The sequence below is a fragment of the Triticum urartu genome, chromosome 5, assembly GCF_003073215.2.
Source record: "Triticum urartu cultivar G1812 chromosome 5, Tu2.1, whole genome shotgun sequence".
NCBI lineage: Eukaryota > Viridiplantae > Streptophyta > Magnoliopsida > Poales > Poaceae > Triticum > Triticum urartu.
Genome location: NC_053026.1, coordinates 436,396,763 through 436,468,851, shown reverse-complemented (window position 1 = coordinate 436,468,851; position 72,089 = coordinate 436,396,763). Strand labels below are relative to the sequence as shown.

Sequence of the window (72,089 nt, the reverse complement as noted above, 5' to 3'; positions counted from 1 at the left end):
AAATTAGTTGTAACTTTTAGCTAGTTTTAATTTCCATGCTTGTAGTAGTAATTAAAAAGAAAACCCAAAAAGATTTCCTGTTCTTCTTTTGCTTGTTGAGAGCTTTCCCATGTAAATAGTTTTATTTCTTTTCTTTGGGGGTCGATAGGAGAAGACCATAATTAAATTGTTGAAGTGGCTCTTATATGCATTATTGTTGACGTGACAAAAGAGCCCATATTGCCTTGTCTTCTCCTGTTTGTTGAGTGCTTGCAGATTCTAGCTTAGTCCAATGCACGTGCACTATTATTATCCACATCGTTCGGTCGTGCAAGTGAAAGGCAATTATGACGATATATGATGGACTGATTGAGATGAGAAAAGCTGGTATGAACTCGACCTCTCTTGTTTTTGTAAATATGATTATTTCATCGTTCCTGATTCAGCCTATTATGAATAAACATGTTTGCGATGACAATTAGAGATCATAGTTTCTTATGCCATGCTTAATTAGCTAGGAGCTTATAATGGTTTACCTTGTGTGACAACATGCTATTAAAATGGTTGTGGTGTGGTTGATAGGGTGGTATCCTCCTTTGAACGATTTGAGTGGCTTGACTTGGCACATGTTCACGCATGTAGTTGAAACAAAATCAACATAGCCTCTACGATATTTATGTTCATGGTGCATTATATCCTACTCATGCTTGCACTCGGTGTCGATTAATTTTAATGCATGTTCATGACTGTTGTCGCTCTCTAGCTAGTCACTTCCCAGTCTTTTTCTAGCCTTCACCTGTACTAAGCGGGAATACTGCTTGTGCATCCAACTCCATAAACCCCAAAGTTATTCCATATGAGTCCACCATACCTACCTATATACGGTATCTACCTGTCGTTCCAAGTAAATTTGTATGTGCCAAACTCTAAACCTTCAAATAAATATCATGTTTTGTATGCTCGAATAGCTCATGTATCAACTAGGGTTGTCCGTATCTTCCATGTTAGGCGGGTTATTCTCAAGAGGAGTGGACTCCGCTCCTCACTCACGAGAAAATGGCTGGTCACCGGGATGCCAAGTCCCATGCTTTATGCAAACTAAATCAAAATAATTGCAAACAAAACTCCCCCTGGGACTATTGTTAGTTGGAGGCACTCGTTGTTTCGAGCAAGCCATGGATTGATGCTTGTTGGTGGAGGGGGAGTATAAACTTTACCATTCTGTTTGGGAACCGCCTATAATGTGTTTAGCATGGAAGATATCGCCATCTCTTGGTTGTTATGTTGACAATGAAAGTATACTGCTCAAAATATTATTCACCTCTATTTCAAAACCGATCTCTGGCACCTCTACAAATCCATGCTTCCCTCTGCGAAGGGCCTATCTATTTACTTTTATGTTGAGTCATCATCCTCTTATTAAAAGGCACCAGTTGGAGAGCACCGCTGTCATTTGCATTCATTACTGTTAGTTTACATTGAGTATGACTTGACTGGATCTCTTTTACCATGAATTACAATGTCTAGTCAGTCCTTGATCTTTAAAGGTGCTCTGCATTTATGTTTTGCGGTCTCAGAAAGGGCTAGCGAGATACCATCCTGTTATATCATATTATGATTGTTTTGAGAAAGTTTTGTCATCCGAGATTTATTATTATTGCTCGCTAGTTGATTATACCATTGATATGAGTAAACATGAGACCTAAGAGTTATTGTGAATATGGTTAGTTCACAATCTTTGCTGAAAACTTGAATGCTGGCTTTACATATTTACAATAACAAGAGCAAACATAGTTTGTAAAAGTTTTTCTTTATCACTTTCAGTTTATCAACTGAATTGCTTGAGGATAAGCACAAATCCTAATCTCGATCTATGCCAACTCAACAAGTACCATTGGAGACACCTGTAGAGCACCTTTATAATCACCCAGTTACGTTGTGACGTTTGGTAGCACACAAAGTGTTCCTATGGTATTCGGGAGTTGCATAATCTCATAGTCAGAGGAACATGTATAAGTCATGAAGAAAGCAATAGCAACAAACTAAACTATCATCGTGCTAAGCTAATGGAATGGGTCAAGTCAATCACATCATTCTCTAATGATGTGATCCCGTTAATCAAATGACAACTCATGTCTATGGCTAGGAAACTTGACCATCTTTGATTCAATGAGCTAGTCAAGTAGAGGCATACTAGTGACACTCCGTTTGTCTATGTATTCACACATGTACTAAGTTTCCGGTTAATACAATTCTAGCATGAATAATAAAAAATTATCATGATATAAGGAAATAAATAATAACTTTATTATTGCCTCTAGGGCATATTTCCTTCAGTCTCCCACTTGCACTAGAGTCAATAATCTAATTCACATCTTTATGTGATTAGTTCACATCTCCATGTGAACAATACCCAAAGGGTTTACTAGAGTCAATAATCTAGTTCACATCTATATGTGATTAACCCCCAAAGAGTGATCATATTTTGCTTGTGAGAGAAGTTTAGCCTACGGGTCTGCAACATTCAAATCCGTATGTATTTCGCAAATTTCTATGTCTACAATGCTCTGCATAGAGCTACTATAGCTAATTGCTCCCACTTTCAATATGTATCCAGATCGAGACTTACAGTCATCTAGATTGATGTAAAAAGCTTGCATCAACGTAACTCTTTACGACAAACTCTTTTATCACCTCCATAATCGAGAAATATTTCCTTAGTTCTCTAAGGATAATTTTGACCGCTGTCTAGTGATCTGCTCCTAGATCACTATTGTACTCCCTTGGTAGAATGATTCTAAGGTATACAATAGGACTGGTAAACAGCATAGCATACTTTATAGAACCTATGACTAAGGCATAGGGAATGACTTTTCATTCTCTTTCTATTTTCGGCTGTGGTTGGGTTTTGAGTCTTTACTCAACTTCACACCTTGCAACATAGGCAAGAACTCCTTCTTTGACTGTTCCATTTTGAACTACTTCAAAATCTTGTCAAGGTATGTACTCATTGAAAAAACTTATCAAGCGTCTTGATCTATCTCTATAGATCTTGATGCTCAATGTGTAAGAAGCTTCATCGAGGTCTTTCTTTGAAAAAACTATTTTCAAACACTCCTTTATGCTTTCTAGAAAATTCTACATTATTTCTGATCAACAATATGTCATTCACATATACTTATCAGAAATGTTGTAGTGCTCCCACTCACTTTCTTGTAAATACAGGCTTCACCGCAAGTCTGTATAAAACCATATGCTTTGATCACTTTATCAAACCATATATTCCAACTCCGAGATGCTTGCACCAGTCCATAGATGGATCGTTGGAGCTTGCTCAATTTGTTAGCACCTTTAGGATCGACAAAACCTTCTAGTTGCATCATATACAACTCTTCTTTTAAGAAATCCATGAAGGAATACAGTTTTGACATCCATTTGCCAGATTTCATAAAATGCGGCAACTGCTAACATGATTCGGACATACTTTTAAGCATCGATACAAGTGAGAAAATCTCATCATAGTCAACACCTTGAACTTGTCGAAAACATTTTGCGACAATTCGAGCTTTGTAGAAAGTAACACTACTTCCAACGTCCGTCTTCATCTTGAAGATCCATTTATTTTGAATGAATCACCGATCATCGGGCAAGTCAATCAAAGTCCATACTTTGTTCTCATACATGGATCCCATCTCAGATTTCATGGCCTCAAGCCATTTCGTGGAATCTGGGCTCATCATCGCTTCCTCATAGTTCGTAGGTTCGTCATGGTCAAGTAACACGACATCCAAAACAGGATTACCGTACCACTCTGGTGCGGATCTCACTCTCGTTGACCTACGAGGTTCGGTAGTAACTTGATCTGAAGTTACATGATCATCATCATTAGCTTCCTCACTAATTGGGGTAGGAGTCACAGGAACAGATTTCTGTGATAAACTATTTTCCAATAAGGGAGCAGGTACAGTTACCTCATCAAGTTCTACTTTCCTCCCACTCAGTTCTTTTGAGAGAAACTCCTTCTCTAGAAAGGATCCATTCTTAGCAACGAATGTCTTGCCTTCGGATCTGTGATAGAAGGTGTGCCCAACTGTCTCCTTTGAGTATCCTATGAAGACACATTTCTCCGATTTGGGTTTGAGCTTATCAGGATGAAACTTTTTCACATAAGCATTGCAACCCCAAACTTTAAGAAAAGACAACTTTGGTTTCTTTGCCAAACCACAGTTCATGTGGCGCCGTCTCAATGGATTTAGATGGTGCCCTATTTATCGTGAATGCAGCTGTCTCCAATGCACAACCCCAAAACCATAGTGGTAAATCGGTAAGAGACATCATAGATTGCACCATATCTAATAAAGTACGGTTATGATGTTCGGACACACCATTATGCTGTGGTGTTCCAGGTGGCGTGAGTTGCGAAACTATTCCGCATTGTTTCAAATGAAGACCAAACTCATAACTCAAATATTCTCCTCCACGATCAGATCGTAGAAACTTTATTTTCTTGTTATGATGGTTTTCCACTTCACTCTGAAATTATTTGAACTTTTCAAATGTTTCAGATTTATGTTTCATCAAGAAGATATACCCATACCTTACTCAAATCATCTGTGAAGGTCGGAAAATAACGATACCTGCCGCAAGCCTCAACACTCATCGGACTGCATACATCAGTATGTATTATTTCCAACAAGTCTGTTGCTCACTCCATTGTTCCGGAGAACGGAGTCTTAGTCATCTTTCCCATGAGGCATGGTTCACAAGCATCAACTGATTCATAATCAAGTGATTCCAAAAGCCCATCAGCATGGATTTTCTTCATGCGCTTTACACCAATATGACCTAAATGGCAGTGCCACAAATAAGTTGCACTATCATTATTAACTTTGCATCTTTTGGCTTCAATATTATGAATATGTGTTTCACTATGATTGAGATTCAATAAACCATTCACCTTGGGTGTATGACCATTGAAGGTTTTATTCATGTAAACAGAACAACAATTATTCTCTCACTTTAAATGAATAACCGTATTGTAATAAACATGATCAAATCATATTTATGCTTAATGCAAACACCAAATAACATTTATTTAGGTTCAACACTAATCCCGAAAGTATAGGGAGTGTGCGATGATGATCATATCAATCTTGGAACCACTTCCAACACACATCATCGCTTCACCCTTAACTAGTCTCTGTTCATTCTGCAACTCCAGTTTCGAGTTATTAATCTCAGCAACTGAACTAGTATCAAATACCGAGGGGTTGCTATAAACACTAGTAAAGTGCACATTAATAACATGTATATCAAATATACCTTTGTTCACTTTTTCATCCTTCTTATCCGCCAAATACTTGGGGCAGTTCTGCTTCTAGTGACCAGTCCCTTTGTAGTAGAAGCACTTAGTCTCAGGCTTAGGTCTAGACTTGGGCTTCTTCACTTGAGCAGCAACTTGCTTGACATTCTTCTTGAAGTTCCCCTTCTTCCCTTTGCCCTTTTCTTGAAACTAGTGGTCTTGTCAACCATCAACACCTGATGCTTTTCTTGATTTCTACCTTCATCGATTTTAGCATCACGAAGAGCTTGGGAATCGTTTCTGTTATCCCTTGCATATTATAGTTCATCACGAAGTTCTAGTAACTTGGTGATCGTGACTAGATAATTCTGTCGATCACTATCTTATCTGGAAGATTAACTCCCACTTTATTCAAGTGATTGTAGCACCCAGACATTCTGAGCACATGCTCACTAGCTGAGCTATTCTCCTCCATTTTGTAGGCAAAGTACTTGTCAAAGGTCTCATACCTTTCGACATGGGCGTGTGTCTGAAATACTAATTTCAACTCTCAGAACATCTTATATGCTCTGTGGCGTTCAAAACATTTTTGAAGTCCCGGTTCTAAGCCGTAAAGCATGGTGCACTAAACTATCAAGTAGTCATCATACCGAGCTTTGCCAAACGTTCATAACGTCTACATATGCTCCTGCAATAGGTCCGTCACCTAGCGGTGCATCAAGGACATAATTCTTCCGTGCAGCGATGAGGATAATCCTCAGATCACGGATCCAATCCGCATCATTGCTACTAACATCTCTCAATTTATTTTTCTCTAGGAACATATCAAAAATAAAGAAGCTATGTGCGAGCTATTGATCTACAACATAGATATGCAAATACTATCAGGACTAAGTTCATGATAAATTTAAGTTCAATTAATCATATTACTTAAGAACTCCCACTTAGATAGACATCCCTCTAATCATCTAAGTGATCACGTGATCCATATCAACTAAACCATAACCGATCATCACGTGAAATGGAGTAGTTTTCAATGGTGAACATCACTATGCTGATCATATCTACTATATGATTCACACTCGACCATTCGGTCTCAGTGTTCCGAGGCCATATCTGCATATGCTAGGCTCTTCAAGTTTAACCTGAGTATTCTGCGTGTGCAAAACTGTCTTACACCCGTCGTAGATGAACGTTGAGCTTATCACACCCGATCATCACGTGGTGTCTTGGCACGACGAACTTTGGCAACGGTGCATACTCAGGGAGAACACTTGTACCTTGAAATTTAGTGAGAGATCATCTTATAAAGCTACCGCCGAACTAAGCAAAATAAGATGTATAAAAGATAAACATCACATGCAATCAAAAATATGTGACATGATATGGCCATCATCATCTTGTGCCTTTGATCTCTCTAAAGTACTGTCATGATCTCCATTGTTACCGGCATGACACCATGATCTCCATCATCTTGATCTTTTATCAACGTGTCGTCACATGGTCATCTCACCAGCTATTGCTTTTGAACCTATTGCTATCGCATAGCGATAAAGTAAAGCAATTACATGGCACTTGCATCTTATGCAATAAAGAGACAACCATAAGGCTCCTGCCAGTTGCCGATAACTTTAACAAAACATGATCATCTCATACAACAATTTATATCTCATCACATCTTGACCATATCACATCACAACATGCCCTGCAAAAACAAGTTAGACGTCCTCTACTTTGTTGTTCAAGTTTTACGTGGCTGCTACGGTCTGAGCAAGAACCGTTCTACCTACGCATCAAAACCACAACGATATTTCATCAAGTTAGTGCTGTTTTAACCTTCAACAAGGACCAGGCGTAGTCATACTCGGTTCAACTAAAGTTGGAGAAGCTGACACCCGCCAGCCACCTGTGTGCAAAGCATGTCGGTAGAACCAGTCTCACGTAAGCGTACACATAATGTCGGTCCGGGCCGCTTCATCCAACAATACCACCGAACCAAAGTATGACATACTAGTAAGCAGTATGACTTGTATCTCCCACAACTCACTTGTGTTCTACTCGTGCATATAACATCTATGCATAAACCTGGCTCGGATGCCACTGTTGGGGAACGTAGTAATTTCAAAAAAAATCCTACTCACACGCAAGATCACGGTGATGCATAGAAACGAGAGGGGAGTGTGTTGTCCACGTACCCTTGTAGACCGTTAAGCGGATCCGTTATGACAACGCGGTTGATGTAGTCGTACGTCTTCACGATCGACCGATCCTCAGTACCGAACGTACGGCACCTTCGCGTTCAGCACACGTTCAGCTCGGTGACGTCCCGTGAACTCACGATCCAGTAGAGGTCAAGGGATAGTTTCGTCAGCATGGCGACGTGGTGATGATGTTGATGAAGCTACCATCGCAGGGCTTCGCCTAAGCACCGCTACAGTATGACCGAGGTGGATTATGGTGGAGGGGGGCACCGCACACAGCTGGGAGAGATCAATGATCAACTTATGTGTTCTAGGGTGCCCCCTGCCCCCGTATATAAAGGAGCAAGGGGGGAGGCCGGCCGGCCCTCCTAGGGCGCGCCCGGAGGAGGAGTCCTCCTCCTAGTAGGAGTAGGACTCCCCTTTCCTACTCCTACTAGGAGGAGGAAAGGAAGGGGGAAGGGGAGAAGGAAGGAGAGGGAGGAAAGGGGGGCCGCCCCCCTAGTTCAATTCGGTTTGGGCTAGGGGGGCCGCGCGCCCTGCCTCCTCTCTTCCACCACTTGGCCCATGAGGCCCAATACTTCTTCCCCGTATTCCCGTAACTCCCCGGTACTCCGAAAAATACCCGAATCACTCGGAACCTTTCCGATGTCCGAATATAGTCGTCCAATATATCGATATTTACGTCTCGACCATTTCAAGACTCCTCGTCATGTCCCCGATCTCATCCAGGACTATGAACTACCTTCAATACATCAAATCACATAAACTCATAATACCGATCGTCATAGAACTTTAAGCGTGCGGACCCTACGGGTTCGAGAACTATGTAGACATGACCGAGATACGTCTCCGGTCAATAACCAATAGCGGAACCTGGATGCTCATATTGGTTCCTACATATTCTACGAAGATCTTTATCGGTCAAACCACATAACAACATACGTTGTTCCCTTTGTCATCGGTATGTTACTTGCCCAAGATTCGATCGTCGGTATCTCAATACCTAGTTCAATCTCGTTACCAGCAAGTCTCTTTACTCGTTCCGTAATACACTATCCCGCAACTAACTCATTAGTTGCATTGCTTGCAAGGCTTATAGTGATGTGCATTACCGAGAGGGCCCAGAGATACCTCCCCGACAATCGGAGTGACAAATTCTAATCTTGATCTATTCCAACTCAACAAGTACCATTGGAGACACCTATAGAGCACCTTTATAATCACCCAGTTACATTGTGACGTTTGGTAGCACACAAAGTGTTCCTCCGGTATTCGGGAGTTGCATAATCTCATAGTCAGAGGAACATGTATAAGTCATGAAGAAAGCAGTAGCAACAAACTAAACGATCATCGTACTAAGCTAACGGAATGGGTCAAGTCAATCACATCATTCTCTAATGATGTGATCCCGTTAATCAAATGACAACTCATGTCTATGGCTAGGAAACTTGACCATCTTTGATTCAACGAGCTAGTCAAGTAGAGGCATACTAGTGACACTCTGTTTGTCTATGTATTCGCACATGTACTAAGTTTCCGGTTAATACAATTCTAGCATGAATAATAAACATTTATCATGATATAAGGAAATCAATAATAACTTTATTATTGCCTCTAGGGCGTATTTCCTTCAAAAACATGTGTATGTTGGTTCATTAGTAATAAGAAGTGTTCTTAAGTTCTATAAAAGGGTCTTTTACATTTGTGTCTGTAACACGAACCCACTACTCGGATTTATCCCTAATTTTGAAGTGTGCACAAAATTTCCCCTCTGCCGTTAGGTGCCCTTATAGAAATGCCCTTACATGTCGTTACCATCCAGTCAAAGGGCTTTGACTATCTACGGGGCCTTTGCTGGACATTTTTGCCCCTGGAAAATATAAAATAGAAATTAAAAAAGAAGAGAGAGAGAGAGAGAGAGAGAGAGAGCTTACTTTTTGGCCCAAGTGCACAGCGCCAGGCCCAGCCCATCTTCCCCAGTAATCATGCTCTTCAGCTTGTCGACTACGCACGCACCGATGAGCGCCACTATTGGCCGCTATTCGACAGCTGACGTCACAATAGCTTGAGTAGGGCTACTTCATGATGCGTGCAGCCCCCTGGAAAACTCTAGCTAGCTTTCCCTCCCCCCGCGCTCTCCTCGACTCAGCCGCATCATAGAACAGTCATCGCCATGTCCTTTGTCGTCGCCGCGTCCATCGTCCTGACAGATGGCTGAAAATCTGTCCTGGAGACGTGCACGCCTCAAATACGTCTCCTCCCAGGAGCAGCTTGAGCACGACCTCCCCAACTCGCCTGACCGACCGTCTTCCTCGTTTGCGGCCACTGGAACATCATCATCGATTCGTCACCCCTCAGCTGCTAAACCAAAAATCAATGTCGCCGCCGTGCTCATAGTGACCCTAAGATGTTGCCCAACCCCCTAAACCACTGAATCCATGCTCGCCTGCTCGAATCCGCCGAGCACCGCCGTCGGTCACCGCCTAGCTCGTCATTGCGGTTGATTCCGCCCACCCCTGCACGCTTCGTTGGTACCATTGCACGTGCCTCATCGCGCTTGTCCGATCTGTACTTTCTGCCAACCAAATGGTTGCCGGAGTTGCAACTCCGGCTATCGCGGCCATGGCTTTGGTCATCGGAGCGCACCACCATTTCGAACGCTACCTGGGTCATAGACGCGTGGGCCCAGGTCGTCAGCTAATTAGACTAAACTTAATTAAACTATTAGATTAGGTATAATTTTGTAGTTGACTTAGATGTATATATATAATTAATCTAAAATAAAATAGCCTATGACAAGTGGGCCTAATCCCCTGTTGGCCCACTGGTCATACACCATGGCTTTTTTTTCTTCCTTTTTCTTTTGTTCCTATGGATGAGGGGGCCCACCATAAGTGGAAGTGAGAGGAGAGAGAGAGAGAGAGAGTTGTTTCCTTAAAAAAATCTATGGATAACTGGGCCCACCTGTAAGTGACACATGTGAACATGGGCAAAATGTCCAACAAACGCCTCGTAGACGGTCAAGGCCCTTTTGACCGGACGGTAACATCACGGAAGGGCATTCTTATAAGGACACATAATGATAGAGGGCAAATTTGAGCACACTTCAAAATTAGGTATAAATTTGAGTAGTGGGTTCAAGTTAGGGACACAAATGTAAAAGTCCCTTTATAAAAACACTGGACCAAATTGTTTTTATTCTCTAGGATTTCTACCTATTGGAATAAACGCTCAAGTACTATAAACAAAGTTTCATTTTGTATGTATGGTTTTAAATATTTTAATTAAATATGCAACATTATCATTTTTTATTTCTACAAATGACATGTTTGTTTTCAATATATACGATAGACAAAAATGATAAAAAAACTATGCATACTTCTTTGGATATTTTGTTGGGAATTTTTAAAGTATAAGTGTAGGTTTATTCTTACTTCGTATGTACAGTTCCACATAATGGGTACTTTTTAGCATCCATGGTGAAAAAAAATTCAAAGATGAAATCCAAACCTTGTTATAGAAACACAAAGTAAACTAACATTGATATCGTAAAATAAAAATTCCTCTCTATAGGCTAGAATAGAGAGTACTATCTACAAATGATATGTGAAACCATTTTATATTGTGTTGCAAACCCTTTGTGCACTATTCATTGTTCTGACTTAATTAGGAGAAATAATGTAGCATAACCACAATTCCATGTATCTTTTGATCCTCCCACCAAATAGAGAATATGTCTATTCTACATAGCATAAAGAATCGTCAATAATAACTCAAGGACGCATATACCACATATGATTTTATCAAACATACCACCCATTACAACACTTCTACTCTAGTTGTTGGACGCACGGAGCATACAACCTGTTAAGACAAAAAGTAAAATCAAGCCACCGGATAAGAACCAAGCTCAAGCACTAAGAAACATGTATTTATCCAGTGAATAAGCTACACAATTGCATAAAATGAATTACATCAATGATAATATCAATTTTGGTTGCTAATTGATGCTATAATGCATAAGATACACTTTTCTAAATCAATACAACTATAGTGCATCCATGTTGTTTGTTTTCGTTTCAACATGTTTGTCGTTGTTATGTGAAATTCCTGTCTTGTTTTCCAAGAGAACCAATCATGCCATGTCTGTTTTGGATCATTTAATATCCCTTTTCCACTTAATGAATATGTCGAGATCCTAACTATTGACCCAAAAAATGATGTTCAGTATATATGAATTACCCAAAACTAAAGTACCTTTACATAAATGTCCTGGTGAAAAAGTTATAGGAATTTGAAATAGACGGAACCATAGGACCATGATTTTGGTATGTTATTGTTGGAAGGGGTTGTAGATATTTGTCACTCCATACTATGGTACATAATAATCATGGGGCGACACATATAGAGGATCAGATTGGGTGCACACGAGACAATGATTTACCTAGGTTCAAGCCCTTGAGATGATGTAATACCCTACTCCTTCCTGTCTAATTGTATTGATCATATCTCATGAGAGATGCGTATTGAGGTACGTTGGAGGGTTTGAGGTGTGTTGGAATCTAGAGGATGCGGAATCGGGAGGCCCCTACCTACCCTTATATAGGTGGACAAGGGGTAGGGTTACATGCATGGACCTGGGTCGTTTTACATGGCTTGTACCTACATATCTTGTAGTACATGTTGATGATGCACCCTCAGGAGGCGGCATGTCGGGTAGTGGGCCTGGACCGATTGCCGACCAGGTGGGCGAACTTCCAGTAGCTTGAGGTACTCCTGGTACATTACACCGTTAATATTGTAAGATCCCATATTTTTAGGCATCTGTATAAACATCATTGAAATAAAAATTTAATGAAGTTCACACCTTCCATGAAAGCATTTATAGGCCAAATAGTGAGAAATTATGATTCAGCGGGATTTTTAAAAAATGGGCATATGAGAGTTAGAAAAAACATTATCATTAATAATGTACATTTTCTACTACAAAAATTACTCATCAATCATCACCACCATTTCTTAAGTGAGACGGCTAACTTAGGTCTTGACTACTATTAAGTATATAAGTATATTACCTAGTAGTTGAATAATATCTTATTGATATAAGGCACAAGCTAATACAATGACCTTTCTTACACAATATTAATTAGCGCCTACAAATTTAGAACGATGATCTAGCTATTTGTTGATGGTAATTTCGTCGGTGCCTCCTCGCAGTATGGTATTTCTATGTGATTTTCTTGGTCATGGAGCTACGACCGGGTCACCAAGCATCACCAAGCAATGATTTACCGAGGTCCAGCCCCCATGTAATAGCCCTACCCCTTCGTTGCTCGTATTTTATATCAAGGCGAGGTATAATTGTGGCTACAATATATGAACTCAACGAGTTTATACACAACTTGTAGGATACGGTGGATGAACTAGATGATCTGCTCTCTTCTGTGGTCTTGGCCTCCTCATGTACCCGTGGACAAACTATACAATGGTTCATCAGATGATCTTCTCTTATGCATTCAACACCACTTAAAGAAGACAAAAAATATTATACAGTAAAATGTATCCTTGTTTCTCATCTCCTGCAATCAACACTCTCATGCATATAAACATGTGATGATTAAAATTAATTAAGAAGTTAAGATAAGGTGAGATGAAAAGATGGCAGATCATACCTTTCATTTTAAAATAGCATCTCTTTCCTAAAAAAGCAAACGACTTTCCTCTCTCTTCGTTCTACATCAACGATCATTCTATAGTTGAAAGGAAACATTCTAGAAACAATGCTAAGATAGAACCATTATATGCGGCCTTGATGTACATGGTTAGAAAGGATCGGGTCCGGAATGATGATATACCCGATAGAGTTGGGGTAGCACCGATTGAAGAGAAGCTTGTCCAACATCGTCTCAGATGGTTTGTGCATATTCGTTGTAGGCCTCCAAAAGCTCCAGTACATAGTGAACGACTAAAGCATGCTGATAATGTCAATAGGAGTTCGGGTAGACCAAACTTAACTTGGGTGAAGTCCCTAAAGAGAGATATGAAGGACTAAAATATCACCAAAGAACTAGCCTTGGACAGGGGTGTGTGGTAGTTAGCTATCGACTTACCAGAACCATGAGTTGGTTTCGAGATCTTACGAGTTTCAGCTCTAGCCTACCCCAACTTATTTGGGACTAAAGGCTTTGTTGTTGTTGTTGTTGTGGTCGTCGTCGTCTTGATGTACACAGTTATATGTCACTGAATTGTTTGGCATATGCTTCATGGAATGTCTTAATTAAGCAACAATGAAGATAGAGGGCTTGGGACGAATATCACACATATTTAAAATATTTACATGGTTACTTGATTCACCTCCATTTACCAAAATGCTTGTCATGTGAATAACCTAAGTTAAATGTCTCCCTAATACCACATGGAAAATGCGGTCATTTATCCGATTGATATAAAAATGAAGTCCCTAAGGCCATCTATAGTGTTGTGAAATATGACTAAAAAACCAAGAATATTTTTAGCGCATCATAGTTCTGCAACTATAAAACTATGCGCAATTAGCAAAACATGTTAAAGAGGCATATTCGACTAGCGCACATGACTCACATAGTTTAATGATTAGATCCATGACATGTAACATCCAATTAAGTCCTTGACCTAGAGTCCAAATCAAACACAACACTCTAGCTTCCATCAGAGGCACATCGACTCTCAAAATTTCTACACTCTCTAGCTCATTCACATTTGATATTTTGGCTGGGTCTTTACTTTGCCTATGAAACACCACTTAACAAATTATATGTGTTGCGATATATACTAACGGAATGTGACGAATACTATAATATTACTTTGTGCTCATTGGAACAATAAGATGTATGTTTCATTATCCAAGCTAAAGATGTCAAGGCAAATTATGTGTGTTTATGTGTGTAGTTAGTAGTTACAACATGACAACAACTGAAAAGTTTCTTTGAACAAAAAATATGTGGCACCAATTTGTGTTGATAAACTCCCATACTACTGTATGAAATGTTTGCAAAAACTTAATCCAAAATTAAAAATGGGTGACCATGTTTTGGGAACTAAGTCACATCATGATATAGTTACCAAAACATTGGCAAACTATTCTTTTGCGGGGAATTGACAAATTAATAGTTAATAAATCATATCCATACGATAGTTTCTGTGAATACTAATGAAGTATGATTTCAATCATATGTAACATAACCCACATACTATTGGCTTATATATTAAGAAACTTGAATATGAACAACCATATACATATTTATAGATATTACTAAGGAATTTGTTTCAACGACATACACATATGGTTTTCATGTATTGAAAGACCGAACAATTATAAATTTTCAAAATTGGGAAATTTTTCAAGTGCCTATAATGGTGAGCTTACAAAGACTATTGGGGTAGTGCTTATTATCTAGCACGATATAGGTTGTGACAATTATTACATAAGGAGATATACATTATGATAGAGATAGGCCACAAACATAAAATGCCAAAAACATATATTCTCGTGATGCCAAAACCACATGGGGCATAATGATGACAATCGTTGGGTTGTCGTGCTACATTTACGCAACTTTCGAGGTCACGGGCACGGGAGAGATTAGTTGGACTTATATAGATTTGTTGCATGATCACCACATGGCGACAATGACAAGTTGCGGGTTGTGCAGTGCCGAGGATTCTTGGCAGAACTCCCTACTTGATTGCACGGTAGCACGATGTGTTTGGGAACTCCAAGATCCTGACCTGGTAGAAGCTTTGAACAATACCACGTAACTAGATGCGAAGAGATGGATTTTTTCTCTTATAGAAATGTTGTCTTGTGATGATTTTACCCAAGTTCTGGTGACGATGTGGTCTATCTGGTATGCGAAAAGGCAGACCCTACACGAACATGTTTTCCAGAGCCCACTAGTGACGCATAATTTCATCACGAAATATCCAAGGGAGCTAAAGGACCGAGGCCACATGTGCAGCTGAGGTGGGTACCACCATAGCCTGGAATAACAAAAATTAGAGTGGATGGGGCAGTCGCCAAAAACCTAAATGAAGGTACGTTTAGTGCGGTTTGCAGGGATTCATCTGGTACATACCTTGGAGCATCGGTTATACGATGTAGGGGAATTACTGACCCAACAACTTTGGAGGCACTGGCTTGTCATGAAGCCATGGCGCTAGCCACAGATCTTGCATTATCGCATGTGTTAGTGGCATCGGACTTCCAAGGAGTAGTTCATGACATCAAGAACAATACTGGAGGTACATATGTTAGCATCGTCAAGGAGATTATGGGAACTTCTAGGAATTTTCATGTTTGTACCTTCATCTTTGAAGGGAGAGAATCATATTTCGAGGCACATAGCCTTGCTAAACATGCTTTTGGTCTGGATGTCGGGCGCCATGTGTGGCTCATCAACCCGCCGGACTTACATTGCATCCCCAGGAACCTGATTACTTAATAAAGCAAAGTATGTTTAGACTCAAAAAATATAGATGCTATGGTTCTAGGTGGTGGCATGGGTGGGCAATTCCTTTAACTTTTTGCTGCAAAATAGTACTTGTAAGATCTATTGGATGCACTAAACCAATGAGTATATGTTTTGCCTTTTTGTTTTTTTCTAGTTTTTTATTACCAAGTCACGTATTTTAATATATACAACATATAGATGTTTTGCTCCCCTCGCCACCACTCGAACCTAGCCGCCACCCTCCCATTCCCCTATCTTCTCCCCTCATCATTGCTAGAGACACTCACCAGTGAGCCACCTAACATCGATGAAGGTAGCGGCGAGGCCCTCGTCGCTCCCCCTCACGTGGACAACTTTGAAGGTTGGGGTGGTGACTCTGGGTGGAGATGGCTGTGGTGGCCTAGGTATTCTCACAATGGCGATGAGTGACATGGGCGCGACGACAACACACATCATGCAGCTACCTCGGGCACAATGCTCACAGAGATGGTTGTAGCCTGGAGGCGCGGTGACATTGTGAAAAATGTGCGGTGGTTACTTGACATGACTAGAGGGACTGCATTAATGTCTTACTCCTCCGCCCCCTCATAGCCGTCCCCTGCCTAGGGGCAATCTGGTCGGTGGGGGTTGTGGTGGCAAATGTGAGGGAGGAGGCTATGGGGTTGTAGTTGGTGGATCTTTGATTCCTACGTCACGAACTAGATATGGTTATTACTCTACATCCGGTGTCCCCCCGTCCCTCATCGGCGTGGATCGAAGATGGTGCGATAGTGTCCAGAAGCATTGCGATGAGGCCCCGTACATGCTTCCGGTGTTTTTTCCAATGGCGCGGGCGGGATTAGGGCACTCAAGATGTCGAGATCCAACAAGCGGGTCTTTGCCAACCAGTAGAATGGTTGCCGGCAATGATGCATCAGTGACAAGTATGTGCATATTTCATGTGAAAATCCATGACATGGCTCTTCCATCTTAACCAGGCACTGTTGATGTGTGTGCGTCATGCCCTTGTTGAAGGTGTTGGTTTTAAGCTCATATTTAGGGATTAAAATCCCATGTTTGACCTCTTGGACTCGTTAACATTAGTGCATGTCCTGTGATGCCTTGGTGAAGGTGTTGTATAGGAGTAGCTTGCATGTTCTCTAATTGATCACTCATTGTAGGGTTCTTGGTAGGATTGTGGGGCTATTATTGTGCATTGGACTTTTTCGCTTTACCCTTTCCAAAGACCATTTATCCAGCATTGATGATGGGCTTTGGCTGGCATTGTTGAATAGTCTATAATGTATGTAAATGTGTGCAACAACCAATCCAGAGGCCAGGGGTTGATAATCCTTTAACAAAATCAATGTTTTTAAATTTCCAATTTACTGAAATTCCTCTTTTTCCACACAGAGGCAATAGATTTGCTTCGTCCATTAGTTTAGGAGTTAGACAAGGATTTACATAAAAGAAAAGAGTATAAAAAAGACATTACTCTCCATGCATGTTTTGTCTCGAATGTTTGGCACCTTCAATAGTCCAAAGGGTTGCCTCTTTCTTGATTACGTTAAGGGGATGGTCGACAGTCTAGACTTCTGGTGGAAGACCCGTGCATTTATCTCTTACAAATTATCCACCAAATGAGCATGGTTACTTGGTTAGAGAAGCCATGGCCCTTCTGTTTGGCTTATTTTTCATTTTACATCACTCCTTGATGGAACGCTCAACTATACAATAGGAAGTGTCGAGGCTTTCAAGTCAAAGCCCCTCCTTGCTCATTATCCATACAGAGTCTCAAAGTGAACGAATATTTGTAGGAAAGATGGACGTAGAGTCTTGTTGTCTTTTGAAACTTTCCAATTCTTCCTATTTAAGGCCGCGTAGACTAGATGGGAGATATTTTGGTCCTTTTACCTTATACCTAAGGGAAGACCCAGAAGGGGACTCGCATGCCATTGTTAATGGAGATGGTGTTGGAAGCATGGAACAAGTCCAAGTTTGCGTCATCACATGGCTTTCCCATGCCCACCCACATCTTTCATGGTTCTTTCCATTCTAACCAAGTCCATCACAACCATAGTGCTCGAGCAAATTTATTAAGGTGAAGGAGTCCACTGCCACAAAGGTCAGTGGGATGACATATGCTCCCTCCCCCGAATTGATGTTACACACACCGATTGTTTTGTTGGTCCCAGAGAAAAGGAAGGCCCCCTTGAATTTATTGATGTTGTGAATGACACTTAGTAGGACGACGTGAACCATGAGGAGTGACGTGGTAAACAGCTTGCGATGTGAGCACCTACTTGATAAGGACGTGTTTTGGCTGTAGTGGTGATATTTTTTCCTCCCAAGTTACAAATCTTGTCGCGCATTTGTCCTTGAGGTATTGGAACTCCATCCTCTTAGGTTTGCAAACCAATAGAGGGAGACCTAGGTATTTGATTGGTAAGGATGCACGATTTTCCTGGAAGCTCTGTACGCGTTCCTCCTAGTCTAGGTGTCGGCACGGGATATGGATGACTGAGTTTTTTTGGAAGTTTGGTTTTAGTCCCGTGACCTCCAAAAACAATGCAAGATGCTTGAAAGATTGTGTCCTCTTTTATCGGTACCATAAACACCGCCATGTCATCTGCATAAATGGTGGTCCTAAACATGGTGCTCCGACCTTTTATCTCGTGAAGAAGGCCATGCCGCCTAGCTGAGTCAAGAATCTGTTGGAGAGGGTCAATAACGATGATAAAAAGGAGCAGCAAAAGCATCTTGACAAAGACCCCACCCATGCATGATGGGAGGGTCAACCTATTGGGGAACGTACTGATGTCTACTACACAACCTTCTTCTTGTAGACGTTGTTGGGCCTCCAAGTGCAGAGGTTTGTAGGACAGTAGCAAATTTCCCTCAAGTGGATGACCTAAGGTTTATCAATCCGTAGGAGGCATAGGATGAAGATGGTCTCTCTCAAGCAACCCTGCAACCAAATAACAAAGAGTCTCTTGTGTCCCCAATACACCCAATACAATGGTAAATTGTATAGGTGCACTAGTTCGGCGAAGAGATGGTGATACAAGTGGTATATGGATGGTAGATAGAGGTTTTTGTAATCTGAAAATATAAAAACAGCAAGGTAACTAATGATAAAAGTGAGCACAAACGGTATTGCAATGCGTTGAAACAAGGCCTAGGGTTCATACTTTCACTAGTGCAAGTTCTCTCAACAATAATAACATAATTGGATCATATAACTATCCCTCAACATGCAACAAAGAGTCACTCCAAAGTCACTAATAGCGGAGAACAAACGAAGAGATTATGGTAGGGTACGAAACCACCTCAAAGTTATCCTTTCTGATATATCTATTCAAGAGTCCGTAGTAAAATAACACGAAGCTATTCTTTCCGTTCAATCTATCATAGAGTTCGTACTAGAATAACACCTTAAGACACAAATCAACCAAAACCCTAATGTCACCTAGATACTCCAATGTCACCTCAAGTATCCGTGGGTATGATTATACTATATGCATCACACAATCTCAGATTCATCTATTCAACCAACACAAAGAACTTCAAAGAGTGCCCCAAAGTTTCTACCGGAGAGTCAAGAACAAAACGTGTGCCAACCCCTATGCATAAGTTCACGAGGTCACGGAACTCGCAAGTTGATCACCAAAACATACATCAAGTGGATTACATGATATCCCATTGTCACCACAGATAAGCACATGCAAGACATACATCAAGTGTTCTCAAATCCTTAAAGACTCAATCCGATAAGATAACTTCAAAGGGAAAACTCAATCCATTACAAGAGAGTAGAGGGGGAGAAACATCATAAGATCCAACTATAATAGCAAAGCTCGCGATACATCAAGATCGTACTGCCTCAAGAACACGAGAGATAGAGAGAGAGAGATCAAACACATAGCTACTGGTACATACCCTCAGCCCCGAGGGAGAACTACTCCCTCCTCGTCATGGAGAGCGCCTGGATGATGAAGATGGCCACCGGAGAGGGATTGCCCCCTCCGACAGGGTGCCGGAACGGGTCTAGATTGGTTTTTGGTGGCTGCGGAGGCTTTTGGCGGCAGAACTCCCGATATATTGTGCTCCCCGAAGTTTTTAGGGTATATGGATATATATAGGAGGAAGAAGTACGTTGGTGGATCTCCGGGCTGTCCATGCGGCAGGGGGGCGCGCCCAGGGGGGTGGGCGTGCCCCCCACCCTCGTGGGCAAACTGGGACTCTCCTGGTCCATCTTTGATACTCCGTGGGCTTCTTCTGGTCCAAAAATAAGTTCCGTGAAGTTTCAGGTCAATTGGACTCCGTTTGATTTTCCTTTTCTGCGATACTCTAAAACAAGGAAAAAACAGAAACTGGCACTGGGATCTGGGTTAATAGGTTAGTCCCAAAAATCATGTAAAATAGCATTTAAATGCATACAAAACATCCAAGGTTGATAATATAATGGCGTGGAACAATCAAAAATTATAGATACGTTGGAGACGTATCACGTAGTAATTTCAAAAAAATTCCTATGCACACACAGGATCATGGTGATGCATAGCAACGAGAGGGGAGAGTGTGTCCACGTACCCTCGTAGACCGAATGCGGAAGCGTTAGCACAACGCGGTTGATGTAGTCGTACGTCTTCACGATCCGACCGATCCAAGTACCGAACGCACGGCACCTCCGACTTCTGCACACGTTCAACTCGATGACGTCCCGCGAGCTCTGATCCAGCAAAGCTTCACAGGAGAGTTTCGTCAACACGACGGCGTGGTGACGGTGATGATGATGCTACCGACGCAGGGCTTAGCCTAAGCACCGCTATGATATGATCGAGGTGGATTATGGTGGAGGGGGCACCGCACACGGCTAAGAGATCAATGATCAATTGTTGTGTCTATGGGGTGCCCCCTGCCCCATATATAAAGGATCAAGGGGAGGAGGCGGCTGGCCAGGGAGAGGCGCGCCAAGAGGGGGAGTCCTACTCCCACTAGGAGTAGGCCTCCTCCTTTTTCTAGTAGGAGTAGGAGAGGGGAAGGAAAGGGAGAGGAGGAGAAGGAAAAAGGGGGCTGGCCCCCCTTGCCCTAAACCAATTCGGTTTGGGCCTTGGGGGGCGCACCCCACACTCCCCTTGCTGCCCTCTATTTCCACTAAGGCCCATGTAGGCCCATTAAGCCCCCCGGGGGGTTCCGATAACCCCCGGTACTCCAGTATATGTCCGAAACCTTTCGGAACCTTTCCAGTGTCCGGACATAGTCGTCCAATATATCGATCTTTATGTCTCGACCATTTCGAGACTCCTCGTCGTGTCCGTGATCATATCCGGGACTCCGAACTACCTTCGGTACATCAAAACACAAAAACTCATAATACTGATCGTCACCGAACTTTAAGCATGCGGACCCTACGGGTTCGAGAACTATGTAGACATGACCGAGACACGTCTCCGATCAATAACCAATAGCGGAACCTGGATGCTCATATTGGTTCCTACATATTCTACGAAGATCTTTATCGGTCAAATCGCATAACAACATACATTGTTCCCTTGGTCATCGGTATGTTACTTGCCCGATATTCGATCGTCGGTATCTCAATACCTAGTTCAATCTCGTTACCGGCTAGTCTCTTTACTCGTTCCGTAATGCACTATCCCGCAACTAACTCATTAGTTGCATTGCTTGCAAGGCTTATAGTGATGTGCATTACCGAGAGGGCCCAGAGATACCTCCTCGACAATCAGAGTGACAAATCCTAATCTTGATCTATTCCAACTCAACAAGTACCATTGGATACACCTATACAACACCTTTATAATCACCCAGTTATGTTGTGACGTTTGGTAGCACACAAAGTGTTCCTCCGGTATTTGGGAGTTGCATAATCTCATAGTCAGAGGAATATGTATAAGTCATGAAGAAAGCAGTAGCAACAAACTAAACGATCATCGTGCTAAGCTAACGGAATGGGTCAAGTCAATCACATAATTCTCTAATGATGTGATCCGGTTAATCAAATGAGAACTCAGGTTTATGGCTAGGAAACTTGACCATCTTTGATTCAACGAGCTAGTCAAGTAGAGGCATACTAGTGACACTCTGTTTGTCTATGTATTCGCACATGTACTAAGTTTCCGGTTAATACAATTCTAGCATGAATAATAAACATTTATCATGATATAAGGAAATAAATAATAACTTTATTATTGCTTCTAGGGAATATTTCCTTCAGTCTCCCACTTGCACTAGAGTCAATAATCTAGATTACATAGTAATGATTCTAACACCCATGGGGCCTTGGTGCTGATCATGTTTTGCTCGTGGAAGAGGCTTAGTCAATGGGTCTGCAACATTCATATCCATATGTATTTTGCAAATCTCTATGTATCCCACCTGGACTTTATCCCGTATGGAGGTGAAGCATCTCTTGATGTGCTTGGTTCTCTTGTGAAATCTGGATTCCTTTTCCAAGGCAATTGCACCAGTATTGTCACAAAAGATTTTCATTGGACCCGATGCACTAGGTATGACACCTAGATCAGATATGAACTCCTTTATCCAGGCTCCTTCATTTGCTGCTTCCGAAGCAGCAATGTACTCCGCTTCACATGTAGAACCCGCCACGACGCTCTCTTTAGAACTGCTCCAACTGACAGCTCCACCGTTCAATATAAACATGTATCCAATTTGCGATTTAGAATCGTCCGGATCAGTGTCAAAGCTTGCATCAACCTAACCATTTATGATGAGCTCTTTGTCACCTCCATAAATGAGAAACATATCCTTAGTCCTTTTCAGGTACTTCAGGATGTTCTTGACCGCTGTCTAGTGATCCACTCCTGGATTACTTTGGTACCTCCCTGCTAAACTAATAACAAGGCACACATCAGGTCTGGTACACAGCATTGCATACATGATAGAGCCTATGGCTGAAGCATAGGGAACACCTTTCATTTTCTCTCTATTTTCTGCAGTGGTCGGGCGTTGAGTCTTACTCAACTTCACACCTTGTAATACAGGCAAGAACCCTTTCTTTGCCTGATCAATTTTGAACTTCTTCAAAACTTTGTCAAGGTATGTGCTTTGTGAAAGTCCAATTAAGCGTCTTGATCTATCTCTATAGATCTTGATACCCAATATGTAAGCAGATTCACCGAGGTCCTTCATTGAAAAACTCTTATTCAAGTATCCTTTTATGCTATCCAGAAATTCTATATCATTTCCAATCAACAATATGTCATCCACATGTAATATTAGAAATGCTACAGAGCTCCCACTCACTTTCTTGTAAATGCAGGCTTCTCCAAAAGTCTGTATAAAACCATATGCTTTGATCACACTATCAAAGTGTTTATTCCAACTCCGAGAAGCTTGCACTAGTCCATAAATGGATCACTGGAGCTTGCATACTTTGTTAGTACCTTTTGGATAGATTAAACCTTCAGGTTGCATCATATACAACTCTTCTTCCAGAAATCCATTCAGCAATGCAGTCTTTACATCCAAATTGCCAAATTTCATAATCATAAAATGCGGCAATAGCTAACATGATTCGGACGGACTTAAGCATCGCTATGGGTGAGAAGGTCTCATCGTAGTCAACTCCTTGAACTTGTCGAAAACCTTTCGCAACAAGTCGAGCTTTGTAGATAATAACATTACCATCAGCGTCTGTCTTCTTCTTGAAGATCCATTTATTCTCAATGGCTTGCCGATCATCAGGCAAGTCAACCAAAGTCCACACTTTGTTCTCATACATGGATACCATCTCAGATTTCATGGCCTCAAGCCATTTTGCGGAATCTGGGCTCATCATCGCTTCCTCGTAGTTCGTAGGTTCGTCATGGTCTAGCAACATGACCTCCAGAACAAGATTACCGTACCACTCTGGTGCGGATCTTACTCTAGTTGACCTACAAGGTTCGGTAGTAACTTGATCTAAAGTTTCATGATCATCATCATTAGCTTCCTCACTAATTGGTGTAGGTGTCACATGAACCGGTTTCTGTGATGAACTACTTTCCAATAAGGGAGCAGGTACAGTTACCTCATCAAGTTCTACTTTCCTCCCACTCACTTCTTTCGAGAGAAACTCCTTCTCTAGAAAGGATCCATTCTTAGCAACGAAAGTCTTGACTTCGGATCTGTGATAGAAGATGTACGCAACAGTTTCCTTTGGGTATCCTATGAAGACACATTTCTCCTATTTGGCTTCGAGCTTATCAGGTTTGAAGCTTTTTCACATAAGCATCGCAGCCCCAAACTTTAAGAAACGACAACTTTGGTTTCTTACCAAACCATAGTTCATAAGGCGTCGTCTCAACGGATTTTGATGGTGCCCTATTTAACGTGAATGCAGCCGTCTCTAAAGCATAACCCCAAAACGATAGCGGTAAATCAGTAAGAGACATCATAGATCACACCATATCTACTAAAGTACAATTACGACGTTCGGACAAACCATTACGCTGTGGTGTTCTGGGTGGCGCGAGTTATGAAACTATTCCGCTTTGTTTCAAATGTAGACCAAACTCGTAACTCAAATATTCTCCTCCACGATCGGGTCGTAGAAACTTTATTTTCTTGTTACGATGATTTTCCACTTCACTCTGAAATTCTTTGAACTTTTCAAATGTTTCAGACTTATGTTTCATTAAGTAGATATACCCATATCTGCTCAAATCATATGTAAAGGTGAGAAAATAACGATACCCGTGTGAGCCTCAATATTCATTGGACCACATACATTAGTATGTATGATTTCCAACAAATCTGTTGCTCGCTGCATTGTTCCGTAGAACGGCGTTTTAGTCATCTTGCCCATGAGGCTTGGTTTGCAAGTACCAAGTGATTCCAAAAGTCCATCAGTATGGAGTTTCTTCATGCGCTTTACACCAATATGACCCAAACGGCAGTGCCACAAATAAGTTGCACTATCATTATCAACTCTGCATCTTTTGGCTTCAACATTATGAATATGTGTGTCACTACTATTGAGCTTAACACAAATAGACCACTCTTCAAGGGTGCATGACTGTCGGTGTCAAAACCGGCGGATCTCGGGTAGGGGGTCCCGAACTGTGCGTCTAGGCCGGATGGTAACAGGAGGCAAGGGACACGAAGTTTTACCCAAGTTCGGGCCCTCTTGATGGAGGTAAAACCCTACGTCCTGCTTGATTAATATTGATGATATGGGTAGTACAAGAGTAGATCTACCACGAGATCGGAGAGGCTAAACCCTAGAAGCTAGCCTATGGTATGATTGTTGTGTCCTACGGACTAAAACCCTCCGGTTTATATAGACACCGGAGAGGGTTAGGGTTACATAGAGTCGGTTACAATGGTAGGAGATCTACATATCCGTATCGCCAAGCTTGCCTTCCACGCCAAGGAAAGTCCCTTCCAGACACAGGACGAAGTCTTCAATCTTGTATCTTCATAGTCCAGGAGTCCGGCTGAAGGTATAGTCCGGCTATCCGAACACCCCCTAATCCAGGACTCCCTCAGTAGCCCCCGAACCAGGCTTCAATGACGATGAGTCTGATGCGCAGATTGTCTTCGGCATTGCAAGGAGGGTTCTCCTCTAAATTCCGTGTACCTATTGAATAAAGTCCGGTTTCTTGTAAATGTTGCGCTCCTTGGCTTCTATGCCCAATAACGGCCGTCTCCCACGTGTCAAACGAATATGAAAAGTCTGAGTGTTTTTACATCCACACCCCTAGCCGCGTAAATGAGCCGCCCATTTAAGGGGACGAGGATTTAGATCCAAACCACACCTTCTCCCCTTCGCGAGTGTTCATCAGAGCGCATCCGATAAAGGTCCATTCCACCATGGCCAGCCATCGCAACTCCTCCTTTCGCCCTTCCAGCCCTCAGCCTGGATATTGGGAGAGATGCTCCATTCCGCATAGCGAGCTAGTGATGCTCCAGACCAAGGGATTTCTCCCCCCGGCCTATATGGTCCCGGTTCGAGCCGGTCTTGCCATCTATAACGGTGGAGAGCAAGCGGAGAGTGCCCCTAATCCCTCCAAAGGAGAGCGGATATGCCTTGTCCCTTATTTAATAAGAGGGCTCGGATTTCCAATCCATCCGTTTCTCCGGGGGCTCCTGGAGTTCTATGGCCTCCAGCTACACAATCTTACGCCTGCCTCCGTATTGCATATCGCGGGCTTCGTAGCCCTCTACGATATGTTTTTGGGTGTTGAGGCTCATTTCGGGCTGTGGAAAGAGCTATTCTGCCTTGTGCCCCATTCTCAGAAGGGGTCAATATATCAAGTGGGCGGAGCCGAAGTGTGGCTCATCGCCGGGACCGAATATCTATCCGGAACCCCAAAGAAGGCGTCCGAGGACTGGCCTCCGGAATGGTTTTACATAGAGGACGTCCCGCTACCAGATCCTGTCCGGATCGGCCTCCCTAAGTTCGACAGTGCTCCAGTAAAGAAGCGCCTAAGTTGGCGTCCACGTAGCCCTCAGAGGGAAGGTGACAAGGACGTTCTTTACCTGATGGGCCAGATAAGATTGTTAGCTCATTCCAGACTGACCATGATTGGGGTCATGGCCGCATGCATCATGCGAGGGGTGCAGCCGCTACAGTATAGAGGCCACCCCATGTGGGACTTCAACGGGGAGGACGACGCCACCCGCTACGGCCGTAAGGGGCTGGATTTGGCTGCGGCTCTAACAAAGACCTTGTCCGCTTTGTACAAGGGAGAAGATGAGGAATTTCTCCGCGTCGACCCACAGGGTGGATTTTCTATGTACAATCCCCCAAGCTGGGTAAGTGGTCACATTTACTTGCCCATCCGTTTTATATTCCCATTGTTAAATATTCAGTCTAACGACTTCAACGCAGGAACTGCGCCAGGCTGTTAAAGAAATAAACAACCCTCCTCCACAACCCGAGGACCCAGGACGGTCCCTCGACCCGGCCTCTCAAGAGGATCCGGACTTATCTGTGGAGCTGATTGATGGAGTGTTCCATCAATTGAGCAAGGACAATGCCTTGGTGGCCATTATGGCCGATTACCCAGGGCTAATGCCGGCCTCCCAAGTAACTGAGATCGAAGTCCCAGTACCCCGAATAGGGGTCCGCCCTCTCGTGTTTTCAGTTTCCTGATTACAACCGAGCTTTGCAGGGGAGGTTTTTGAGACGGGAGGCCGAACCTGCGGCGACAAGCCAACGAGGGGCCGCAGGGCCCCGTGGGCAGAAAAGAGGTGCAGTCCGGACCGAGGTGTCAGCGCAAAGGTATGGTGCGCCCCCTTATCCCAGGTGTTATGCCTTCAAGGCATATTAACACTCGTGCTCTCTTCAGGACAAAGAGACCTTGCCGAACTATATCCGGAGAGGCTGCCAATCGCGCCTCCACCAACCAGGCTCCAAAGCCTGGTCCGGAGGTGGAGGCGAACACAAGGCGCGCACCGGACGCTCCTCCGACGGAGGATGTGGACAGGTTGTCTGCCACCAACTCTGAGGTGGAGAGTGCCATGAACCACAGGCGTCGCCGGACAATTCTTCGCGACGCTTGTTTCTCCCAAGAGGCATCAGATGCCTTCAATTCGGGAGATGCGTACCTCCGTGCTGCTCAAAATGGTCTAGCCAGAGCCACGGAGCAATACGTAAAAGACATACGGGTAAGAAAATTTTGGTAATTATATATATATATATATACCAGTAGCCCCCGAGACTTGAAACAGTTAGAATAACTGATTTAAGGATAATTTGTTATGCAGGTTCTTACAGAAAAGAATACCCTACTGTCCCAGGAGCTGGAAGAGTGCAAAGCCCAACTTGAGGCCGCACTAGCCACAGCAGGGGAGCCCAAGGAGACCCCCTCTGGTAATATACACTTTGAAAGATAAGTATTTTGCGAAGCACGGCATGGGTGCGAATCTGACAAATGAAATTGCAGATGGCGCCGGATTGAATCCGGAAAGGCAACAACTCCTACGCCAGCTGAAGGCTGGTGAGAAGGTGCTGACAAAGGTGAGGCGGGAGAAGAACGTTCTCCAAGATGCCAACACCAAGCTGGGCGTCGACCTGAAAGATGTTCGTGCCCAGCTGTCAGACTCCATTAAGGAGAATCAGCGGCTTCGGCGCGGCATATTTAGTAAGTGCTTGAACAAACCTTTGAAAAAAAGTTCGGCGGGGAAGTCGACTAACAGAGTAATGTCTGTAGGTGTGCTAACAGGTCGTCCTACAGAGGAGATGCCCGGTTCTATGGGTGACCTTCTTCCCGAGCTCTCGCAACTGCTCGAGCGAGTTCGGCAGGCGATGCAAGGCATCGCCCAAGCCTTGTGGCCATCCATCTCCATGCCCGAAGGTCTTGGAGAGCTTGCGGAGAAGCTAAAGGGAGCACGGCGGCGCTTCCGATTGTGGAAGATATCGGCCTGCCATCAAGGCGCTAGGGAGGCCTGGGCCATGGTGAAGACGCGGTACACAAAGGCTGACCCCAACCACATGGCCGAGGTCGGTCCTGTGGGGCCCGATGGGAAGGAGATCCCTGTCAGCTTAGTATATGGCCAAGTAGAATTGGCCGCAAAGTATTCCCAGCAGGACTGTAAATTATACAGCCTGTTAGATGGTATTGAAGAGGAATACAATCAGTTAGAATGACTATGTAATTTAATTGACATTTATAATGCCTTCTAGCCGGATTGTAGATCGTTTGTCATGGCCGACCTTTTCGCTTCAGCCTCGGGACCTGACGGTCCGGAGTGTGTCCGAATTCCCATGCGGTTATATAAGAACCAGGGAATGCATGGAGACCAGGTGTAGGGGTCATTAGTGCGTGAACAGACAAGTGCCCGACTAGTTATGTTATATTACATGGTTAGTAAGAAACATCTTCCAGGGAGAATAGTTCCGTTAGGGGTTCCTTTCCCTGGGAGGCATGCCCTAAAGTGCATGCCCATTCTGCGAAAAAGACGCGGGAAAAAGCATCTGGGGGCGCATAAATAAATAAGTGAAAAGATCATCTTTTAGGTCACCGACCGAATATTCCCTTAAGAACGCTAGCTTTCGGCTTCACCCAGTCTGAGGTACACATCCGGCTGATCCGGCAGTAACAATCGCAGAGGTGCTCCCTTTACCGCCTAGCCAAATAATCGGGAAAGTAGGGGTAAGCACAGGAGCCAGGCAACCAGCTTGGCCAAAACTTAAGTCATATCGATGCATATAATGGTGAAATAAAAGGTACATGCGGAAGTGTAACACATGTGTTGGGCATGAAGCCCGTATAAATAAGCTTCTGTTAAAAGAAGCCCCCAGGTTTAATGAGTGCGAATAGCACGTCATTTGATGAGCCTTTAAAGGCTATAAGAGAAAGGAAGGGGAGGAGGAGAGAAATGTAAGACAGACAATATATAAAAAATGGAGTCCAGTGCTAGGCATAGAATCTTCGAAGACGGGCTGCGTTCCATGGGTTTGGCTCGAGTCGGTTATCCGATGCATCTCGCAGGCGGTACGCTCCACCAGTCAGGACTTGGTCAATTATGAAGGGACCTTCCCACTTGGGCTTGAGTTTGTCCTTTTTCTTGTCCGGCAGGCGTAGAACTAATTCGCCAACGTTGTAATTTTTGGCCCGTACTTCTCTGCATTGGTATCTTCGAGCCTGCTGTTGATAGAATGCGGAACGGGCTTTTGCCACGTCATGCTCCTCCTCCAATGAGTCCAAATTGTCCTGCCGATCGAGCTCGGCTTCTCTTTCTTCGTACATGCACACTCGAGGTGAGTCATGAATTATGTCGCAAGGCAAAACTGCCTCTGCTCCGTACACCATAAAGAATGGTGTGTATCCGGTGGTGCGATTCGGCGTGGTCTGCAGCCCCCAGAGTACGGAGTCGAGCTCCTCTACCCAGTGCGTGTTAGATTCCTTGAGGGACCGCACTAATTTGGGTTTGATGCCGCTCATGATAAGACCATTTGCACGTTCGACATGGCCGTTAGTTTGTGGGTGATAGAAGGAAGCATAATCGAGCTTGATGCCCATGTTTTTGCACCAGAGTTTTACCTCGTCGGCCGTAAAGTTCATGCCGTTATCAGTGATGATGCTGTGGGGGACGCCGTAACGGTGTACAACCCCGGATATAAAGTCTATCACCGGTCCGGATTCGGCCATCTTAACAGGCTTGGCTTCTATCCATTTGGTGAACTTATCCACCATGACCAGTAAGTATTTTTGCTTGTGGGTTCCGCCTTTAAGGGGTCCAACCATGTCAAGCCCCCAGACTGCAAAGGGCCAAGTGATGGGGATAGTTTGGAGGGCGGTCGGTGGCATATGGCTTTGGTTTGCAAAGAGCTGGCAACTGACGCATCGTTGGACTAAGTCCTGGGCGTCTGCCCGGGCCGTCGGCCAATAAAAGCCTGTACGGAAGGCCTTGCTTACAAGGGACCGAGCTACAGCGTGATGACCTCCGAGTCCGGCATGAATTTCAGCCAGGAGGTTCCGCCCTTCCTCTTCGGAGATGCACCTTTGAAGGACTCCGGTAGTGCTTTTCTTATAAAGCTCTCCCTCGTGGACTTTGTAGGCTTTGGATCGCCGCACTATGCAGCGTGCCTCATTTTGGTCCTCGAGGAGTTCCTGCCTAGTAAGGTAGGCGAGGAATGGTTTTGTCCACGGGGCGATGACGGCCATTATTACGTGGGCTGAAGTTGTTATTTCATTGGCAGAGCCTCCGATTGTGTCAGAATGTTCGGTGTCGGGCAGTGCGGTTGGGTCCGGGCTGTTATTGTTCGGCTCCCCTTCCCATACTACGGATGGCTTGAACAGCCTTTCCAAGAAGATGTTGGGGGGGAGGACTACATCGCGTTTTGCGCCGATGCGTGCCAGGACATCTGCCGCCTGATTATTTTCCCGGGTTATATGGTGAAATTCAAGCCCTTCGAACCGAGCTGACATTTTTAGGACGGCGTTGCGGTAAGCTGCCATTTTTGGATCCTTGGCATCAAAGTCTCCATTTATTTGGGATATTGCGAGGTTCGAGTCCCCGCGCACCTCTAGGCGTTGAATGCCCATGGATACTGCCATCCGGAGACCATGTAAAAGGGCCTCATATTCGGCTGCATTGTTGGAGTCTGTGTACATAATCTGGAGTACGTATTGAACTGTGTCTCCTATGGGGGATGTCAAAACGATGCCAGCCCCTAGTCCAGCCAACATCTTTGAGCCGTCGAAATGCATGATCCAATTTGAATATGTGCCGTACTCTTTAGGGAGTTCGGCCTCCGTCCATTCTGCGACGAAGTCGGCCAAAACTTGCGACTTGATGGCTCGCCGTCGCTTATAAGTTATGTCGAACGGGAGGAGCTCAATGGCCCATTTTGCAATCCGGCCCATTGCGTCATGGTTGTTTATAATATCGTTAAGTGGTACTTCTGAGGCAACTGTTATTGAACACTCTTGAAAGTAGTGTCGTAGTTTCCGGGATGCCATGAATACCGCGTACGCAATCTTTTGATAATGCGGGTACCGTGATTTGCATGGAGTGAGGACAGTGGACACATAATAGACCGGCTTTTGAAGGGGGAAATTGTGTCCGTCCGTTTCTCGTTCGACGACGAGCACTGCGCTTACAACCTGATGTGTTGCTGCAATGTACAATACCATTGGTTTGCCAATGTTTGGCGCGGCCAGGACTGGGTTTGTTGCCAATATGGCTTTTATTTCGTCGAGTCCGGTCGTGGCTGCATCCGTCCATTCGAAGTGTTCGGTGCACCAAAGGAGGCGGTAAAGGGGTAGGGCCTTTTCTCCCAAGCGGGAGATAAAAGCGGCTTAGAGCCGCCACACACCCGGTTAACTTTTGTATTTGTTTGAGGTCCTTTGGGATATCCAATTGTGACAGAGCTCGTATCTTGGCTAGATTTGCTTCAATTCCTCTACCGGATACAATGAAGCCCAAGAGCTTTCCGGCTGGAACGCCGAAAACGCATTTTTCCGGGTTGAGCTTGATGTCGTTTGTTCGGAGGTTATCAAATGTGAGCCTCAAGTCGTCTACTAGAGATTCGACATGTATTGTTTTGACGACCACATCATCTACATATGCCTCCACTGTTTTGCCGATCTGGTTTGCCAGACATGTCTGAATCATGCGATGATATGTTGCGCCGGCGTTTTTGAGCCTGAAGGGCATTGTGTTGAAGCAGAATGGGCCGTATGGTGTGATAAATGCCGTTGCGGCTTGGTCTGATTCTGCCATCTTGATTTGATGGTAGCCGGAATATGCGTCGAGGAAACACAACGAATCGTGTCATGCGGTAGCGTCGATAATTTGATCGATGCGGGGGAGGGGGAAGGGATCCTTTGGGCAAGCCTTGCTAAGGTCTTTAAAATCAATGCACAGGCGCTAGGATTTGTCCTTCTTTGGTACCATCACCAGGTTTGCTAGCCAGTCCGGATGTTTTATATCTCTGATGAATCCGGCCTCCAATAGCTTTGCTAGCTCCTCTCCCATGGCCTGTCTCTTAGGTTCGGAAAAACGCCGAAGAGCTTGTTTGACAGGTTTGAATCCTTTTGGGATATTTAAGCTGTGCTCGGCCAGCCTACATGGGATTCCTGGCATGTCTGAAGGGTGCCAGGCGAAAATGTCCCAGTTCTCTCGTAGGAACTCTCGCAGTACGGCATCTACATCAGGGTTTAACTGTGACCCGATGGAAGCTGTTTTATTGGGGTCCGTTGGATGGACCTGGAATTTGACTATTTCGTCCGCCGGTTTAAAGGAGGTGGACTTGGATCTTTTGTCGAGTACCACATCGTCCCTATTCACCATGGAGCGCAGCGCAGTCAGTTCCTTAGCCGCTAGGGCTTTGGATAGTGCCTCGAGGGCCAGTGCGGCTGTCTTGTTTTCGGCGCGAAGTGCTATGTCCGGATCACTAGCGAGAGTGATGATCCCGTTAGGCCCGGGCGTCTTGAGCTTCATGTACCCGTAATGGGGTATTGCTTGGAAGATTGTAAATGCTTCCCGCTCTAGCAGAGCATGATAACCACTGCTGAATGGAGCCACATGGAACGTGACCTCTTCGGACCTGTAATTATCCGGCGTGCCGAACACCACATCTAGTGTGATTTTTCCTGTACAGCGCGCTTCCCGACTGGGGATTATTCCTCTAAAGGTTGTGCTGCTTCGCTCAATGTGGTTCCAGTCTATTTCCATTTTTTGAAGGGTTTCCTCATAAATGAGGTTCAATCTGCTGCCGCCGTCCATGAGTACCTTGGTAAGACGAAAGCCGTCCACTATTGGACTAAGGACCAATGCGGCCGGTGCTCGGGCTGTTCGGAATTTAGGTTCATCACTGGCGTTAAAGGTAATAGTCATGTCACTCCATGGGTTTATTGTTGCTACTTGGTAGACTTCGGCAAGGCTGCGGAGTGTCCTTTTTCGCATATTATTTGATGCGAAAGTCTTGAAGACTGTTAATACCGTATTGGTGTCTCTGGGGTGGCTTTCTGTGGCCTCCGGAATTAGGAGATCTTTGCCAATTTTGGCCACCTACCGGAGTATCCAACATGCTCTAAGGTTGTGAGTTGGTGTGGCGTCCTCTGTACTGTGAATTTTACAGGGTCCATTAAGCCATCCTTCCAGTACGGTTCCATGCCCTGTAGAGGGTTTTTGCTTTTTGGTGTTTGACCCGGGTGTCTGGCGATGATGCACTCTTTTATTTCGAACTGGGTTTGTATTCAGGGCCGGATCGTCCCAAAATTTTATTTCGGTTTTCCAGGCGCTTTCCATCGCACAATACTTTCGTACAATGGACGCCAAGTCAGCGAAGCGTGTAATATCATGGTGACTTATGGCGTTGAGGATTCCCTTGTCCGTGCAATTATTGCAGAAGATTGAGATTGCGTCTTCCTCGCGGCAGTCCCTTATCCTGTTCCTAACCAGGAGGAATCTGGCCCAGTAATGATGTACTATTTCTTCAGGCTCTTGCCTGATTTGGGATAGATCGCTTATGTTCGGGTGGGTGGGTGGAATTAAATCCGAAGCCTCACCCAATCTGAGGCTCAGAGGCCGAGGAATTCCCGAACTCAAAAATTTGGATTCCTGGATGTTGTCCAATGAATCCAGCCCGTCGCCTGACTCTAAGTTCAGGTCTTGAGTGATATCCTCCCCTCCGCGGGTATCCGGCTTGGAGGGATCGGGAATCCGTACGTAGCTAGTCCTTAAGATAGATGAAGGGTCGCCGCACTGTCCCTCTACCACGGCAACGTGATGGGTGACTTGGGGAGAGTTAATCTCTCTCAGATCGGGTTTAGGCCCAATCTGGTCGTAATCCGTAGCGACTCCCAGGGCGGCGATGCGATCCAAGAGCTCGTTTATGGAGGAGAGCTCCATTGGATCTAACTGCTTGGCGAGTTCTGAGCTGACATGAAGATTGTTTTCGATGGCTCGAGAGGTCATCGTCGGCGCAGAAGCCGAACAGGCGGTCATAAGAAAACCACCTAGCCGGAGGGTTTGGCCGACAGCCAAAGCTCCCTTAGCAACGGTGCCGTTTTTAAAGACGGGGTGAGGCATCCTTCCTGATGGCGACGACACAGAGGAACTCTCAATGAAAGCACCAATGTCGGTGTCAAAACCGGCGGATCTCGGGTAGGGGGTCCCGAACTGTGCGTCTAGGCCGTATGGTAATAGGAGGCAAGGGACACGAAGTTTTACCCAGGTTCGGGTCCTCTTGATGGAGGTAAAACCCTACGTCCTGCTTGATTAATATTGATGATATGGGTAGTACAAGAGTAGATCTACCATGAGATCGGAGAGGCTAAACCCTAGAAGCTAGCCTATGGTATGATTGTTGTGTCCTACAAACTAAAACCCTCCGGTTTATATAGACACCGGAGAGGGTTAGGGTTACATAGAGTCGGTTACAATGGTAGGAGATCTACATATCCGTATCGCCAAGCTTGCCTTCCACGCCAAGGAAAGTCCCTTCCGGACACGGGATGAAGTCTTCAATCTTGTATCTTCATAGTCCAGGAGTCCGGCTGAAGGTATAGTCCGGCTATCCGAACACCCCCTAATCCAGGACTCCCTCAATGACCATAAAAGATATTACTCATATAAATAGAACAACCATTATTCTCAGATTTAAATGAATAACCATCTCGCATCAAACAAGATCCAGATATAATGTTCATGCTCGATGCTGGCACCAAATAACAGTTATTCAGGTCTAAAACTAACCACGGAGGTAGATGTAGAGGTAGCGTGCCAACGGCAATCACATCAACTTTGGAACCATTTCCTACGCGCATCGTCAGCTCGTCCTTAGCCAGTCTTCGCTTAATCCGTAGTCCCTGTTTCGAGTTGCAAATATTAGCAACAGAACCAGTATCAAATACTCATGTGCTACTACGAGCTCTAGTAAGGTACACATCAATAACATGTATATCACATATACCTTTGTTCACCTTGCCATCCTTGTTATCCGCCAAATACTTGGGGCAGTTCCGTTTCCAGTGACAAGTCTGTTTGCAGTAGAAGCACTCAGTCTCAGGCTTAGGTCCAGACTTGGGTTTCTTCTCCTAAGCAGCAACTTGTTTGTTGTTCTTCTTGAAGTTCCCCTTCTTCTTCCCTTTACCCTTTTTCTTGAAGCTGGTGGTCTTGTTGACCATCAACACTTGATGCTCCTTCTTGATTTCTACCTCCGCTGCCTTTAGCATTGCGAAGAGCTCGAGAATTGTCTTATTCATCCCTGGCATATTATAGTTCATCATGAAGCTTTTGTAGCTTGGTGGCAGTGATCGAAGAACTCTGTCAATGACACTATCAACAGGAATATTAACTCCCAGTTGAGTCAAGTGATTATGATACCCAGACATTTTGAGTATATGTTCACTGACAGAACTACTCTCCTCCATCTTGCAGCTATAGAACTTATTGGAGACTTCAATCTCTCAATCCGGGCATTTGCTTGAAATATTAACTTCAACTCCTGGAACATCTCATATGCTCCATGACGTTCAAAACGTCATTGAAGTCCCGGTTCTAAGCCGTAAAGCATGGCACACTGAACTATCGAGTAGTCATCAGCTTTACTCTGCCACACGTTCTTAACGTCATCAACAGCATCTGCAGCAGGCCTGGCACCCAGCGGTGCTTTCAGGACGTAATTCTTCTGTGCAGCAATGAGGATAATCCTCAAGTTACGGACCCAGTCCCTGTAATTGCTACCATCATCTTTCAACCTTGCTTTCTCAAGGAACGCATGAAAATTCAACGGAACAACAGCACGGGCCATCTATCTACAATAACATAGATAAGCAAAATACTATCAGGTACTAAGTTCATGATAAATTTAAGTTCAATTAATCATATTACTTAAGGACTCCCACTTAGATAGACATCCCTCTAATCATCTAAGTGATCATGTGATCCATATCAACTAAACCATAACCGATCATCACGTGAAATGGAGTAGTTTTCAATGGTGAACATCACTGTGTTGATCATATCTACTATATGATTCACGCTCGACCTTTCGGTCTCGGTTTTTCGAGGCCATATCTGCATATGCTAGGCTCGTCAAGTTTAACCCGAGTATTCTGTGTGTGTAAAATTGTCTTACACCCGTTGTAGATGAACGTTGAGCTTATCACACCCGATCATCACATGGTGTCTCGGCACAACGAACTTTGGCAACGGTGCATACTCAGGGAGAACACTTTTACCTTGAAATTTAGTGAGAGGTCATCTTATAATGCTATCGTCAAACAAAGCAGAATAAGATGCATAAAGGATAAACATCACATGCAATCAATATAAGTGATATGATATGACCATCATCATCTTGTGCCTTTGATCTCCATCTCCAAAGCACCGCCATGATCACCATCGTCACCGGCGCGACACCTTGATCTCCATCGTAGCATCGTTGTCGTCTCGCCAACTATTGTTTCTATGACTATCGCTACCGCTTAGTGATAAAGTAAAGCAATTACAGGGCGATTGCATTGCATACAATAAAGCGACAACCATATGGCTCCTGCCAGTTGCCGATAACTCCGTTACAAAACATGATCATCTCATACAATAAATATAGCATCATGTCTTGACCATATCACATCACAACATGCCTTGCAAAAACAAGTTAGACGTCCTCTACTTTGTTGTTGCAAGTTTTACGTGGCTGCTACGGGCTGAGCAAAAACCGTTCTTACATATGCATCAAAACCACAACGATAGTTTGTCAAGTTAGTGATGTTTTAACCTTCTCAAGGACCGGGCGTAGCCACACTCGGTTCAACTAAAGTTGGAGAAACTGACACCCGCCAGCCACCTGTGTGCAAAGCACGTCGGTAGAACCAGTCTCGCGTAAGCGTACGCGTAATGTCGGTCCAGGCCACTTCATCCAACAATACCACCGAACCAAAGTATATGACATGATGGTAAGCAGTATGACTTGTATCGCCCACAACTCACTTGTGATATACTCGTGCATATAACACCTACGCAATAACCTGGCTCGGATGCCACTATTGGGGAATGTAGTAATTTAAAAAAAATCCTATACACACACAGGATCATGGTGATGTATAGCAATGAGAGGGGAGAGTGTGTACACGTACCCTCGTAGACCGAACAATGCGGTTGATGTAGACGTACGTCTACACGATCCGACCGATCCAAGTACTGAACGCAGGACACCTCCGAGTTCTGCACACGTTCAACTCGATGACGTCCCGCGAGCTCTGATCCAGCAAAGCTTCACAGGAGAGTTTCGTCAGCACTACGGCATGGTGAAGGTGATGATGATGCTACCGACGCAGGGCTTCGCCTAAGCACCGCTATGATATGATCGAGGTGGATTATGGTGGAGGGGGGGCACCGCACACGGCTAAGAGATCAATGATGAATTGTTGTGTCTATGGGGTGCCCCCTGCCCCCGTATATAAAGGAGCAAGGGGAGGAGGCGGCCGGCCAGGGAGAGGCGCGCCAAGAGGGGGAGTCCTCCTTTTCCTACTAGGAGTAGGAGAGGGGGAAGGAAAGGGAGAGGAGGAGAAGGAAAGAGGGGGCAGGCCTGTTGGAAATATGCCCTAGAGGCAATAATAAATTAGTTATTATTATATTTCCTTGTTCATGATAATCGTTTATTATCCATGCTAGAATTGTATTGATAGGAAAACTCAGATACATGTGTGGATACATAGACAACACCATGTCCCTAGTAAGCCTAGTTGACTAGCTCGTTGATCAATAGATGGTTACGGTTTCGTGACCATGGACATTGGATGTCATTGATAACGGGATCACATCATTAGGAGAATGATGTGATGGACAAAGACCCAATCCTAAGCCTAGCACAAGATCATGTAGTTCGTATGCTAAAGCTTTTCTAATGTCAAGTATCATTTCCTTAGACCATGAGATTGTGCAACTCCCGGATACCGTAGGAGTGCTTTGGGTGTGCCAAATGTCACAACGTAACTGGGTGGCTATAAAGGTACACTATAGGTATCTCCGAAAGTGTCTGTTGGGTTGGCACGAATCGAGACTGGGATTTGTCACTCCATGTAAACGGAGAGGTATCTCTGGGCCCACTCGGTAGGACATCATCATAATGTGCACAATGTGATCAAGGAGTTGATCATGGGATGATGTGTTACGAAACGAGTAAATAGACTTGCCGGTAACGAGATTGAACAAGGTATCGGGATACCGACGATCGAATCTCGGGCAAGTATCGTACCGCTAGACAAAGGGAATTGTATACAGGATTGATTAAGTCCTTGACATCGTGGTTCATCCGATGAGATCATCGTGGAACATGTGGGAGCCAACATGGGAATCCAGATCCCGCTGTTGGTTATTGACCGGAGAATCATCTCGGTCATGTCTGCATGTCTCCCGAAACCGTAGGGTCTACACACTTAAGGTTCGGTGACGCTAGGGTTATAGAGATATTAGTATGCGGTAACCCGAAAGTTGTTCGGAGTCCTGGATGAGATCCCGGACGTCATGAGGAGTTCCGGAATGGTCCGGAGGTAAAGATTTATATATGGGAAGTCTTGTTTTGGTCGCCGAAAAAGTTTCGCGCATTATCGATATTGTACCGGGAGTGCCGAAAGGGGTCCGGGGGTCCACCAAGGGGGTCCACCTGCCCCGGGGGGCCACATGGGCTGTAGGGGTGTGCGCCTTGGCCTATATGGGCCAAGGGCACCAGCCCCAAGAGGCCCATGCGCCAAGAGATAAGGGAAAGAAAGAGTCCTAAAGGGGGAAGGCACCTCCTAGGTGCCTTGGGGAGGATGGACTCCTCCCTGGCCGCACCCTTCCTTGGAGGAAGGGCCAAGGCTGTGCCCCCCTCTCCCTTGGCCCTATATATAGTGGGGGGAAGGGAGGGCAGCCGCACCTAAGCCCTGGCGCCTCCCTCTCCCTCCCATGACACATCTCCCTCCTCCCGCAGCGCTTGGCGAAGCCCTGTTGGAATCCCGCTACTTCCACCACCACGCCGTCGTGCTGTTGGATCTCCATCAACCTCTCCTCCCCCCTTGCTGGATCAAGAAGGAGGAGACATCGCTGCTCCGTACGTGTGTTGAACGCGGAGGTGCCGTCCGTTCGGTGCTAGGATCATCGGTGATTTGGATCACGACGAGTACGACTCCATCAACCCCATTCTCTTGAACGCTTCCGCGCGCGATCTACAAGGGTATGTAGATCCACTCCTCCCTCGTTGCTAGATGACTCCATAGATAGATCTTGGTGACACGTAGGAAAATTTTGATTTATGCTACGTTCCCCAACAGTGGCATCATGAGCTAGGTCTATGCGTAGTTTCTATGCACGAGTAGAACACAAAGTAGTTGTGGGCGTTGATTTTGTTCAATATGCTTACCGTTACTAGTCCAATCTTGATTCGGTGGCATTGTGGGATGAAGCGGCCCGGACCGACCTTACACGTACTCTTACGTGAGACTGGTTCCACCGACTGACATGCACTAGTTGCATAAGGTGGCTAGCGGGTGTCTGTCTCTCCCACTTTAGTCGGATCTGATTCGATGAAAAGGGTCCTTATGAAGGGTAAATAGCAATTGGCATATCACGTTGTGGTTTTTGCGTAGGTAAGAAACGTTCTTGCTAGAAACCCATAGCAGCCACGTAAAACATGCAAACAACAATTAGAGGACGTCTAACTTGTTTTTGCAGGGTATGCTATGTGATGTGATATGGCCAAAAGTATGTGATGAATGATATATGTGATGTATGAGATTGATCATGTTCTCGTAATAGGATTCACGACTTGCATGTCGATGAGTATGACAACCGGCAGGAGCCATAGGAGTTGTCTTTATTTATTGTATGACCTGCGTGTCATTAAACAACGCCATGTAATTACTTTACTTTATTGCTAACCGTTAGCTGTAGTAGTAGAAGTAATAGTTGGCGAGACAACTTCATGAAGACATGATGATGGAGATCATGATGATGGAGATCATGGTGTCATGCCGGTGACGATGATGATCATGGAGCCCCGAAGATGGAGATCAAAAGGAGCAAAGTGATGATGGCCACATCATGTCACTATTTGATTGCATGTGATGTTTATCATGTTTATACATCTTATTTGCTTAGAACGACGGTAGTAAATAAGATGATCCCTCATTAAAATTTCAAGAAAGTGTTCCCCCTAACTGTGCACCGTTGCGAAAGTTCGTCGTTTCGAAGCACCACGTGATGATCGGGTGTGATAGATTCTTACGTTCGAATACAACGGGTGTTGACGAGCCTAGCATGTACAGACATGGCCTCGGAACACATGCAAAACACTTAGGTTGACTTGACGAGTCTAGCATGTACAGACATGGCCTCGGAACACAAGAGACCGAAAGGTCGAGCATGAGTCGTATGGTAGATATGATCAACATGAAGATGTTCACCGATGTTGACTAGTCCGTCTCACGTGATGATCGGACACGGCCTAGTTGACTCGGATCATGTAATCACTTAGATGACTAGAGGGATGTCTATCTGAGTGGGAGTTCACAAGATGAACTTAATTATCCTGAACATAGTCAAAAGGTCTTCGCAAATTATGTCGTAGCTCGCGCTTCAGTTCTACTGTTTAGTTATGTTCCTAGAGAAAATTTAGTTGAAAGTTGGTAGTAGCAATTATGCGGACTAGGTCCGTAAACTGAGGATTGTCCTCATTGCTTCATAGAAGGCTTATGTCCTTAATGCACTGCTCAGTGTGCTGAACCTCGAACGTTGTCTGTGGATGTTGCGAACATCTGACATACACATTTTGATAACTACGTGATAGTTCAGTTAAACGGTTTAGAGTTGAGGCACCGAAGATGTTTTGAAACGTTGCGAAACATATGAGATGTTTCGAGGGCTGAAATTGGGATTTCAGGCTCGTGCCCACGTCAAGAGGTATAAGACCTTCGACGATTTTCTTAGCCTGCAAACTAAGGAGAAAGCTCAATTGTTGAGCTTGTGCTCAGATTGTCTGAGTACAACAATCATTTGAATCGAGTGGGAGTTGATCTTCCAGATGAGATAGTGATGTTTTTCCGAAGTCATTACCACCAAGCTGCTAGAGCTTCGTGATGAACTATAATATATCAGGGACATATATGATGATCCTTGAGATATTCGCGATGTTTGACACCACAAAAGTAGAAATCAAGAAGGAGCATCAATTGTTGATGGTTGGTAAAACCACTAGTTTCAAGAAGGGCAAGGGCAAGAAGGGATACTTCATGAAATGGCAATTCAACTGCTGCTCTAGTGAAGAAACCCAAGGTTGAACCCAAACCCGAGACTAAGTGCTTCTGTAATAAGGGGAACAGCCACTGGAGCAGAATTACCCTAGATACTTGGTAGATGAGAAGGCTGGCAAGGTCGATAGAAGTATATTGGATATACATTGTGTTGATGTGTACTTTACTAGTACTCCTAGTAGCACCAGGGTATTAGATACCGGTTCGGTTGCTAAGTGTTAGTAACTCGAAATAAAAGCTACGGAATAAACGGAGACTAGCTAAAGGTGAGCTGACGATATGTGTTGGAAGTGTTTCCAATGTTGATATGATCAAGCATCGCACGCTCCCTCTACCATCGAGATTGGTGTTTGCGTTGAGCATAGACATGATTGGATTATGTCTATCGCAATATGGTTATTCATTTAAGGAGAATAATGGTTACTCTGTTTATTTGAATAATACCTTCAATGGTCTTGCACCTAAAATGAATGGTTCATTGAATCTCGATCATAGTGATACACATGTTCATGCCAAAAGATATAAGATAGTAATGATAGTACCACCTACTTGTGGCACTGCCACTTAAGTCATATCGGTATAAAACGCATGAAGAGGCTCCATGTTGATGGATCTTTGGACTCACTCATTTTTGAAAGGTTTGAGACATGCGAACCATGTCTATTGGTGTATATGCATGAAAAAAAACTCCATGCAAATGGACCGTTTGGACTCACTTGATTTTGAATCACTTGAGACATGCAAATCATACCACATGGGCAAGATGACTGAAAGCCTCGTTTTCAGTAAAATGGAACTAGAAAGCAACTTGTTGGAAGTAATACATTTTGATGTGTGCAATCCAATGAGTGCTGAGGCATGTAGTGGATATCGTTATGTTCTTACTTCACAAATGATTTGAGTAGATGTTGAGTATATTTACTTGATGAATCACGAGTCTGAATTACTGAAAGGTTCAAGTAATTTCAGGGTGAAGTTGAAAGATCATCGTGACAAGAGGATAAAATATCTATGATATGATCATAGAGATGAATATCTGAATTACGAGTTTGGCACAGAATTAAGACATTGTGGAAATTGTTTCACAACTAATACAGCCTGGAACACCATAGTGTGATGGTGTGTCCGAACATCATAACTGCACCTTATTGGATATGATGCATACCATGATGTCTCTTATCGAATTACCATGATAGTTTATGGGTTAGGCATTAAAGACAACCACATTCATTTTAAATAGGGAACCACGTAATTCCGATGAGATGACACGAATATGAACTATGGTTTAGAGAAACCTAAGCTGTCATTTCTTAGAAGTTTGGGGCTGCGACGCTTATGTGAAAAAGTTTCAGGCTGATAAGCTCGAACCCAAAGCGGATAAATGCATCTTCATAGGACACCCAAAACAGTTGGGTATACCTCCTGTCTCAGATCCGAAAGCAATAAGGGATTGTTTCTAGAATCGGGTCCTTTCTCGAGGAAAAGTTTCTCTCAAAAGAATTGAGTGGGAGGATGGTGGAGACTTGATGAGGTTATTGAACCGTCTCTTCAACTAGTGTGTGGCAGGGCACAGGAGTTGTTCCTGTGGCACCTACACCAATTGAAGTGGAAGCTTATGATAGTGAAACTTCAGATCAAGTCACTACCAAACCTCGTGGGATGACAAGGATGCGTACTACTTCAGAGTGGTACGTAATCCTGTCTTGGAAGTCATGTTGCTAAACAACAATGAACCTACGAGCCATGGAGAAGCGATGGTGGGCCCGGATTCCGATAAATGGCTCGAGGCCATAAAATCCGAGATAGGATCCATGTATGAAAACAAAGTGTAGACTTTGGAAGAACTACTTGATGGTCGTAAGGCTGTTAGGTACATATGGATTTTAAAAGGAAGACGGACAATGATGGTAAGTATCACCATTAAGAAAGCTCGACTTGTCGTTAAGATGTTTTCTGACAAGTTCAAGGAGTTGACTACGATGAGACTTTCTCACTCTTAGCGATGCTAAGAGTCTGTTGGAATTATATTAGCGATTACTGCATTATTTATGAAATCTTGCAGATAGGATGTCAAAACATTGTTTACTCGATGATTTCCTTGAGGAAAGGTTGTATGTGATACAACCGGAAGGTTTTGTCAATCCTGAAAGATGCTAATAAGTATGCAAAGCTCCAGCAATCCTTCTGAGGACTGGAGTAAGCATCTCGGAGTTGGAATGTATGCTTTGATGAGATGATCAAAGATTTTGGGTGTATACAAAGTTTATGAGAAACTTGTATTTCCAAAGAAGTGAGTGGGAGCACTATAGAATTTCTGATGAATATATGTTGTTGACATATTGTTGATCAGAAATGACGTAGAATTTCTAGAAAGCATATAGGGTTATTTGGAAAGTGTTTTTCAATGGAAATCCTGGATTAAGCTACTTGAACATTGAGCATAAAGATCTATAAGGATAGATCAAAACGCTTAATGGTACTTTCAAATGAGCACATACCTTGACATGATCTTGAAGGTGTTCAAGATGGATCAGTCAAAGAAGGAGTTCTTGCCTGAGTTGTAAGGTATGAAGTTAAGACTTAAAGCTCGACCACGGCAGAATAGAGAGAAAGGACGAAGTTCATCCCCTATGCTTAAGACATAGGCTCTACAGTATGCTATGCTGTGTACCGCACCTGAGAATGTGCCTTGCCATGAGTCAGTCAAGGGGTACAAGAGTGATCTAAGAATGGATCACAGGACAGCGGTCAAAGTTATCCTTAGTAACTAGTGGACTAAGGAATTTTCTCGATTATGGAGGTGGTAAAAGAGTTCGTTGTAAAGGGTTACGCCGATGCAAACTTTCACACTAATCCAGATTATTCTGAGTAGTAAACTGGATTCGTATAGTAGAACAGTTATTTGGAATAGCTCCAAATGTAGCGTAGTAGTTGCATCTACAAGATGACATAGAGATTTGCGAAGTACATACGGATCTGAAAGATTCAGACCCGTTGACTATAACATCTCTCACAAGCATAACATGTTCAAACCCAGAACTCATTGAGTGTTAATCACATGGTAATGTGAACTAGATTATTGACTCTAGTAAACTCTTTGGGTGTTAGTCACATGGGGATGTGACCTTGAGTGTTAATCACATATCGATGTTAACTGGATTATTGACTCTAGTGCAAGTGGGAGACTGTTGGAAATATGCCCTAGAGGCAATAATAAATTAGTTATTATTATATTTCCTTGTTCATGATAATCGTTTATTATCCATGCTAGAATTGTATTGATAGGAAACTCAGATACATGTGTGGATACATAGACAACACCATGTCCCTAGTAAGCCTCTAGTTGACTAGCTCGTTGATCAATAGATGGTTACGGTTTCCTGACCATGGACATTGGATGTCATTGATAATGGGATCACATTATTAGGAGAATGATGTGATGGACAAAGACCCAATCCTAAGCCTAGCACAAGATCATGTAGTTCGTATGCTAAAGCTTTTCTAATGTCAAGTATCATTTCCTTAGACCATGAGATTGTGCAACTCCCGGATACCGTAGGAGTGCTTTGGGTGTGCCAAACGTCACAATGTAACTGGGTGGCTATAAAGGTACACTACAGGTATCTCCGAAAGTGTCTGTTGGTTGGCACGAATCGAGACTGGGATTTGTCACTCCGTGTAAACGGAGAGGTATCTCTGGGCCCACTCGGTAGGACATCATCATAATGTGCACAATGTGATCAAGGAGTTGATCACGGGATGATGTGTTACGAAACGAGTAAAGAGACTTGCCGGTAACGAGATTGAACAAGGTATCGGGATACCGACGATCGAATCTAGGGCAAGTATCGTACCGCTAGACAAAGGGAATTGTATACGGGATTGATTAAGTCCTTGACATCGTGGTTCATCCGATGAGATCATCGTGGAACATGTGGGAGCCAACATGGGTATCCAGATCCCGCTATTGGTTATTGACCGGAGAGTCATCTCGGTCATGTCTGCATGTCTCCCGAACCCGTAGGGTCTACACACTTAAGGTTCGGTGACGCTAGGGTTATAGAGATATTAGTATGCGGTAACCCGAAAGTTGTTCGGAGTCCCGGATGAGATCCCGGACGTCACTAGGAGTTCCGGAATGGTCCGGAGGTAAAGATTTATATATGGGAAGTCTTGTTTTGGTCGCTGAAAAAGTTTCGCGCATTATCGATATTGTACCGGGAGTGCCGAAAGGGGTCCGGGGGTCCACCAAGGGGGTCCACCTGCCCCGGGGGCCCACATGGGCTGTAGGGGTGTGCGCCTTGGCCTATATGGGCCAAGGGCACCAGCCCCAAGAGGCCCATGCGCCAAGAGATAAGGGAAAGAAAGAGTCCTAAAGGGGGAAGGCACCTCCTAGGTGCCTTGGGGAGGATGGACTTCTCCCTGGCCGCACCCTTCCTTGGAGGAAGGGCCAAGGCTGCCCCCCCTCTCCCTTGGCCCTATATATAGTGGGGGAAGGGAGGGCAGCCACACCTAAGCCCTGGCGCCTCCCTCTCCCTCCCATGACACATCTCCCTCCTCCCGCAGCGCTTGGCGAAGCCCTGTTGGAATCCCGCTACTTCCACCACCACGCCGTCGTGCTGCTGGATCTCCATCAACCTCTCCTCCCCCCTTGCTGGATCAAGAAGGAGGAGACGTCGCTGCTCCGTACGTGTGTTGAACGCGGAGGTGCCGTCCATTCGGTGCTAGGATCATCGGTGATTTGGATCACGACGAGTACGACTCCATCAACCCCGTTCTCTTGAACGCTTCCGCGCGCGATCTACAAGGGTATGTAGATCCACTCCTCCCTCGTTGCTAGATGACTCCATAGATAGATCTTGGTGACACGTAGGAAAATTTTGAATTTATGCTACGTTCCCCAACACGGCCCCCCTTGCCCTAAACCAATTCAGTTTGGGCCTTGGGGGCGCGCCCCACACTCCCCTTGCTGCCCTCCATTTCCACTAAGGCCCATGTAGGCCCATGAAGCCCCCCGGGGGGTTCCGATAACCCCCGGTACTCTGGTATATGTCCGAAACCTTTCGGAACCTTTCTGGTGTCCAAACATAGTCGTCCAATATATCGATCTTTACGTCTCGACCATTTTGAGACTCCTCGTCATGTCCGTGATCATATCTGGGACTCCGAACTACCTTCGGTACATCAAAACACAAAAACTCATAATACCGATCGTCACCGAACTTTAAGCGTGCGGACACTACGGGTTGGAGAACTATGTAGACATGACCGAGACACTTCTCCGGTCAATAACCAATAGCAGAACCTGGATGCTCATATTGGCTCCCACATATTCTACGAAGATCTTTATCGGTCAAACCGCATAACAACATACATTGTTACCTTTGTCACCGGTATGTTACTTGCCCGAGATTCGATCATCGGTATCTCAATACCTAGTTCAATCTCATTACCGGCAAGTCTCTTTACTTGTTCCGTAATACATCATCCTGCAACTAACTCATTAGTTACAATGCTTGCAAGGCTTATAGTGATGTGCATTACCGAGTGGGCCCAGAGATACCTCTCCGGCAATCGGAGTGACAAATCCTAATCTCGAAATACGCCAACTCAACAAGTACCTTCGGAGACACATGTAGAGCACCTTTATAATCACCCAGTTACGTTGTGACGTTTGGTAGCACACAAAGTGTTCCTCCGGTAAACGGGAGTTGCATAATCTCATAGTCATAGGAACATGTATAAGTCATGAGGAAAGCAATAGCAGCATACTAAACGATCAAGTGCTAAGCTAACGGAATGGGTCAAGTCAATCACATCATCTTCTAATGATGTGATCCCGTTAATCAAATGACAACTCATGTCTATGGCTAGGAAACATAACCATCTTTGATCAATGAGCTAGTCAAGTAGAGGCATACTAGTGACACTCTGTTTGTCTATGTATTCACACATGTATCATGTTTCCAGTTAATACAATTCTAGCATGAATAATAAACATTTATCATGATATAAGGAAATAAATAATAACTTTATTATTGCCTCTAGGGCATATTTCCTTCACAACCACCCAATGAGGGGATTCCAGAGAAGTATGTGTGGTGCGGGGAATTTATCCAATCCCTAAATTTGCTCGTGGATCATCTCCTTTGAAGGGGGTTGAGGATGTACTCCCATCTCATCGAATTAAAAGCTTTGCAAATGTCAAGCTTGAATAGGAGGGACGAGTTTTTGCTTTTGTGGAGGCGTATGGTATGATTTCTCACATACATGAAGTTATCACGGACTCTCCTCTTGTTAACGAAATCACTATGAGCATTGGAGATGTGAATGTTCATATGGGGCCCAAGCCGGCTAGCAAGCATCTTCGAGCATCTCCACTCGTTCGCCCTCCCAGGGCGCTCTTTCGGGCGGTTGTCTGGCAATTTTTCAGCCCTAGGGGCGATCTACGTCCCAGCCACACCCCCAGGTGCTGCCCCAAGGCGTCACAAATTCAAACATGGTTCGTTTCCCGCTCCCAAAAAAGGCCACTAGTTCGGTGATCAGCGCCACAGTTCGGAGATCACCTTGCCACAATTCGGCGATCAAATAACAAGTTTGGCGTGCAAAAGAAAAGACGGACGTGTTGCATCAAACTCAAACGGCGGTGTCGGCCTCCGGCGTCAATGGAGTCTGCGTGTGAGGGCTGGTCGGCGTCGGAGCGGCTTCTGTGCTGGGCGTCGTCGAGGCATCATCGCTCAGGCTTGGCGGCGGCGGCATGGGAGTTGGCACCGCGGTCGGCGGCATCTGGTTCAGGATGAGACCATGCTCCGCCAGGTACGACGCCTTGAGCTGCTCGTCGTCGCTCCGGAGCATGTCCGCGCCCCCACCAAGAAAGCCAGGTCGGTGTTCCTCTTCTTCGCGGCGACGTTGGTCCGGAGCAGGTCGAGCTTGACAGCGCTATGCGTCATCAACGTCAACCACCGCGCCTCGGTTTTTCTTCCCGCTCGGCGTCCCGGGTCTGGGCGTCAGCGAGGCAATGCTCGATGGACTCTTGCACATGCACGGTGGCCAACTCGGTGTGTTTCCCCGACTTGGCCCTTTTGTTGCCATCCGGGCGCCCGTCGGGCGCGCCCAGCGTCGGCGTGTCCAGCTTGTGCGTCTCCTTGGCCTTAGCGAGGGTGCATCGGACATCCGCCCACTTCTCGCACTTCTCGATCCGCTTGAAGACGTGGAGGTACTTGAAATCTTGGTCGCTGCTGTCCTGACGAAACATGGCGAACATCCGCACCAACTGCGCCGAGGAACAACAGTCGACGGGCGCGTACATGGCAAAAAGAAAAGGGAGAGACCGGCATGCCATACCTGATCCTCGATGCTAGCGCCGCTCTCCGGGCGAGCCGCGATCTCCTCGACGATCCCATGCCACGTGTTGCACGCTGTTTGGATGAGCCCCCAATGGTTCGCCATTGCCTTCGACCTGCGCTGCATGTAGACGCCTTTGAAGTAGGGGTCGATGAGCTTGCGCTCGTCGAACTCGGCCTTGATGCACTCCCAATATGTGTCGACGCTCTGGTTCATGACGGTGATCCGGTCGAGGCAGACGACTTTCCATGCTCCGGCGAGGCACTCGTCCTCTTTGGACGCCCACTTGATGCGCAGCTCGCCGGTCTTGGCCGCCCGCTTCTTCTTCTTCCTCCTCCTCGCCGTAGTCGAGCTCGCCATCTATGTCGCCGTTGAGGTCCATTGTGTCGTCTTGGGCAGTGAACCCGAGGGAGGCGGCGGCGGCCGAGCCGGTCGTGATGATGTCGTCCATGTCGGTCGTCGTCGCGTCGTTGTCGCCGAGATGCGACGAGGAGGCTTGTGAGAAGAGCAGCGCACCACGGTGGAGAGGTGGCGTCGGGGAGGCTGTGTAGGCCGGCGGCGAGTAGGTGTACGGAGGGTACTACACGACGACGAAGGCGGGCGAGGGCGTGCGCTAGGTCGGGTGACCATGGGAAAGGTGTTGGTGGGGTTGAACCCTCCGTGCATGTCGCCATCGGCGTAGCCTGGCGACGGCGTGTACCCCCAGGGTTGTGGAGACGACGAGAAGCCGGTCGGAGACCCGGCGCTTTGCTGGCTCCAGGACGCGTACGGGCCGTGGCCGCCGGGTGGATTCATCATCCCCGCACGAGCCACCTCAGCTTGTTCGGCCGAGCGCTCCGCCTGCTCCGCCACCACCGCAGCCCTGTCCCGGGCCTTCTTGGCGTTCGCCCTGTTCCGCCGGTCGGTGGTGACAGCCTCCCGACGCTGAACTTCAGCCCTCTAGTCGGCGTTAGACATGCTCGGGGGCTTGGACGGCGAAGCCCTCTGCTTCCTCTACTTCGGCTGGGTGGTGGCGGTGGTGGCATCCGTCGTGGCGCGGGGGGCCACGTACTTCTTCAGCGACATGGCGACCGGCAGGGAGGGGAGGAGGAGGAGATTGGTGGGAGGAATGAAGAATGAGAGGGAAGCTGAGGGGGAAAAGCGGGAGGAAACGGCGGGAAAAGGGCCTCCTCTTGCCGACAGAGCGACCCCACACCCCTTTTCGCTTCTGTCGGCGCCCCAAGGCGCCCCCCGGGCGCTTAGGTTCGGCTCGGGTTCGCCGGCTGTTATTTCGGTCCAAACTGGCGCTAAATGAGATCCTGGGGGTGCGACTGGGCCAATTTTTGGCCGCCGACGCTAAAAAAATGCCTTGGGGGGGGGTCTGTTGGGGGCGCAGCTGGAGATGCTCTTAGCCATTATAGGTTTGCAACATTAAGATGGCCAAAAAGGTAGGCCACTCTCATGATATCATCTTTAATGGTGCCCTAATATTTCGGGTCTGGTGAAACCATCCAGGTCGGGTGCTTTGCCAGTCGTCATTTGGTTGATGTCATTTCTCACATCCTTCTTGAGGAAGAGACCATCAATGCCACACAAGTCCTAGTTTCCAAAACCAAGTCCATCCTAATTGAAGCCCTTCATTCTAGAATTTACCTTTTGGACATGGTCGGTGACGCGACCGGACCATGTTATGCTTAAGCAGATGAATGTAGCTCTTTCTCCTCAATTTCCTCTCTAGAGGCTACCTTCAACTAGTAACTGCATTGCACACTGATAACCAGTAACTGCATTCCTCGCTGATATCAGGTAGGGCATTAATTTTTTCTTCTAAAAAAGGTAGGACATTAATTACCATAAATTACGATGCAAGCTATAATATTAAATGCGCGCTATACATATCGGATGCTATGATATTAATTGCGCGCTAAACATATCGGGTGCTCTACATTGGAGTAATCTATAATTGGATTGGCAGAATTTAATGGCATAGATTTGTTTTTGCCTCTGCATTGCACTATTGGCAATTAATACGTCCCGATATTATTTCAGGAGAAACATTAATGCCGAGATATACCCGCGCCCATCACACGGCAGCATGAAAATACGACTTTCGGGCGCGCCTCATCCAAAAAGCGTCAACGACGACAGATATCCAAACGCTCGGCTGACGACGCCTCCGTCCGTCACACCCGCGCGAGAACCAGGCTGTGGCTTCGTCAAATAGCCCCACCCACCGAATAGCCCCACAACCAGCAGCCCCAGTGACACGTGGGCCACCAATAGTGTGGGCGCCACATGTCATGGTCGCTTGTGTTTCTGGAGATGGTCACGGCCGGCTGTTCCGAAAATTCCCTCCCCCGGCACGCTGGGGGAGCAGACAAGTCTCGTCCCCCGTGTGGACACTTGTCCGCGCGCCTGACTTCCAGCCACGTCAGTCAGGCTAGAGTCGTCCTCGCCATCTCATGTTGCTCTCCGATCTCCACAAGAGGGAAAGCCCGTCCAAGTGGGCCCCTGGGTGAAAATGACATTTTGCCCCTTGACGTCCTAATAAGATAGTATACGGCATTTTTTTATACGCCGAAAAGAGGGATGACATCGCTGTGTTGTGTTGACCTCATGCATCGCAGCACTGACGTGAACTGGGTCATTATGCCAATATAGAAACAGAAAGCGCTTTGGGTCTACGGTCGTAGTACATCAGAAAAGATGATGCAAACTGCTGAACAGTCCCGTGGCAGGCAGATTCAAACCCAACAGTTCCTTTTGGTTTGATGAAAATAACGTGTGGATACTGGCCTGTCGAAACCTGAGAGAACGATTTAACAGATCGGATATTACAGCGTATAAATCCTTGCCAAAATAAAAATATTATAAATAAATGTATGCGACGTGTTCACAGCTTTTGAACGCGGTTAAAACCAGGCATTTCCTCGTTAGCCCGGGGTGCAAAGTGCAAAAAGCGCAACCAACCGCGTCCGGAGTTTCCCGCGATCCCTGTGCGCACGCGCTGGGGAGAGCCTCCCGCTCGCATCGGACGGCCCAGAAGCGACCGGCGCGCGCCGCCGCCGCCGCGCGAGCCCCCCTCGCGCTTACCCGCCGCCGGGAGGACAGAAAAGGAAAGGAGTGAAAAAAACAGCCGTTACTAGCGAGCGCGCCTGGCCGCGCCTCCACACCCCCGCCCCGCCCCGCGCCCCCGCCCTCACGTTTCCCATTCGCGCACCGCGCAGCCGCAGCCCACACCGCGCGCTCGCCTCGTTTCGGCGGAATCGGACGCCCGCGCCGCCCGCATTCTGGAGCCTTCCGCGGCTGCCGTTACCGGTCGCGGACGGGGACAAAAGCGGGCGAGCGCGTGCCCCAGCCCTATATCCCTGCGGGCGAGGCGCAGCAATTCGGCGTGCGGGTGCCTTGTTTCATTGCCTGCGTTCGGGTCCAGTGCGAGCGAGCGAGCGAGCGAGTGCGCGCGAGGGTGCTTCGGGCGGCGGCCGTGAGATCTGTGCGCGCGGGCGGAGCCGGGGGAGGAAGCGATGGCGTCGTTCTTCGCCGCGCTGGTGGCAATCGTGGTCGTGGCGCTGGTGGCGGTGATGCGGCGCGCGGCCGCGAGGAAGGAGGACGTGCGGCGGACGGCCTGGATCGCGGCGGATCAGGCCCAGTTCGCGGAGCGCGACGCGTTCTACTACTACGATCACCACGCCGCGCCTGACTGGACGGCGCCGGACGCGACTGAGTGGACGGCGCCGGATGTGACCGAGTGGACGGCGCCGCAGGCGACCGAGTGGACGGCGCCGCAGGTGGCCTGGCCACCGGTCGAGCAGGTGGCGGCACCGCCGGTGGCCTGGCCGCCGGTCGAGCAGGTGGCGGCAACGCCGGTGGCCTGGCCGCCGGTCGAACAGATGGCGGCAACGCCGGTGGCCTGGCCGGCGGTCGAGGAGGTGGCGGCAACGCCGGTGGCCTGGCCGCCGGTCGAGAAGGTGGCGGCAACGCCGGTGGACTGGCCGCCGGCCGAGAAGGTGGCGGCGCTGCCGGTGGCCTGGCCTCCGGCCGTGAAGGTGGCGGCGCCGCAGGTGGCCTGGCCGCCGGTCGAGCAGGTGGCGGCGACGCAAGTGGCCTGGCCGCTGGTCGATCAGGTGGCGGCGCCGGAGGTGGCCTGGCCGCGGGACGTACATGTGGCCGCGCCGCGGCTCGAACAGGAGGCGACGAGGGAGCCTACGCTAGCGGCAGCGGCGGGGAAGAAGGGACCGTGTGCGGTGTGCCGGACGCCGACCACGTTCAGGTGCAAGCGCTGCAAGGGCGTCAAGTATTGGTAACGGCACTCCAGTCCCACTTTTATTTTATTTATTTATATGTTTTATTTATTTACTACTAGCATATGCAATTCATGTCCGATTATGCTGCGACAATGCGTATGTTGACTGGCACAAAAAAGAATCCGTTTTGGCTGGTATTTCGGGGCACCCTGTCACCACTGGTGCCCTTCGTGAAAAGCCAGCGTTCCCAGTTATTTGCTTGCTGCCTAGAGCATGATAGGCTAGTGGCTTACACACACTGCCCGTTATGTGGAGAGTTTGTCATGATAGGCTAGTGGCTTACACACACTGCGCGTTACACGGAGACAGTGTGTTTCCCCTGTTATTTGCTCAGGGAAGACGCCTGCATTGCCTCCATCATCTAGCTAGAGTTTTCACATGATCAACTTAGTTAGTCCCAGTTTATTCTGAGAGTGGGTGCTGCTTTCAGAATATGGCATAGAGGCCAGCATGTGGGGCGCTCACATTGGGCTCAAATCATTGACCCCATTTATGTAGTTCAGTTTGACAGTTCACCAATTTTTTACAATGATGACGAGTTACTCTGTTTACTTGAAAGCCAGATGCTGTGAGTGCAACTTAATACTGCCTTTTATGTCAATGCTGGCACTGATCAATGTTTTTAAATTATGGGATTGATTGCAATTATGAGTTCAACATTTTGTAAAAAAAGTGTTTTATCCACATTTTTATCCAGCAGAGCACATGCATATAAAATGTAGCATTGGTATCAAGTTAGTTTTGTGATAGTCTATTTCTGTATGTGGGTACTGTCCCATCTATTAGTTATGCGCATCCTTAAATTTTGCTTTTATCCATGTTTGATAATTATATTTTGACGACTATCGCCAAGTATTTGACTACATTTATCCTTAAATGCATCTTCAGAGTTGTCATACTGCATAAAGTGTTACTTCCATAACTTCCCTTTTATTGGTTGCAGCGCCGTCAAATGTCAGATAGCTCACTGGAGACAAGGCCACAAAGATGAATGCCATCCAGTAAGTGCTGATGCTAGAGAAGACACCACAATAGAAGCTTCTTCCACGAAGAAAATTGGACGCACTAGCTCAGATGAAGAAAGTGTGGTGACTGGAGCCGAGCAAGCAGCTGACAGCAAGGAGATGCCCCATGAGAAGGCGTCCAATACGTCAGAGGCTTCTGAACAAGATAACAAAGAGTTCACATTTCCTCAGGTTACAGGACATGCTGAATCTGCTGACTGTTCGAGTTCTCCAACTTTTGGTAAACCGTGCAAAGTCGAGGGCGCTTCCATTAGTGAAAATGGCTCTCACACTCAGATTCCGGCGGCGTGTGATCCATCTGAAAAGGCTGAGATCAGAGTTGTGGTGCCAGATAATCTGCCAACGACGAAGAGTTTGGTCAGGCAACAAACTGCTCCAACAGTTGTGAGGCATAACCCATCGGAATCGGTAAGTAAAACTGGATGACGCATTTAATTACTAACATATACTTTTGTATGCTGAACCTAATGGTTATCTAAATGTGTCAGGCACTTTTTCCGTATGAGCGTTTCGTCAAGCTCTACAACTTTGACAAGGTGGAATTGCGTCCTTTTGGTCTTTGTAACCTTGGGAACAGGTAAACAATTAACTAAACTGTATAACAGCTGTTTTGGAACTAAGAGTGCTGAACATTTATGTGTATCCTATAAGTTATCATTTTGAGATTGTTATAACCTGTTGCTTTCAAAATTGTTTCCTTTAACGAGACAAGACTCCAGTAGCAGTATCTGGGGATTCATAAATCAAACTCATGCCTAAAACTTATTGAAAATTAAACATATTAGGGCACTTTGGTTTATAGCGTAAACAATTTATTGAATCTGAGTTTAGCGCTTCAATGTTGTTGTTTTTTCCTAACCTTCTTTTGTTTCTGTTTACAGTTGCTATGCAAATGTCGTGCTTCAGTGTTTGGCCTTTACTCGGCCACTTACAGCATACTTTCTCGAGGGGCTTCATTCAAAACACTGTAAGTTAATGCTAAACTCTTTCTTATGTTATTCAGCGCGTTCCCTTGAGTTACAGTATATTACTACTGTATTTTCTAGGTTCCCAAAAGGAATGGTGCTTCTTGTGCGAGTTTCAAAAACTAATTGTGGAGGGTAAGCGAGGACAGTCTCAATTATCACCTACCGGCATACTCTCACATTTGTCTGACATCGGAAGTAGCTTTGGTCCGGGCAAAGAGGAAGACGCTCATGAGTTTCTCAGGTGAGATTTTTGATTCCTCATTCTCTTGGGTTAAAATTCTATACCTCTACCTGGCCAAAAATATTGTGTATACATAAAATGGTAAACTTTGAAGCTGAAATGATAGATGGCGGAATCCAAAAAATTCATGTATATAGTGATGGCTGGATCAAGTTATGAGCAATAATGGGCTTATTTTCTGTTTGGATAATGTTGATAACAGTACGCCTACTATTTCTCTCAAAAAAATTGTCGTGCACTCATGCTAAATCGGATGCGCGCGCGCCCGCGTGTGTGTGTGTGTGTGTGTGTGTGTGTAAACCATTTTCTACATAACTAGATGTATTGTTATTTTTGAATAATTGAAAAACAGTACTGTAATTTCCGTTGTAATAACAGGGTAAACCATTTTCTGATATTTGGACTAGTGCTGATGTTGGTATTATTAGTGCTATGCTAGTTGATGTTTGTAGAGGTGGTTATTCAGTATTAGCATTAGCATTTAACCTATTACAAGCCATATATTCTCACCATAAGACTTTTCAATTGAACTGCACCTAATGATAAGTTTAACAGGTACGCAATTGACACTATGCAATCTGCTAGCATGAAGGAAGCCAACGCAAATGGTGCCCATAAGTTAGCTGAAGAAACGACACTGATTCAGCTAATGTTCGGAGGCTATCTACGATCTAAGGTTTTCTACTTTTCTTCACAAATAGTACTCAACCTTTCCAATTCTATATTTTCTGAGTGCCAGTGTTGCATATCTAGTGTAACAACATCTTGCATTTTTTAAAGAGTTCAATATTCTTTCCTAGATAAAATGCACAAAGTGTGGGGTCAGTTCAGAACATTGCGAACGTATGCTGGATCTTACTGTGGAAATAGATGGGGATATCAGTACTCTTGAAGAAGCACTTCATCGATTTACATCTACAGAAGTCTTAGATGGCGATAATAGATACCATTGTATCAGGTTGGTACAGATCACTTCATGATGTGACTTTCTATATTTATTACATTCTTCGCATTTATCACTTCGCATCCCCAATGAAACTTTAGATTAATTGACAGTTATATAGTCGCAAGTTAGCAAATGTTAATAACACAAAGCTGTGATCACTTGATCGGTTTATAGTAGAGTTGAGGTTGACAATAAATGAGTGCATTTTCCTCCGGCCTAATCTTCTAGATGGTACCTGACGGGCTGACCATGTTTTTTCTTCGAACACTATTGCGTCTTAACTTATTTTATGTCATCAGATGCAACTCATATGAACGTGGCAAAAAGAAGTTGACAATATCAGAAGCACCAAATATCCTGACTATTGCACTGAAAAGATATCAGGTATGATTAAAAATCTTAGGTTGTTTTCACCACAAAATCTTCATGGACCCAACGATTTGTCACATCAAATTATGCTAGGTTGCTATATTTTTTGTGTTGGCGTTGGATCTTGTTTACCAAGTTTTCTTTGCTCTGTTTATGTTAATTAGAACCCTTTTTTCTTTTGACAGTCTGGTATGTTTGGCAAGATTAACAAGGCCATCAGGTTCCCGGAATACTTGAATTTGTCTAGCTACATGAGTACAACAGATGATTGTTCCCCTGTGTACAGGCTCTATGCGGTGGTTGTCCATCGTGATGTTATGAATTCATCCATTTCTGGTCATTATATATGTTATGTCAAGGACTCACAGGGGAAATGGTACGAAATGGATGATAGCCAGGTACTGTAACCTCATCTGCTTAGTGCACCCTTTTGCATATTGAAAGGTCAGCTGATTCATGTGTTGCTTATATCTGGATTTCGTTTTGAATAGTATAAAAGAGTACTCCCTCTGTCCCATAATATAAGAGTGTTTTTGACACTAGTGTCAACAACACTCTTATATTATGGGACGGAGGGAGTAGTTCTCTTGTTGGAAACAGTGAGTAGATGATGATTTGCTTTCGTTTAAACAAAAAAATGTCTTGCCCAGCGACATATATTCATACCATAAGAATTATTATCCATGTACCCATGTCAATCAATCTTGGTTCTGCTAAACAGTCTTGAGCGTTGTGTACAGGTGAAACCTGTTTCTCTGAAAAATGTCCGGTCGGAGTGTGCGTATATGCTGCTTTATGCAAGGTAAGTAGACCACTGTTATATCATGTATCGCTTTCTGATATGTATTTTTCTATCCTAAATTATGTCACATTAAACACATCAGGTGTTCACCACGGGCTCCAAGGTCTTTAAGGAAATTGATTATTGCTCAAGGCCTATCACACACAAGAAAAGCTAGGCAGACAGCAGGTCCAGCATCAACTTGTTTGGAAGGCCGGAGTCATTCTAGCAGGCACCAAGGTACGCAATCGCAGTCATGCAGGGATCATGTAATGAATGGCCACACCTACAAGCTGGTTACATCTGATGGCTCATCAAATCCAGTATTAGAGCCCACAAGTACAAGCGAGGGTTCTTCGCTGTTCAGCAGTTCTGATGTAGGGTCAAGCGGCAATTTAAGCAGCGATAACACTGACAGCGCAAAGAACCCAGGAAGCTCGGATCAAATGCACCCAGTCAGCACAGTGGTGATGCCTGAGGAGCATTCGCGGCAGATGTCCAGCTTGAACCCTAGCTCTTCAACCCAGTATGCTGATCAAGGTGAGGTTGACAGGCTGCACCAGCTCAAGCATCAGACAAGCAAAGGGGCTTGGGATGAGGGTTGTGAGGCCCCATCCTTCTTCTATGTTGACCAAGGTAAATACCCGGGTAGTAGTAGTAGTAGTGACAGTAGCAGCAGAAGTAGGCGTAGTATTAGCAGTAGCAGTAGTTGTAATTTAACAGGGCAGCGTAACCGTCGGATGGTAGGGGAGGTTGATCATGGCCCTGGAGAGGGCCAGGGGCATTTTAAGTAGCAGGCCGAATGGGCCAACCATTTTTGTTGGCACAGAGGGCTTGGGCTGTAGATAAAGATCGAGCATTTATTCTATATGAACATGCCATTGCAATTAATAGAAGGGCAGTTCATACAAGCAGCCGGGCCGCGCGCCGCCGGTAGCTCTGCCAACGTGTCCTGCCGCTCCGCAGCGTTCTACCTCCTCTCTGTCGTCTCCGTCCCCCGTGCTGCCGGCTTATCTGACCCCGCTGCTGTAGAACATCTTGCATTGTAGATGGTCCTATCGTGTAAGATCGCGCGAATCACCTCTAATTTTGTTTCAACTCCCTCTGTCTCATAATGTAAAAGTGTTTTTGACACATAATATAAAAATGTCAATATGTGTCAAAAACACTTTTATATTATGGGACGGAAGGAGTAACTAAAAGTGGGAAAACAGTGTTATTGAACTTGCTCGGGATTTCACCGAAATTAATGATCTGACTCTGTATTGGGAGAAAGAAGACAAATGGAGAAAATGTGTTGCACTAGTCTTTTCTCTCTCACCCTGTACAGAGTTAGGTCTAAAAAGTTGGTGAAGTACTGAACATGTTGAGCAGTACTGTTTTCCCTCAAAAGTTCTTCCTGAAAAGTATATGACGCCAATTTGCGTGACCTCACACCGTGAAAGTAGAAGCTAAAGCTCGATTAATATTCCCCCAACGAGGACAGTTTCTCCTCTTGCATCACGAATCTAGTAGCTCGGCCTCAGTCAGTCTCCAGAGTAGGAATGCCAGCCCAGCCCATCTTCTGTAGTATGTGTTCGGTACAAGCTTTGCCGGCCTGTTCAGCCCGTGCTGAAGCAGGCCAGAGCCTTGTGAACGAGGCTCGTTCTTTCATTCTGTTTATGACACGTCTATTCACTAGTAGGTTGCCCTAAGAAAGTCTCTAGTAGTAGGTTAGGAATTTGCTTGGTCTTAGCATTGGATTTTCAACAAATCATTATGTCATATTCCTGCTTTTTATGTGTGATACACAAACATATTTTTTTTCCTGATCATATAGGGTCATATGGTCATGATATAGTGACTTGGTGAAAAATCCTGTAAAATTGTTAACATTGGAGCACATGCCAACTGCTACTAGAGCGTATTGTTAGCTGTTTTGTTTTCTCTCCTACTAGAAGGTGAAAGGTGGTATCAAACTTTAACAAGTTTATGCATGAACAACAAATGAGTTAGTTGTACGGTACTGCTATCAGAGACGGAGAGAGTGTGGCAAAAAAAAAGAGATGGAGAGAGTAGTTTATTATGGGTTAAACTTGCATCAGCACGCATGGCTATGTGTGTATGGGCGTAAAAACCCTACAGGACGGAGTGGTTGCCTGTTTACCTCATTTTACACTTACATATAATTCTTGTGTTGCAATTTCGGGTTAACAAAGCACAATGAAAGTGTAAGTGAGCTGATATGCATGTGTGTCTGCGTCATCATGGACTTGTCAATTAGCTTTTTTAGGTCACTAACTGTTGAAGATGGTACCAAAACATTAAGTCTTGCATAGTCGCATGTGCTTGTGGCCTTGTAAGCGCCCACATTGTTGTGTGCTGCCTCTAAAGTTGCATCTAAGATTATGGAGACGGATACTATACACCGTAGATGTTTGTCTACAACCAAAATCGCTTGGCATCTTCTCCGGTCTAAGAGGGGCCCTCTAACAATTTTCTTTGACAAAAGTAACTCGGTGGCCTTATGCGTGCGTCTATACATAGAAACTAACAGTAAGGTTCACTGATAAAAGAGATTATTTTATATTATGTTGGAGTTCACATTTGAGGCTAGTCGAACTACACACTATAGCCTTTTTGCCCTAAGCTTAGGGGTAGCAAGATGGTCCATGCTAAGAGCATCCATATTGTAATAATTTTTCAGCCTCTAAGGCTATCTCTAAACTCTTATAGGTTGCCTCCATACATTCAAATTTCATCATCGCCGCCTCTAAGCTTTGCGTCGCCATTAGCCTTAGGGCACCCATAATGTTTAGAGGCATCATTGTTGTCATATGAGGGTTTAACTGGTGCAACCGCCAGCAAATCAATATGTATCTTTAAGTTTGGTAGGAGCTTATCATTAGAGAGTGTTTCCAAGTTTGCTAGGACCCTACCCTCAGGACTCAAGTATTGTATACTTGCTTTATAGTGCCCACCTCCTAGTCAGATAAGGCAGAAAGAATCAATTACTCTCCCCCTCGACACTTCTTCCCTTGCCTCATTCATGTGACAACCCCTCTATGGTTGGAGTCGCATCACAAGGTCCAAGATTCCGCAAACGACTAGCAGAAACTTGTCGTCGAATAGATTGCCAGAAAGATGCCAAAGTGGACAACCTCTCTGGGACCATGCACGACATCGATCAATAGACATGAAGATACAACTTGGCAACCCTCAGACTGGAGAAGGGGAACATCCTCCGAGTGGTTGTACCATTGGCAAAGATGACATTAGCCATCCACTGCCTGACTGCTATTCTCCAACAACACGCAAAAGGCATACCACTATGTCACTTCAAGATGGAATTCCCACCTACGATGGCGAGGTCGACCGGTTGTCCTGGCTAACATGCCGCTCTCTCTTCTTCGTCGCACAACATACATCGGAAGCTAAGAAGGTGGGCATTGCCTCCTTCCATCTGGTGAGCGATGTGGTATGGCTAGTACAAGGATGACTATGGCCCTCCGTTATGGCATTCGTCAACCGAGTTGGTTAACACCCAATTTTGTCCACCATCCAGCATCAACGCTCTCAATGAGCTCGTCTCCCTCAAGTGCATGAGCATGGTGGCAGACTTAAACATGCAATTCGATGCCCTACTTGGTTGTGCCCCATGGCTACGAGCCGACCAACAGGTGATGATTTACACCACTAATATCCAAGAGACTCTCACACTTGATGTGCAGGTGTGGTGTCTGACTTCTCTCATGGAGGTGATAAGTTGGGCATGCATTTATGAACGTCATGCAAATTGGGCACTACAAGCTTCAAACCCAGCCAAGAGAGCATCTAATGCTTCGCTTCAAGGCCATGACATCCTCCCTGCTCCAAATTTCCTACCACCTGGAGGAGTGGTGGTCGCTTGAGCTAGGCGCCAACACCGTACACTGTCTCAGGCGGAGATGGTAGCATGTCAAGCCCAAGGCTTGTATTTCAATTATGAAGACCGCTTTTCTCCTGGTCACCATTGCAAAAGTTGTATACCATGAAGGTTGATCCGTTCCTCGATGGAAACAATGCAACCGCCAATGGCTGATGTCCAGAAGCCGTATCAATCTTCTTGATCCGTGGTCGAGATGGCTCAAGGAGGGGAGAAATGTCACGTGGTGTCTTAGCTGGTGCTACCAGCAATAGATCATATTAGGAAATCAATATGCATTGTTAGTTTGGTAGAATCTTATTTATAGAGATTGTTTCCAAGTTTGCTAGTCCTTTCCAACTTTGTTTGGATCCTATCCTTAGGCCTCAAATCTTTTGTACAAGCTTTATAATGCCTACCTCCTAGTCAGATCAAACAATTAATAAATAATCAATTGGCACCCCCCTCTCGATACATCTTCTGTTGCTCTCTCGAGCGACAACCCCTCCTTGGGTGGAGTCACACCACAAGGTCCAAGAGTTCGGCGTAATACCCACTAGGTGAGAATTGACTCTATGCTAGCCCCACTTATTGCCTCTAAGATTTGTGAAAACACACACGGCCTCTTAGATGAACCCTACCAAATGGTAAAACAATGTACATCTCCAACCTTCTCGGGTAACTTAATCTAGACTTGACGGTTGGGGTCGCTTCCTCAGAGGCTGCCTCCAAGCTAAGTGGTGATGCTAATGTTCTTGAATTAGGGGTTGGAGCATGCCATTTATGGAGGCTGCCACTGAGAAGAGGGGGAGTGTTTAGAATCAACAAGAACCACACACCACAGATGCTCTTAGAGGATGCCTCCAACAACTAAAGAAATGAAATTGTTCCACCATGGAAACAAGAGGAAGATAGAAGAAAGGCCAGGACAAGAACGGTTACGGAGTAAATGTGGCACACCTTCCTTTTAAAAAAAATTTAGTAGGGTCCACCTTAGAGGCTGTCGGAGTTGCACACACTGCGGATTTTTTTTCCGTTTAGTTAGACGTGAAACGCGCGGCTCACCTTTAGAAGTGGGCCTGCCTCTCTACGTTGTTGATGACATAATGCACTTTTCTTTAATTAGTATCATAATAATTCAAAGCATACCATGAGTCACACTTGCACATAGTAACATTGTCCTCACCCATTACAGCAGTTTTGGGTTAACCTTTTTACACGATTGAAGGAAAATAATGTATGTGAGTTGCCACATATGTGGGTGTGAACCCTTGTTGGCCTCTTTGAGCCACTGGGAGTTAGAGTGTAGGTTAAGTTGATAGAAATTAGTTAACAAGTGCGAATGATCAAAGATAGATGCTAAGCCCAAAGCCTTATATGTATGCATTAAGTGGTCTTTACCCCCTCTAGATTTCACCCAATTTTTTTTCTTCTCGATATAATTTAATGAGATGTTTACTCATAACATATGTAAATATGTATACTTATAATAAAGCTAAGAATCAAACTTTATTTCATTAATAGACAATGTCATTGTCATTCACATCGATTTTCAGTGGAACAAGGTTTCATAAATGATTTCACTTCTTTGTATAAACTTCGCAGGTGCATGCACATCTATGATTTGCTTTGATTTTTTTAGACCTCTTTAAAATAACACAGTTTTTCAAAGTTCATTGCATATACGGGTTCCACTTTTAGGGTCAGTGATTTTTCTTTGCCCTTTTTTTCATTATTATGCGCACTTACAGCGGCGTGGCTTAATTTAGATATACTGGAGTACATATATCAGATCCCTCTCCACATTAACCATTTTTTGCTACATATATCTATACATTAGCACTGCCTGCTAATTAAGTGGTATTGTCTTATGGTGGTTTAATTATCATAAGTAAAACTGTTATATTGTATGTATGAAGTATGCTTCTGTTGGTTTATTTGTCATAAGTAAAACTTTTTAATTGTATGCATGAAGTATGAAGTATGCTTGTGTTGGTTTAATTGTCATAAGTAAAACTATTTAATAGTATGTATGAAGTGTGCTTCTGTTGGTTTAACTGTCATAAGTAAAACTGTTTAATTGTATGCATAAAGTATGAAGTATGCTTCTGTTGGTTTACTGGTCATAAGTAAAACTGTTTAACTGTATGTATGAAGTATGAAGTATGAAGTATGCTTCTGTTGGTTTAATTGTCATAAGTAAAATGGTTTATTTGTCTGGATGAAGTATGCTTCTGTTGGTCTAGTTGTCCTAAGTAAAATTGTTTAATTCTTTGTGTGAAGTATGCTTCGATCTATTATACATCCCAGAAATCAGAAATTAAGTGTAGAGTATGCTCCAAGCTAATATATTGCAAAGAGTAGCTTTGTTTTCCAGTAGGGCAGGGAATAGTTTGTTGGTTTGTGTTATATGTCTCGAGTACATTTGTAAATTATAGTGTTCATAGAGAATTCTTCCTTGGATAAATTGGTAAGTTAATGTAGTTTTGAGAAGTACAGGACTGGCAGATTTCTGCAAAGAGTAGTAGTTTTGTTTCTCAAAAAAAAATGCAAAGAGTAAAAAGGTTTTTTTTTCCAAAAAAAGGGAACAGTGTGGATGGTTTGTGCTATATGTTGCAAGCAGTATATATAATGTAGTGTTTACAGAAAAATCTTTTCCAGGATAAATTTATAAGTTAATGTAGATAGTTTGGACAAGTACTGGAGCAGTAGATCTCAATATATGTTGAGACACATCAATACTACCTGTTGGCTATTGTTTTGGCTGTCAAGTTGCTTTTGTCTATAGACAACACTTTTTTACCAGTCAGAGAAATTTCCACCCATTGCAAATATGTATATAGAAGAAAAATGGGCCAGACCATTATTGGTTGTCATGTGCGAATCTCTGACTATTTGTAGCCCGGTGCGGAAAACAGAAATTTCCCAGTTGCAAATCTTTTCCAGGATAAATTTATAAGTTAATGTAGATAGTTTGGACAAGTACTGGAGCAGTAGATCTCAATATATGTTGAGACACATCAATACTACCTGTTGGCTATTGTTTTGGCTGTCAAGGTCCTTTTGTCTATAGATAGCACTTTTTTACCAGTCAGAGAAATTTCCACCCATTGCAAATATGTATAAATGTCTTGCTCAGGAACCCCACTCTAAGATTTCATGTTGCTGCACCCCTCTACTCAGTTGAATGATTAGCCGTATTATTATTTGTGTGCAGGTGGCTTGTATGGATATCAGGACCCAGGATACAGTGCGCATCCCATTTAGCCCAGAAGACAGGAGTGTAGATCTAATGTCTTGGGTGGGAAGGTCACCGACGAACCATCAAGAACTTCAAACAGGAGTTTTGTGAACTTCATTCAAGGGCATCTCCATTTCGAAAGATCAAGCTTCTTCGATAACAGGACATCTCCATTTCTGATTGGTACTCCTCCACCCAAGTTTTTCGCTAGGTGGAGTAACCTAGAACTATACATCTACAGTTTTTGTTGTTGTTGTGACTTGTGAGAGAAACCTAACAATGGTCTGCGGGTGTAAACCTGGCACCTAGCTGCACCTGGTTTAATGTTAAGAAGAACTTGTCAACAATGCGCCATGCAAGACCAGCCTGTTGAGGTCAAGACTGGAGAGCCCGCTGCCGCTGCCGCTGCGCATGCAGCAGCAGCAGCGCACTTAAAGTTGTAGGCTTTGCATGCATAAATATGGCCCGGTCACCTGTTCTGTGAGGCCTAGTGCTAGCTACGGCTGGCGGGCTCGGGTAGGCCTGCATGGATTGGCATGCATGGGCGCCGACGAGATAGGCAGGCAGCTGGTGGGGGCACGGACCGGTGGTGCCTGGTGATATCTTATTTTAGTTCATCTCGATCTCGGAGCTTGTGTGTGGGGTGTGGTGGGGATACCGAAGAATCTGATCGTACTCGTCGGTCGCCGGTGGGCGCTGGGGCTGGGGGCCCTGCATCCATGATTCAGGTCCGGCGCCGGCGCCTGATATGGTCAGAGGCTGGCCGGGGATCGTTTTTCTTTCGTTGTTTTTTATCTGGAAGAACCGGTGAGGATGGTTGCTGTTGCTGCATTTGGCCGGTGATGATGGCTCATCTGGCCGCCGGTCGATCGCTCGCGGCCCTGGGAGGCCATGGCCGGCCGGCTGGGTCGCCATGATTTCTCGCCTTGCTCTTTGCTCCCTGGCGGCCACTTGGGTAGTACAGTAGTATCATGCATGTTGGCGTCGCGTACATGATCCTGCACGCGGGGGGTCAGCAATATTATGAGGTGTACCCCCCGATCATGCATGTGTTGAGAAGAGATGGCCCGTGAAAGCTGAGCTTAAGCTCGATCAATGCATGGAGAAGGAAGTCTCCTCGAATCAGGTGGCCAGCACAGCACCATAGCTGATACACTACTTGATAGGATAGGTAAGTCAATCCAGCTTCTGCTATAGGAGTATATAAGTTTGTGTGGGTTCGATCTGAAGCATGGACGGTGACCAACAAGTTTGATTGATCAGCGAGTGAGGCCATTATGAAAGAATGTTGCATCGACACTATACTAGACAGGAGTACCCAACACTAACAGTAACTAAACTGTAGGCGGCGTTAACAGAGGGGCGATCGTACGCCGGCCGACCCCTCCAGTCCCGAATCGAACCCTGCTGACAGACACTACCAGCAGAATAGATCACTGTGCCGACACATACAATGAACAAGAGAACGGAGTTATTTTGGCGCTAGCTGCAGCCGGTGGTGCACAAGTCAAGCAGTATCTATCTACCCGTGGTCCTGTGATTAATGGACATCGTGTATACTTGTAGTATGCACATGCCAAACAGTCGAAGTGCAGGACTGGGCCGTCTGCAAGTACACTTCTGGTGATTAATTACGCTAGAGCTAGATAAGGACTATACTATAGGACTTGATGTCAAGTTGCGTTCTCAATCAAGAGGGAAAAAAAGGTTGCGTGCATGATCCCGCGCGCGAAGACGACCCAAGGAAGCAGGTGACCGCAGCACACAAATAGCACTCGAGGATGCCACGCCGGTCACTTTCCGGGGCACCTGGACTGGACGAGCCACGCACGCATGCATCTGAGGACGCATCGCATGCATGGGGAAAATTTGATAATTTTGGCCTGTGAACACAGTCAATTCATAAAATGAACTGTCCTAAAATTATTTCACACGACCGACCTTTTTAAGTGGCGCCCGACACGCAGGCGTCATAACCTACGGTGCAGCGTCTAGCTCTGGGGTGTTGCATTTCTGTCCAGCGTGGCAGCCCCTGGGCCCGCACCCAGCAGTGCAGCGCCTCAGAGCTAGGCGCCACACATGTAATGTGCAGTGCCTAGCCCTTACGCGTTGCACTGTCTGTTACTAGTTGGCTGACCCCCCCCTCCCCAACTTCCCCCACACACACCGCAACCCCCCAAAGCATCCCACCCGAGATTTGCCCCCTCCCCCCCTCTCAAATCCTTTCCCAAATCTTCCAAATTTAAAGATTTTGTCCCTGGATTTCGAAGTCAAACCCTCCCTCAAGGTAATCTTCTCCAATCCCCTTGTTTTGATCCAAGTAATGTTAACAAATTGCTCATTTCTTGCTAGTTTGGGGAAACCCTAGTTTTGTATGGATGTAGAGATTTGCATGGAGATGTGAGATGTTTGTTTGCCAATTTCCTAAGATTAGGCTTGTTAGTATGTTAGGGTTATTCTTATGGGTGTTCTTATGTTGGTGATAGGGTTAGGGTTGTTGTTTCATATATATGTTAGGGTTTGTATTCCATGTTAATCATTGGATTAGTACTCATGGAAGAAATGTTACGTTGTGTGTTTGTTCATCATGGGGACAAAGACGCCTTCTTGAAAGGCAATATTGAACCGGGCCCGGATGAGCTTGACATGGTGTTTGATAATAGTCCTAATTATGCGGAGCTTTTGGAACAAGTGAGGAAAGATTTGAATTGGATGGACCCTAGTGGTATCGTTGAGTTGGAGAGAAGGCATAATGTTGGTTTTGGAATGCACATCCGTTGAAAGACAATGCGTCTCAACTCAGAGCAACGTTGGGTTGCATACAAGGAGATGGTGGCCGAATCACTAGACAAGGCTCTTGAGTTATTTGCAACAAAGAAGGTTGATTCAAGTTTGCACTTGGACTTGAACCGGAACCCCTCCCCTTTGATTGCTAGTAGTCCCCCACCCTTGAACCGAGATGAAATTATTGAACCTCTTTTGACCCAAGAAGTGAGGCCAACATTGAGCCCGTTTCCAAACAAACAAAATGAAGCTTTGCAAGAGGAGAATGATGAGTATGCGGACGATGACAATGAAGTTGATCTCCATGACAACAATGTGGGTGATCTCGACAAATATCATTTGCAAGAGACAATGGACCATTCCATCCCTTATTCCCGTGGCTATGCATCGGATTCAGATGACGAAGGTCCCGATGAACAAGTTGATGAGGAGGGGTTCACGGTGAAGGAGGCCAAAGCTTTCGAGAAGGTATTCGGTCGGGATCATGGGACTACATTGTTCAAGGATGTTAGTCTCGCGGATGAAGCCGTGGTAGATGGTGGCCAAGGTATATCTCTTGGGTTTAGGCCAAGATCTCACCGTGATTTGGATGACGACAAGAACGGGATTGCTAAAGGGTCTAAGTTCGAAACCTTCTTGGAATTAAAGATGTGGCTCGATAACTACTCGGTTACGCATTATCGTCCACACAAGGTGGTGAACTCGGACGTCAATGTGCGCTACACGGTTGCATGTGCATGTGAAGATGAAAATGTCCGTGGATTATGCGTGCAAGACCATGGAAAGGAGGTCCCACTTGGCACGTAGTGAGTTGTGTGCCAACTCACACGTGCCGAGGAAAAAGGGTGGATGGCAAGGTTGTGTCCCAAGACTACAGACAACTCACGTCCAAATTCATCGCTTACCGGCTCTCCAACTCAATATCTACACTTCCAACAATGAGCATCCAACATGTCATTGACCTTGTGAAAGCCATCTTTCATTACAAGGTGAAATGCGGCAAGGCATGGAAGGCGAAGCAAGCCGCATTTAAGATGTTGTATGGTAGTTGGGAGGAAGCATACAACCGAATCCCCAGGTTGTTGTTAGCCATGGCCGCCACAAACCCAGGCATGGATTATGTGGTCGAGCCTCAAGGGGAAAACAACGGTTCATGACAGAAGGATAGTCCGAGTATTTGGCCATGCATTTTGGGCGTTCGAGCAATGCGCGAGGGCTTTCGAACACTGTAGGCCGGTCATCGCCATTGATGGCACGTTCTTGACCGAACAATACAAGGGCACCTTGTTGGTTGCGATAGCAAGTGATGCAAATAACCAGGTGTTGCTATTGGCATTTGCTTTGGTTGAGGTGGAGAACAATGATAATTGGGAGTGGTTTTGCGTCTTTTGAGGACGAAGGTGTTACCCGCTCAGAGGGAAATTTGTGTCATATCGGATCGACATCAAGGAATTCTTAACACGGTGGAGATTGAAATTCCTGGGCATGCTCTGTTGCTCCATCGATGGTGCATGAGGCACTTTTCTTCGAACTTCTATAGGGCATGTGGCCTTAAGGAGTTGGCTGATGATCTTCAAGATTGTTTTCTCGCTTTCTCCGACAAGCGGCTCGCCACTTTGTTCAAAAAATTGCTCCACACAAAAAACTTGTTCCCGGGGGTCAAGACTTTCTCAATAGGCACATTGAATACCGGAACAAGTGGGCACGTGCTTTTGATGAAGATGGCCGGAGATACGGTCAAATGACAAGCAATATGGCCGAATGCTTTAATAGGGTGCTCAAAGGTGCATGTGGATTACCCGTGATGGCAATAGTTCAATACACACAAGATGAATGTGTACTTTCTAAAGTGCTTGGTGGAAATAGATGCACAGATAGCGGGTGAGAACAAGCGCAAGTACAAGTACAAGTTCCCACCCAAGGTTGATGAATGGTTGGAATTTCAATCACGGAAGGCGGACTCACAAGAAGCTATACTATATGACAACGAAGAGTGGAAGTACGAAGTGAAAGAGCCAGGAGGAACCACAAACGATGGCAGCTAACATGGAGGTCGGGCTTTCAAGGTCTCGTTAACACGGTGTGATTACTCTTGCGGGAGGCCATTGTTGCTTCATCTCCCATGCTCACACTTGTATACCGCCGGTCGCGTTAGGAATGTGGACGTCCATCACCCCCTCACCGTGAGGGAGTCGGAGTTCTCAATCATGATGGTCAAGAAAACATGGGCTCCCCGCTTTCACCCATACCTTGACCAATCACAATGGCCGGAGTACCATGGAGTTCAACTATGGCCAGATCCGGAGTTGAAGATTGTTACACGGGGTAGACGTAAGACAAAGCGTCTTAGAGGCGACATGGACAGATGGGGCCATGCTGGCAGACGCGAATCGGACAACGACCAATTCCAAGAGCCTCGTGAGAGCTCCCGTTGTGGGGAACACAAAGGTCATGGACACAACAAAAGAAAATGTACCAAACCAAGAAAAAGGTCCAAGAAAAATGATGCAAGCACAAGCCAACAAGGAGCTACACAAGGTAGCCAACCAAGTGGTAGCCAACAAGTGCCAAGGCAACCAAGTGGTAGCCAAGATTTTCGTTCAACATATCTCTCTGGATAGCTCTACCCAGGCGTGCAACACCTCAGAGCTAGGTGTTGCACTACACAGTGTGGCGCCTATCTTGGAGGCGTTGCACGCCTGCGTAGAGCTATTTAGAGAGCAACAGAAAGTTTGCACCCAGTTTGGGGCCAAAAATTTTCTAAGTGTTGGTGTGGCGCCTAGCAGGGAGGCGCCGCACTGTGTTGTGCAACGCCTCTCTTCTGGGCATTGCACTATATAGTGTGGCGTCTCGGTGCTGGGCGCGGCACCAACACTTGGTGTTTTTTGTGCCTCAAACTGGGTCATTTCAGGCACATTTTCAGGGACATATACTTGCATCACAGAATAAATAGTAATGATCATCGCAATGACATTTTCAACACCTCTTCAACTTCAACAAAGACAACATTTCTAAGAGTGACCATCACTTCAAGTTCAACATCACTAGGAGATACAATCACTTCAAGTTCAACATCACTAAGAGCTACCACCACTTCAAGTTCAACGACATAACAAGTTTGACATAACAAATAAAGGACGACGACTACTTCCTTCTGCGCCTATTGGCTCCTCCCCCTCCTGCTGGCTATCTTCTTCGCCTTCCTAGGACGAGCAACCCGCTCTGGCTTCGGCTCCGTTCATCCACCTCATCCACATAGGCATCCAAAGCCGCCATCCGCGAGGTTCTGACCGTCCTCTTGCCTCTTTGGGTGAAGTCTTCAGGTGTGTATTTATTGATTCCCCTCCTAGGCTTTAACTCGTATGCTGACCGAACTTGATAGGTCACCAAGGTCATGTCATCATCAACCTATTACAAAAACAAATGATATGGAGAAGACCGTGTGTGAAGATAAAGTTAGCAATACATCAATAATTTAATATATGCTATTGCCATACCTCTTGGGTGACCACACCCACATCCTCATCCTCCAAAGGAGCACCATGGCCAGAAGTGGGATATGATGGTGTCACCGACCTAGACCGTTGAGGTGACACATACTCAGGGTCACGACAACCGACAAGGTTCGATAGCCGCCTTAATCTTTGGCCCTGGCGCTACAACATGTATAAGTGAATGAGATATCGAACGCAGCAACACATGTTACATGGAAAATTGAAGGAGATGTGCACCTTAATGAATGCTCGAAGTGCACCTTCGCCATCGCTTTTCCCAACCGGGGTTGTCTCCAGAATAGTCTCAGTCTCATCGGCTGCTTTTTTTATCTGGGCACGCTATGAATAGAAACGACATTAACGTGTTAGGCAAGCGAAGATGTGAATAGTGTAAATGAGAAAGCAAAAAGGGGAAATACCACAAAGTTCATTATTGGAGCTGTAGGGACTGAGGTGCCTTCCCTGACTAATTTGTTGTACTGGTGCTGGGTTAGCTCATCGAAGATGATGGGATCTTGCAAAATCTTCTCAGCATACGCCGGCTTGCATACCTCCACACGGGTACTTGCAAGAAACCATGTGAGATAGTTGTTGAAGACGATATGACAGTGCTCACGAAGCTGGGCTCGTTTTCCAACCTTAGCTTTCTCCACACTAAGCACGAACTGTACGATATACTTCCTGTGATGCCTGTCCCAATCATTGACCTTCCGCTGCTTTCTCCTATCCAACCTACAAGTTAGAAACAGAATATTAGCACCATCGAAACCGCCGAGAAGCTGCTAAGTGCTCAAGGTTAATTATATCTTACGCATGTAGCAACTTGTCCGTGTCCTCCCACTCCGGCGGGTGTGGCTGGAACAAACCAAACTGGCGGTACACCCAATGTGGCAGGTGAAGCTCAATTGCCCAGTTGCATATGAGTGGGCACCACATATGCCAAAGATCCCTATCCCTGGTGCACATCAGATTCAGCACGAACTCTCTAGGGTTACCAAAACTATCCCCTCTTCCATACGGCTCCCATTCCACCTGCAACATAGCATAGAATGCAAAATTGATTTT

General features: G+C 45.4%; 1 protein-coding gene across 2 annotated transcripts; it reads left to right on the top strand.

The window, feature by feature from the left end:
- The first annotated feature begins 52,023 nt into the window (after positions 1–52,023).
- LOC125556183 (ubiquitin carboxyl-terminal hydrolase 17-like) lies at positions 52,024–58,491 on the top strand. Of its 2 annotated transcripts, XM_048718965.1 has the most exons (12): positions 52,024–53,288; positions 54,236–54,725; positions 54,806–54,894; positions 55,199–55,284; positions 55,364–55,526; positions 56,082–56,202; positions 56,327–56,484; positions 56,772–56,856; positions 57,027–57,239; positions 57,582–57,643; positions 57,726–57,862; positions 57,947–58,491. In XM_048718965.1, exons 1-12 carry the CDS (start codon positions 52,513–52,515, stop codon positions 58,414–58,416), a joined length of 2,850 nt encoding a protein of 949 aa, XP_048574922.1. In that variant the 5' UTR covers positions 52,024–52,512; the 3' UTR covers positions 58,417–58,491. The 2 variants fall into 2 exon arrangements, with proteins under 2 accessions (XP_048574922.1, XP_048574921.1); XM_048718964.1 differs by having other exon boundaries at positions 57,726–58,491.
- Positions 58,492–72,089: the final 13,598 nt, after the last annotated feature.

Excerpts from the sequence above, each read along its gene's own strand:
- LOC125556183 (XM_048718964.1), top strand. The coding sequence starts at position 52,513 with ATGGCGTCGTTCTTCGCCGCGCTGGTGGCAATCGTGGTCGTGGCGCTG. Across the intron at positions 54,895-55,198 it reads CTTTGTAACCTTGGGAACAG|TTGCTATGCAAATGTCGTGC; the intron begins GTAAACAATTAA and ends TTCTGTTTACAG. Across the intron at positions 56,485-56,771 it reads AATAGATACCATTGTATCAG|ATGCAACTCATATGAACGTG; the intron begins GTTGGTACAGAT and ends TTATGTCATCAG.